The 60,716-nt window shown below is 41.2% G+C and overlaps 1 protein-coding gene and 1 long non-coding RNA gene across 4 annotated transcripts; one reads left to right on the top strand and one right to left on the bottom strand.

Moving 5' to 3' along the window:
* Window positions 1-2,349: 2,349 nt before the first annotated feature.
* Window positions 2,350-15,987, bottom strand: LOC138066088 (uncharacterized). 2 transcript variants are annotated; one of them, XR_011139321.1, is made up of 4 exons: window positions 15,561-15,985; window positions 13,859-13,975; window positions 7,846-7,986; window positions 2,350-7,351 (listed from the first exon to the last, which is right to left on the bottom strand). It is a non-coding gene; the product is annotated as an uncharacterized lncRNA (long non-coding RNA). The 2 variants fall into 2 exon arrangements; XR_011139322.1 differs by having other exon boundaries at window positions 2,656-7,351; window positions 15,794-15,987.
* Window positions 15,988-16,222: 235 nt separating this feature from the next.
* TMEM65 (transmembrane protein 65) lies at window positions 16,223-49,582 on the top strand. 2 transcript variants are annotated; one of them, XM_068933228.1, is made up of 8 exons: window positions 16,223-16,619; window positions 19,631-19,870; window positions 38,950-38,994; window positions 41,118-41,185; window positions 42,458-42,512; window positions 43,989-44,031; window positions 45,391-45,496; window positions 47,112-49,582. In XM_068933228.1, the coding sequence occupies exons 1-8, from the start codon at window positions 16,250-16,252 to the stop codon at window positions 47,205-47,207; spliced, it is 1,023 nt and encodes a 340-aa protein (XP_068789329.1). In that variant the 5' UTR covers window positions 16,223-16,249; the 3' UTR covers window positions 47,208-49,582. The 2 variants fall into 2 exon arrangements, with proteins under 2 accessions (XP_068789329.1, XP_068789330.1); XM_068933229.1 differs by lacking the exon at window positions 19,631-19,870.
* Window positions 49,583-60,716: the final 11,134 nt, after the last annotated feature.

The following is a 60,716-nucleotide window of genomic DNA, read 5'->3' as shown; positions in this document are numbered from 1 at the left end:
GGTGGCCTCTAGTGGACACAATATAGGACTATGGCAAAGCTCCTGAGACTTCACTGTAGATGTAAATCCTACTAATATTTTTTAAAAACCTAGTGTACGGTGTGGAGATGCTTTCTCAATTTTCAACTTGGTTGCAGCTGTTGTGTAGACAAAGCTTTATGTGGCTTGCACTTCTATAACTGAGCTTTTTAAAAACCATTTTCAGAGGTCTTTAAGGCTAATTCAGGCTCCTTGCAACATGGAGTCCTCCTACAGTAGGACTCAATGGCTTTAAAAGAAGGCTTAGGTGAAATAGTTTTAGAACTGGCTTGCATTTTTTACATTATGGTACATTTTCCAAGTCAGGCATGTCTAACATTTCTTCCGATCCCCTATGTGAGTTTCCTGTGTTCGACCATGTAATGGGACATATGACTTTGCATCAAACCACATGGCAGAGCTGTCCAAATGTCCCCTGGGTCTGAATTTGGGTGTATGCCTGTGTGTCAGATTGCATGATGAGGAAAGCCTGCACACTAATCACAATACTGAGTTACTCTACAGCTGAGGGATCTGGCTTCTTGGAGCGCAGGACCCTGCTGGGTGCTGACCAACAGCTGCAGAGCAGAGTAGTTCACCTGTCCCTAGGCAGAAGGTGCAGCTAGTGAAGGGATCTAAAGTGTAGCTGGTGAAGCTCATAGAGCAGAAGATGATCGACACGGCTGTATAGCAAGCACGTGACCTAGAAGTGCCACAGCAAGGGAAGATGAAGACGGAACCAGATGAGCAAGTCTCACATGCAGTGCATGGGATTTGGCAGGACTTAGCTCAGTGATTCACTATTAGTGTTTTCTCTGCTTGTCAAATAAAGTGGAAAGACTTCCTTATCTTGAGAATTAATTCACTGATACTTATCCAGGTCTTTGAAAATATAAATTGCTATATAAATGCATTATCAGAAGGGCAAGAGGAAAATATTCTGGGTCCAGTCTTGTTCAATCGATTCATCAACGACCTGGATGAAGGGAATAGAGTGCACCCTCAGCAAGTTTGCTGATGATTGATACAAAACCTTGGAGGAGTGGCTGACACACCAGAAGGCTGTGCTGCCATTCCGAGGGACCTGGACAGGCTGGAGAGCTGGGCGGAGAGGAACCTCCTGAAGTTCAACAAAGGCAAGTGCAGGGTCCTGCACCTCGGGAGGAAGAAACCCATGCACCAGGACAGGCTGGGGGTTGACCTGCTGGAAAGGAGCTCTGCCGAGAAGGCCCTGGGAGTCCTGGTGGACAACAAGTTGCCCATGAGCCAGCAATATGCCCTTGTGGCCAAGAAGGCCAATGGGATCCTGGGGTGCATGAGGCACAGTGTTGCCAGCACATCGAGGCAGGTGATCCTGCCCCTCTCCTCAGCCCCGATGAGGACACATCTCGAGTACTGTGTCCAGTGCTGGACTTCCCAGTGCAAGAGAGACATGGAGCTCCTGCAGTGAGTCCAGCAAAGGGCTACTAAGATGATTAAGGGACTGGAACATCTCTCCCGTGAAGAAAGGCTGAGAGAGCTGGGCCCGTTCAGCCTGGAGAAGAGAAGGCTCGGGGGGATCTCAGCAATGTCTACAAGTACCTGAAGGGAGGGTGTCAAGAGGATGGGGCCAGCCTCTTCTCCGTGGTGCCCAGCGACAGGACGAGAGGCAGCGGGCACAAACTGAACCACAGGAAGTTCCATCTGAACCTGAGGAAAAACTTCTTCACTGTGAGGGTGACAGAGCACTGGCACAGGTTGCCCAGAGAGGTAATGGAGTCTCCTTCGCTGGAGATATTCAAAACCCGTCTGGATGTGATCCTGGGCAATATGCTCTAGGTGACCCTGCTTGAGCAGGGAGGTTGGACTAGATGATCTCCAGAGGTCCCTTCCAACCTCAACCATTCTGTGATTCTGTAAATATACCTGTGAACCCTCGGTTGCTATATATTCTTATAACTAGCATTTCAGTGGTTTCCGTATAAAAGTTATTGACAGGATAGTCAATGCCAGACTTCTCTGGCACAACATTCTCTGAGTCAGGGCCTGAGTCCCTCACAGAGTTTGTAGCAGCTGCAGCAATCACACTTCTGCAGCTATTTTGAACCATTAGGACAAATAAAAAACCCCTATTACTTCTAATTTAAACCTTACAGATTATTATGTATTATATCATATGAGTATGTATATTCTCCTATAGTTATACTCACAGAAATGTAGCTACTTGGTGTTAATTCTATACTTTATACATAATTGGATCCTTATAGAATATTTTTCTATATAGAGAGCCAATTTTTTCCTCCCATTGCATGAGAGGAATCCTACACAGGCTATATTTACTCCAAATTTTCTTCATTTGTTAAATATGCTATCGAGTAACTCTCTTCCTGATGATTTGCTGAGAATGGGATGGAAGAAAGAGAAGCTTCAGTCAGATCTTCCAAAACAAGAGAGAACCTGCCCAGAGGTAGAGTGCATACACAAGTAGAAATCAAAACAAGTTTTGTGACATGTTTAATATGTTATTTCATATTTTATACAAGAATATGCAAATTTCTAGATGACTCCAGCTGACCGTGTTACAGCTGCATAGAGTTCTCTTAAAATCTCACAAAGATTCAATTTTTTCTTAATTAGTCTTGAGCCACAACGCTCTGTTACAGTAAGATGCTTTTATTGCATAATAGCAGAATGATAGGGCTTTTAAGTGGTGCACACTTCACTTCCGTACACTTTCTAGGTGTTTTGCATTGCCAGAGTAGCTTACAGGGGCCTTATTATAATAGATAAAATAAGCTTTCGGTCTTGTCTTTGCCAAACACTCATCCAAGTATGTGTGGTAGTAAGCTAAACTCAGAATATTAGAGTTGTGCTGAAGAGCAGGCATACTTAGAAACCCATTCAAATAGGAGATTTAATATCTAGATACGTTTGGAGATTTAGCACAGCTTGTTCAACGTATTTCTAGAAACCTTAATTTACTCATATGATTATAAATAAATAATATTTACAAATACAGCCTTAAAGTCAAAATTGGCACATGTACTGCCATATTACTCTAAGTATGTCAAACCCTGAAGTTAAAGTACATGTAGTTCTTGCTTCCTGGAGTCTCAGCTGTTACCCGATCCCCAGGCTTGTGGAAGATCCCCCTATTTGCATTGGAAGCTGACAAGGGTCGTAAGGCCAAGCACACCTGAAGGGCATGCTCCAGCAGCGTCAAGACCTCTCTACTCATCGGAAAGCTCCAATCTGGACAAACCCTGATAATCTTAATATGACTCTTAGGATACAACAGGGTGTTTTTCTTCTTGAGACCTCGAGTGTAAAGTTTACAAGACAGTCCCCTTTTTTGTCTTTTTATGTAAGTTTCTAGCCCTTGTGATTATGATAAAGGCCTTGAAGATATTAGCAGGATGCATCCTATAGACTCCAGACTCCCATATAATAATAATTAAAAACAAATGTAAACAAAGAAGAATTTTGTAAAAAGGAAACAGCACAATTTTTAAGCAACTATCTAATGTAGGTGCAGGCTGTAGGCTGATTTTGACCAGGAAGACCAGGGTCTTCCATATATGGAACCTAAGTAAGAGCTGTGGATAAGTGAACTTTCAACCTCCGTCAGGCTGGATCAGAATTAAAAAAGATATAGAAGTATTTTGATGCTGATTCACTAGACTTATTCCCAGCTCATAGATCTATTAATTAATTACTCCTCTTGTATTCAACCCTCAAAATCCTTCACGTGTATTTATAGATCTCTTTGGCCCGCCAGACTTTGGGTAATGAAATTACTCAGCGATGGAATCAACAACTGCAACATTCTGTGCTGCAGAAAATCAAAGGCAATTTCTATTATTGGGAGTCCAATGTTCCCCTGTTCTGAAATTCTTCACATACGCTTTGTGCTGTCCGATATACACTGCGAAATTACTAGAAAATGTCCTTGTTATTTAATGGACATCAGATCACTTACTCTTCTGAATTTCATCTCATATCCCGGTTTTATGGCTTATGTACTACATGTCAAACAAAAAAGTTTCAAATCTCAAATTCACTGGTATCCTTGCGAAACATGCTTTTTAAAAAGAGAATAGTAATCTTACAGAATTTCAGAAATAAAGAAGTGATATACACAAAGATCATAAGTGCATACGCAGTGCATGTTTTTGTCATATGTATTGGAGAGCTGGTTCTTTTTCCTTATCTAATCACGTGATTAGCTTGCATATTGGAGAAGCAGAAATCTTGAAAAATGTTATTGTGACGACTCTGAAGTTATCACTGCTATGCTACTGATAATTTATTTTGCTTACAGTAATACCAAGAGCAAAACTTCTGCTCATGATTCCATCTGTATTTAAGTGACTAGGCAGTGCAAACTCTGCCTTGGAAGCTGCTTCTCTGGAGAATACAATACCCCTGATATGTCTACAGATGAACATTTGCCTTGAGTCCTTAACTTCACGTCTGCATTACCATCCAGTTTTCTCAGGCACAATGCATTTTCAAACTCCCTCCTAGGAATAACTTTGCAAATCATTTAAAAATCACATTTGTTAGTGGTAGTAAAGCAGAAAAGGGCAATGTTTAGCACCAACTGATAGCTCCTGTGGTGTATTATGACTGATTAGCAACTGCTAGAAAAAGTAATTGTTTCTCCCTCAATTACAGTTCACATACAAAGGCCTCATAACACTTTTTTTCTGGGGAAAATATGCAGTTGTTAAAAAAATATCAGTTGCTCTTCAGGTAACAATTTACACCGACAAAACAAGTTTATATTCTAGATAATCAGAGAGTGAAGAGTGCAAAAGGACAGGATTAATATTACGGCTGAAATTAGTCTGGATTGTGGTTTTTACCTTCTGCTAAAGGCCTGGGACAAGATGTAGGATCATGTTCTGCATGAATCACTAGAGCAACTAGTAAGCCACAGATCGGGCCTGTGTGCTGCTGTCCTATGTGTTTATTTTCTGCCTGAGAGCAAGCACTCTGCTGATCAGGTTTAAAATCCTATCTAGAAATGGTAATTTAAATATTGGCTAAAGTAGAATCTGAGGAAAGGCTAACAGGTCAGTACTATAAAGGTGGTTTTCGGCGAGATTCATCTGCTACGGCTTACACATTTAGAAGTTAAACATCTAAGTCACAGTTAGTCACCTGTGGTTTCCTTTACACTCAGTGGTGATAACGAGGCACCTGCAGCGGGTGGTTAAGCTCATCATAAGGCACACCCCTATGATAAGGAAACCAAATTGCTCTCCTGAGGTGTTGGCACCTTCTGCTGTCTGAGCTGGGAGCCCAGACGTGTAGCTCATATGCGGACACCTATACTGTAAATGACACCCTCCGTATCTAAAAAGTGAGGTGTCTACATCTGAACTAGTCACTCTAGTCTCTATAGTTTGTGGAAATTTGAAGTTCAGGCAAATGATTTCTGCTGTTTATGGAAAGTAAAGCCTAGGAGGGAAACCATAGCTCAGCCAGAGTGAGAGGAAGGCTAAGGTGACTGATATAAAATCTGCAAGGGCAGCATGGAGTCAGAACTGTAAAAGTTTATGGTGCCGATCCAGATCATGTAAACTTCAGAGAGCATTGGGCCAACATCCAAGAGTCAGTGCAAAGCTGAAATGCAAGAAATCAATGACCTAGCTAGGCTGGCAGTAGAAGAGATCATTGAGGTCTGGGCAATATTGAAACATAGTAATAAAACAAAAATCAATAGGTTCTTGGAGTACATAGCTGTAAAGAAATTAAGGACAGAGTTTGGCTGTCCTTGCTATGAGCAAGCAGTTTTGGATGCTAAGGACTGCAGGCAAAGTTTTTTTAATGTAAGATCCTTATCTCATAGTTGTGTCTTTTCACGATCTACGTCGATGTCTCATCATGCAAGACCAGAATATCCTGCTCTGGTACTTGAGTAGGTTGCCTTTTTTTGTGTTCAGAATGACTTTTATAGTCCTGGATAATATTTAACATTTATTTTCAACTACTGTGCAAACATACAAAAAGACAGTGGACTGAAAAAAAAAAAAAAAGAAAATCACTGAAAATAAAAATTTGCAGTTTGGTTTCCTGATGTTTTTTGTTGTCCTGTTTAAGCAACACAACGAGCTCAAAGGCTGTGGAGTATTTCCTCGGACGATAGAAGTGTCATGGCTCAGCTGAACCTATTTACCTTCAAGCACCAAAAGGTCTGGCTCAAACCATTTGTTTGTTTACCGGGTAGAAATATCTATGTAACACATCACATAATAAATTGCCTTTATGAAGGTTCCCCCCGCCATATCCGGTATTTCTTCTAACAGCAAAATATCTGTGAAAACAATTCTTGCATGGCATTAAGGTACCTGAGAAAAATAGGTCAATAGAGCAATAAACATGTTTTCAGCTGTTAAAGCACCTTTGGTATAACGCATGCTTTGCCCACATGCATATTCAGTAGATTTATTCAACCCACATTTGAAAAGGAACAAATTTAAAGAGACTTTGGTATGGAGTGAGAACAAAAGAGAAAAGCAAAAGTAAATATTGTTCTACTGCATTTGGAATAAATAGACTCTACAAACAGTGGCTACTCTCCATATGAGAGAAAATGGGTCCCTTAATTCACTACTTCACTCTTCCACAGCTTACCAAGGGGCTGAAAAATTAAGAAGAAATGTAAGTGGGTTAAAAGCAAGGTAAAATCCTTGGATTTCACAAGTGAGATACAAACGAGCAGCAGCAAGAATTCTCCTTTATTGCACAAAACTACTTGCTTGTGCATCCACTCTTAATGTCTTTTGAACAAATAGCTTAGGATGCTAGAAACACCAGAAGTATTGGATTTGACATTATTCATCCAGCCTATAGCCCCTCTTGTTCAAAAAGCTCATCTTTGACAGTGACCAGTATCCGACATTTGCATGAATATAGGAAACATCACAAAGGGTAGCTCTGGAATAACCTGCTCTCCATACAAAATGGCTTGTGGCTGGAGTTTGGCTTTGGTCCTGACTGATAATGCTTTATTCTCCTTTCCAAATTTTTCACGTTTAATTTAATAAGCATTCTGTTAAGTGTCTTACCTTGTTCTAACTCTTCTTTAGCTCAGCATATTTTGTTAAAGAGCATGCCCAGGACGGGTTTCCTACCCTGGCCACTGTTTATAGCAGCGTTCTCAACAACAGCACAGGCAAGAATGATGAGGGTGGAGCTAGAGAGAGCACAGGGAATAAAGCCAAGATTCAGTGGCCAAAACTTCGTGCTTTGCTGCAGTGAATGTTGCCAGTGTTCTGCCACCGCCTCCGAGTTTAGGAGGAGAATACCCTCTGTCAGTTGCTTCTCCAGGTCTCCTGCACAAGGCCTGTGTATCCAAATTTTGGGAATGAAACATGTTTTTTAATTTGTTTACTTACAAAATATATTAATAATTATTATCACCAGAAGTACTAAAATTGTAACGGATACTAATCTGCAGAATATATGTTAAAATTATGTCAAACAAATACAATTATGTTATATATTATAAAATAAGTGCAGTCGTGTCTTGTAACAGCTGGATATTAGTTTCATTGGGTTATTTTGAATTTCGAGCCCAATACAAGACTGCCTATCTTGTTCCTTGTAATTCTGGTTTATCTACAAAACTGGTACAGCGAGAGCACATTCAGGGATTGTTAACAGTGCACCCTAAAGCAACCGTGACAGAGCACTTCAGTCCCTGCCCCCGTATCCATTCGGTTGCATCTGACGATTGTTTCTGTCTAGATACAACACAATGTCGGTCACGAACGAGCTCAAACTGTCATACTGCACCAGTCATTACAGAACAGTGACTTTTGGTCACTACTGACTTACTTTGCATTTGTATCCGTTTTCTGGAGATGAAGGAGATTCTCTTCACTAGCAATCTCCAGTCTCCTCCTCTCACAGTCCAAATCTGGTAGTAGGTTGAATGCAACATTAGAAGTCTGCTGGAGTTACTCATCTGTATTTTATCTGCACAAAAGACAGACATGTGCGCATAACGTGCATATTCACATTCACTCTTGTGCGTGGACAGTTTTAAAAAACCCCTCTAATCTGCCTTATAATTCATATTCTTAGGAAGTTAATTTGCCTATCTTACTGTAAAGGGAAAGTGGAATTAAGGCTTTCAATTTCTTTATCCTTATTCATCTATACAGACATTAAATAATTAGAAACAAAAACAACATAATACGTTACCGTGTTAATAAACACCACTTGGTGTGAGGGTGAGTTTAGCATTTGACAGCCATTTGCACCGTTAGGAGCTGACTGTCTCTCTGTAGTTATTATAAACTATTTGTTACTTGTTCTTTTTACTATTGAATGAAATATTAGTGTAAAATGTCACCAGGATCTTCCAAATCATCTCTTTTTGCTCCTATTTCCTTTTCACCTTTCTACTATAATATATTATTTTAAATAGCTTAATTCACTCTCTATATGAATTTCAATAAAATGTTTGGAACATCTTGTATGCAATAGAACTTTTGAGGATCTCACTGGAATATTGTACAAGTATTCTGAATTTCAAATAGACAGTAATTAAAAATTCATCTCCTGGTGAATTAATCCAGCAGTTAAATCTGCACACCAGCTATTTATCAGGAAAGCTCTAGATGTGGATTCTAATCTATTCTAATTATTGAATTGTTTTTAATTTGAGGGGACATACACATTTGTGAGAAAAGAGTTTGTATTCACTGATTTAGAAGACTCTGAAGCTTCTAGACGATGAGGATACAAATAATCTTACAATGAAATGTTGGAGGGGGAGAGGGTTGGCCTGCTTATTTCCTTCCTGAAAACTATCTATGTGACAGAATTAGTTAATCAGTTGGCATCCTAATCTGCGTTCACAGAAATTAATGCATCATGTGACCTTTAAAATTAGATTTTTAAAATAGTTTAAGGCTATAAAATTTTACAGTTGTAAAAAGGGCCTATCCAAATTATTAATCATTATATACAATCATATTTGCTTCGGTATTAATAAGGCAGCCTCCAACAGCTACTAGAATATATTATGTTTATCAACAAATCAGCAAATGGAGATTGAAAACCTTGTACTGAGAACCTCACTACAAGGTATTTAAACTAACAGGGTTACTGAAGGTCATCTTGGGAAGATAAAATCGAAAGAAATTTTCCCTACCAATCACCAGGAATGGGGGAGAAGGACTTTCAAAAACATACCTATCCCCATGAGAAGAAAACTGAACCTCTGTCATATCCACTAATTCAGCAGCGAGGAGAAACAAAATTACAGGAAAGAAAAGGAATGAAAAGAAAGAAAAAGGGGCAGTAATTGTTTTCTAAGGGTTTACTAGAGAAAATGACAGTGTATTACACTACTTCTTGTCTTCAAGGAGCTAAGGAGGGGTACCAGTCTCTGCAAGAATTTATCTGTGCTAGTAACTGGGTAAAGTGACTTTTCATTTTGGCCCTCTTTTCCTTCACATTCTCTGCAATCGCTGTCATGACGCTCAAAGAGCAATTTCGCACAGCAAAGCAAGGAAAAGCCACCTTACTTTCTCTAAGGAAAACTTGCCATGACATAGCACTTGGTGGATTACATGGCTTAAAGGAACTTGCCTATCTTCATTTGTGTTGAGAAAACGGGTTACTACTATTAACCTGAAAGAAAGTGTTATCTAGAGAGGGACTGGCCACCACGGAAAAGCCGGGGAAGGCATTTAAAGCATTTGGATACTGCATGGACGTGGATTTGCACATGAGGTATGACCTTCAGAACTACAGGGGTACTCTTCAAAGGCCCAAATCTAAACCGAGCATGTGTTGAGGAGAAGGAAAGAAGGACTGGGTAAGCAATTTGCATGCCAGAGTGGGAAATAGGTTGCTTAAGGGAGGAGTTTAGTTCTTTTTAGAGTTTTGGAGCTGGCGGACTTCAGAGTAGTTGGCAAGAATGACTTAAACTGGAAAACGAGGAGACTAGCTGGAGTAACAGTGGATTGGTGAAAGCCTCCAAAGAGCAACTGTAGCTCCACTTCAGGGAATGGACTGGGAAAAGCCAGGTTGAGTATGTTAACAGAATAACGTGGAGGGGAAACGAAGACAGTAGAAAGCAGGAGAGTAAGAGAAAGAAAGCACTGATGAAGAGGGAAAACAGGGCAGACACAGAAATCTGTGATGTAAAACAGCCTGAAAAGCTCTCTAATGAGAGGTAACAAAGCTGGTGTTTATCATTCCCTTTCACTGAATGGGTAAGTGGACTGAACAACTGCTTGTGCTGCCCTTCAGGTGGTATTTAACTCTTACCTTCTGCCATTAATTGGCACACTTGAATAGAGGTAAATGGGATCAAGGGGCAACACTGCTAATGCTGACAGAGGTGTTATTGTATAACTTAATGGCACAGCTGTTCTAGGTATAGCAAGAACGATCACGATCACGACAGGGAGCTCCAGGTCACTTGATCCATTCTCCCCTACAAAGTGTTAAAGGTCTCCAAAGTGCTAAATCAGCTGCTTAGTAGCACTTCGAGAGCTTTATCTTTTTTCCATGCTTTGAGGAGAGATAATGGTACAATAACCACTGCACGATACACTGCCCTGGAAGTGAGCGGCAAGATGAAGGTGCTGGGCAAAGGTGCTTTACAGCAACTGTGTGTTCACCTGATTTTAGAGCTATACAGGAACGGCTCGCTCCTCACAGCAGGTTAGAAAAGCTTCAGAGCCACTCTAATTCATGCTCAGCTTTTTACATGCCCAAAATTAATGCCATAAAGCTGAAGCTATGTAGAGGTGGCCCCTGACCACGGTTTCAGCTTTACACTGACAAAGGAAACTCTCTGCACAGCAGATATTCCCAGAGACAATTTTAGGCCATCTAGTCCTTTTTCTGATAAACACATGTAAGAAAATAGCCAAGTAGGCACAATAAATGTAAGCTGTATATACTGCTTTTCTGTGATGTTCCCTACTCCCTTGGGGAATAGTCCTCTTCTTTTTTATTTTTTGCCCAGACATATTTCAATGCAGTTCACTAGCCGAAATAGTTCAGCAGTGTCACTTCAGCCAATTTATTAACAAAATCCTTTTTTTGAACTCAAAGGATGTAGTGATCTTTTCTCTTTTTCAAGTTAAACACAAATATTGGTGCAATAGGGCAAAGTTTTCCAAAGGGTTTAGTGTGGAAAAACTCCAGGACTCATTTTAAGAAGTGCTGTGCATGCATAAATTATAAACCTGGGAGGAATTACAGTAAACACCTCCTAAAAGATATAGGACTTCACTGATGTAATTATCTCAAGCAGATCCCATCTTTTAGAAAATAAGCAATTTTGACTTAAAAATTGCCAGTGACAGTCTGTTACAACCTTTATAAAGTTGCTTCAGTTGTTAATTGTTCTCACTGTTGAAAAAAAAAACGCCCAGTTTCAGCTTCAAGTCTTGCTTTACATTGATAATTATGGGTATCATTGTTATGTACAATACTGTTGTGCTGAAAATTTCCTTTTTTAAAGTTTGTAAGTTACTTACAGACTCATTATGTTAACCCACAAACTTCCAGCTGATAAACTAAATAAATTGATCCCTGTAGTCTGTTACTAAGACGCAATTTTCCAAATCTTTAATAATTCTTGCTGCAGTTTTTTTAAGCAATGTTCAATTAATCTTAAACTGTCAACATTGTAACTGACTACAATATTCTAACAGCGTTTACCTCGAAAAACAGAAAAAGAGTAACTTCTTATCTTCTACTTGATAATAGTATATTTATATATCCAAAAAACATACCATTCCTTTTGGATATAGCGTTCCAGAGGGAACGCTTCATATTCCACAGATTGTCTACCATGAGCCTCAGCACTTTTTCAGCCACACAACATACCCATCAGCTTCTTATAATATGAAAAACATGGAATAATTTACATGAACAAGAGCAACACAAGGAGATTTCTAGTGGCACCTTGTCTTGCTGCAGAGTCGTAAGGCAAAATTTGTCTTGCAGTCAGTTATGAATGTTTAGCAATACATTAATGCGTATGATTGTACAAAGCTGTACAATGAAGGAAATGATGATCAGAAAGCTCTTCTGTTTGAGTTGAACTCCTATATGTCCATTAAAAACCCCCCAGATTATTGTAACTTCTTACGTTAATACTATGTAACAAGATCTTTTGCACTATTTAAATGAAACATGATTTTATAGGCCCTCAATAATATCTTACATTCTATTTTAGAGTGTATGGAAGATCTCCAGCCTCAGCAAGTGGTTAGTACACTTCAAGGCTCGTGTCCTAAAATACTTTGTAAATGAGCACAGCGTTGCATTCTCCGCAATTCATCCATCTGCCCACACACAACCAATTTGTGGGATCGAGGTCTAGCTGTGCTAAAAGAGCCAGGTCTTTTTCAGAAGTGGGACAGAAGAAAAGTCAGTTATGCCTACCTCTCTGGAGTTATTTATCTGCAAGTTTCCTGGAAATGTGTATCTTCCTAAATAGAGTAATTAACTGGTAAAACACAGTCACAAAATATGCATAGTTGCAATTTATACTGTTAAAAATTTACCAGCCTTAGTCTCTCCTTAGCTAGCAATACTTACCCTTACAATGCCCAGAGAAATCATATTACTCCCTTAGCAAAAGATTCCTTCATGACTGTAAGCATGAAGGAATCCAAAATAATTCTAAATAATATTCCTGAATATTATAAATTACCTTCCAATATCACCTTCCAAAATAATATTCCTGAAATTGCTTCATCACATAAAAATATCATCATTAAAGCTGGACCACATATCTACATGTGATTAGGGGCTGCCTAGTATTTCCAGCCAATCTCTAGAAAAAGACATCTCTCTCAGCTCTGCCTTTTTAAAATACACCTATGCCAACAGAAACAGGACTGGAGCTCTGTGGAGAGCTTGTCGCACTTTCCTGCAATCTGTAGAAGGGCTCACAGAAATTGTTAAAGACGGTTCACACTTTTCTACCGATTCCTACCTAACCTTTTTTTTTTTTTTAGCTTTTATGGCTGAACACTGGCAAAATTTCCATGTAGCATTTTAAAAAACTTGGCCTGTAAACCAGCTTTATTAGTTTGGTGACTCATAAAATAAGCCCTGTGAGGAGAAAATTAGCCTATCAGCAAGAAAACAAGAAAATAAAGAGAAACTTCTGCATTTTTCAGAACATTGTGAGAAACAGGCATTTCAGCAGATTCACAAGCTCTGCTGACTAATGAAAGCTACTCTTCAACACCTCCTGAATCAAGCTACAGAGATTGTTTCATTAACTAAAGTGCCAGTTTAGTCAATGGCTTCATTATCACTTTGTCACAAAATAAAAGTTCCAACAGTGAAAGATGGAAAAAAGCTATTAGGTCATCTAGTTCATTCCCTGTCATTGCAGACTAGTTCCTCTGAAAACATTTTTATTACACTTTGTTCAATGCAGTTTGGAAGGCTTGGAAAGACTAAGTCATGGCTTCTACCCACAGAAGAATTTGCAGTCTGTCAGACCCTGAAACATGTTATCTATCTTGACATACAGGTACTGATTTTTTTTTTCATAATATTATTGCAACATGTCTACTCGAATAATGTGCTTGCACACCTATGTAAGGTTGGTATTCCTATACTGCAAATACCAAAGGCTCCAGTGTTATAAACTCCCCATTCTTTGCCACTGATTTCATATGCATTTCATTGCAGCTCCACATTGGCACAAGGTCCTGCTTGCAAGAAATTCTTTTAGATTGGTGTGATAGATTGCCATTCTCTTGGGGCAAAGAAATTCTCTCTCTGAGAGTTTAAAAACACTTGTGATGTTTTCAGTTCTGTCCCAACATCTCAGGAATAATGCAAATGTAATCACCTTCTGCAACAGACACATAGCATGGTTGGTGTGGGCTGTGTTGGCAGGAAGTATCCTTTTCTTGCCAGTTACTGCTGTTCCTTCTTTGCTCCATCTTTGTATTCTAGTGCAGTCAAGCTGTGTGAAAATGAAGCAGTTATACTATGGTTTTGCAATATGACAAAACTTGCATTGCACTCTTATGAGCAGACTTAAGGATGTACCTGATCTTTTCTAATAAAACATCCCATGGTCTTACAAAGTGGAGAGTACTTTATCTCAGATTCACAGATTTTAAATCTAATTAACTATTTTTAGACCTCTGATAAATCTAAAGTCATCATTAAATTTTTACTTCCTTACAACTTAAACAGGCATAAGAAGAAGGAAGAGACTGAAGCTGAAAAATTATTTTAGTTGAAATAAACGTTAACTTATTGTCAAGACTCCGATCCAATCAGAAATCTGTCTAGTTGAAACTTTAAAGTTTTAGACATCTGAAAAGTTTGGGTTTTTCCCCTATTTCTCTGATGATATTTTTTCAGATTTTTGGCAATCCCATTCCGTGTTCTGCCTCTTTGTGTAGAACCTTCCATTTTTATTGAAACAGCTATTTGATTAAGAAGTTTTAACAGCATCTTTGAACAAACTTGTATAACCCTGTTGTTACAGTTCTATAGGAGTGAAAAATATTACTGATTGCCACAAAGCCGCAGAAGAGCAGCAGAAGATACTATGCTTTCAATAAAACATCTGGGAAGCTAAAGTAGAGTTCTGAGTGTTATCAAAGTCTTAGTGGCTATGAATCAGGAGTAAGCACTGGAAGAAAAGAACACAGAATTGTAAAAGGTTGGTCTTGCAGGCAGAGAACGGTTCAGAACTGGTATCTGTAAGCTGCGTGACAAAAATTTAACTGGAAATACTAGCCAAAACCCATCTACCTCTACTACTTCTCTAACAGGGTGAAAATTATAACATCACCTATCCAGACCGTTACGGTCTGTCTTCTGTATTGCTGTGCTTTTTTCCTCCTTCTCTATAGTACATATACTATATATAAATATCCATATTCCGGAACAGGTAATCTAGGTAGGAGATCTCTATTTACTATGAGATCTTTGCCTCAATACCATGCTTTTAAGTCTGCAGCTGTGGAACTGGGGAGAAAATGCTACTTTTACAGTTACAGTTTTAACTTCTCCCTGTGGCCTCTGGGACGGCAGCAGTCGCGCCCGCTGAAGAGACCATCTGCTCCGACTTCCCCCTGCCAGGACTCCCTTACCTTAGTGTTAATAATAGACAAGTAACAACGAATTTTAAGGGACTCCCTTCCGGTTATGGTACTTCAGGCTCTTTGCAGTCTAATTATACAACCCAGTAATTTCTGTATAGTATTTTGAAGAAAAAAAAACCCACCTAAAATTACCCCAAGCACAGTATATGCATCCAGGGGATTGTTCAGGCCTCACAACAGGACACTTAAAATCCAGTTGAAAAAGAGCCTCAGTTCCTTCAGAGATGTAAACCGTAATTGTCCCAAGTGTATATCTTAAAAAAAAAAATCATACTGGATGGCTTAAACACAACATCCGCTAATTAGTTTTAAAAATACAAATGTTATACACAACCAGTTACGCATATTAAAACAAAACCTGCAATCGTCATGGTGTAATACTCTAAAGGCAAAGGTCTGGAAAACAAAAACGGGAAGGAAATGCAAAACCTTGCTTTCGTGACCGTCACCAACCCGATGGGATGCTGAGGACTAGCGCAAGTCGTCAACACGCTTTCGATGCTGCGAGTAAACCTTACGGGTTCCCCGAAACCTCAATAGCGGCGATATTACTAAGAGTCGGGATTACTATTGCTATTGTTTTGAAATCTGAGGGTGTCTTTCCTCTTCCGAAAAAAGCGAAACTTCCAGCTCGCCCCGGGCCCGGCTTGTCCCTGACTGACCTACTGCCACCCGGGCGGCCTGGCCCCGCGGCTCGGCGGCCGCCGCCCTTCCCCTCAGGGAGCCCGGCCGGCCGCTGGCAGCGCGCCGAGGCGGGTCACGAGCGGCGGGTCCGGTCCGCGCCGGTTCTGAAGCGGCGCCGGAGCCCGCACGGACGCCGGCCGTTGCCCAACGGCGCGAGCCCGCCCCGCCCTGCGCGGCGCATGCGCGGAGCCGCCCTCTGGGCAGCCGCCCGCCCTCCCGGCGGCGCGGCGCGGGGCCGTGGAGGGGGCGAGCGGCTGAGCGGGGCGGGGAGGGCGGTGGCGGTGGCGGGGGGGGGGTGGTGCCTGCCTGCCTGCGCCGCCCCGGCCCATGAGCAGCGCGCCGCGCCCGCAGGCTCGCTAGCGGGCGGGGAGCGGAGCCGCGCAGCCGGCGGCGGGCGTTGCGGGCGGCCCGAGCGCCGCGCCTTCCCCTGCCCCATGTCGGCGTGGCTCGGCCGGGCGGCGCTGCGGCTGGGGCGGCCGGGGGTCCCCGCTGCTGCCGCCGCCGCCGCCGCGCCCTCCGCCTCCTCCTGCTGCCTGGGCTCGCCGCGGGGCCCGCCGCGCTGCTGCTGCTGCCTCCGCCGCCGCCGCCTGGGCACCCTGAGCGGCGGCGGCGCCGAGGGGCTGCTGCTGCTGCCGCGGGCGGCGGCGGGCGGGCGGGCGCTGGGCACGCACCCCAAGAAGGAGCCCATGGAGGCGCTGAACACGGCGCAGGGGGCCCGCGACTTCATCTACAGCCTGCACTCCACCGAGCGGAGCTGCCTGCTGCGGGAGCTCCACCGCTTCGAGTCCATCGCCATCGCCCAAGGTGAGCGGCCCCGGCCCGGCCCGCGGCGGAGCGGGACCCGCCGGCCTCGCCTCGGGCTGCGGGGCCACCGACGGGAGCCTGGGCCCGGGCCCGGGGCCTGGGCTGCCCGAGGGCGGCGGCGGCGGCGGGTCCGCCCGGCTCAGGCGGCTCCGCGGGGCCCGGACACGTGCGAGGGCGCGTTTGGACGCGGCCCCCGACGGGAATCAGAAAGACCCCGCGTCAAATCTGCCTTCCAGAAAGGTCTGCGGCGCCCCTTGCCTTGGGAGGTGAGGGCGGGCGGGCGGGCGGCTCCTCGGGGTGAGCCGCTGAGGGAGGCGTGTAGGTGGCTGACGCTCAGCATGGGGAGCAGGACCAGATACCTGGTAGACAGCCCTCTTGGTGCCAGGGCGGCAGTAAACCGGTTTCAGACCGCTCTTGAGAGAGCCCGGGCTGCTGCTCCGAGAGCTCGTTCCTGGACTTCGCCTCGCCGCCTGCACCGCTGCCTGCAAGGGTCGGTTCTCGCCCCGGCAGGGCTGTGCGTGCCGGGGAGCCGTCAGGGTGTATCTCTGACCGTAGTGCCACACGGCATCCGTTAAAACAGTTTGCAGAGTGGGTTTTTTTTTTTTTTTTTAAATCCAACTGTGCTTGGAAACTTGTCCTCAAACAGAACAAAAGCCTGAGAAAATGAAATCCTGCGCATTACTAGCTCGGCGTTTTTGCCTCTGATGCTTAGCTGTAATTTATGGTAGCTATTACAGCTAAGATGATGGCAGATACGTTAAGAAATCAGCGTGCATTTGATCTAGGCCTCTTTGTGACTTTGATAGTAGCATGCCCTTGGAAAGGGCATTTGTGTGGCTCGTGGCTGTTCTGTACATGCCTTGGAGAAATCTTACGGTGGGCAGAGAACAGCTCCACAGTGCAGCCGTAGGAATGCTGTTTTTGTGAAGAGAAACAACCTTTTCGGGTGCCTCTTCATTTTTGTTTATAGTACACTATCGCATAGAAACACTAGTGTTTCTAGTCAGAGCAAGAGTAGTTCTTAAACACTTTTCCTAGGAGCAGTAGTACTGTTTTGCAGAGCAATGTATGAAGTGACTGTATTTGGTTTCCAGCATAGTAGGCAGTATGCTTTAAACTCTAAGTTGGCACTAACTTTTCAATACTAACAACTAATACTCTTGCAGAATAGATCCTTATCAGCTTATGAAGGGTTCTTGCAATAAGGTTTTTGTGCGAGTTTCCACCTCAGCAGTTACTGCTCAGGTAAAACTAGTCGCTTGCAGTGTTTATGTGTAACTGGAGGATGGTGTTGTGAATATCAAAATGAATCTTTGAAATGTATTTTAGTACAACATCTCAAGATTTGCACAGAGATAATTCAACAGATGGTCCTATTTAGTATCTTGTTGCTCAGTTACTGTTAGCAACAGTATGAGTCTGTTTCTATAAAATACTGTGACTACCTGATAATTTAGGATTTAGAAGACTGAGTAACAAAAGCAGCATTAATTTCAGTTTAGAAACTTAACTATTTGTGACCTTATTCATAAGCTGCAGATTTATTTCAGTAGTGGAAGTGCCAGTTAACTTGTTATCAGAAGTTATCATTTCATATCAGAAATCACTTCCAAAAAAAAAACCCCTCAGTTGTGTGCTTTCTAGTCTCTCAGATAAGGATTGCCCAGAGTGTAATAGTTCTGTCCGGCCTCCGGCCTCCCAGCCGGATTCTTGATCTGCCCAAATAGTAATTTGATGAGCTGCTTTGAGAATTAACTTTTTCTTTTAGTCAGGTCTATTCAGGCCTTTACCTACATCCCTGTGGCCACTGTCGGCTTTTAACTTTAAAACATGTCAAGAAACATCTCACTGCTTAAAGAACATCGTAACCAAGATGTGCTTCTAGAAAGTCTGTTGAAAAGCTGCTGGAGGTCTAGTGAATTAAGGTTTTTTTGGGCGACAGAGTGTCTAATCTTTAATTTTTGAACTCTAGTGAACACCTGTTGTACATTCCTCCATGTTCTTGAGAACTAAAAGCACATTTATTATGAACAGGAGGAAAAAACGTGACACAAAAATCATTCAGCATAGTTAAAATAGGTGCTCTGCTTTCAATAGATGCTCCCATTGCTGCACTGGTGCTCAGATATCCAAGCTGTTCAAGGCTAACAAAGGAAGGGAACTGTGCTGAAAGGACTGAAAGGAGCCCTTGTATGGGATGTATTGCCAATAGCTGTTTTCTGTAGAGAGTCGATATTGACAGAATTCAGATCTCATGTGAGGATAATTTAATACAAACATTTAGAGTGGCTGCCGTGCTCTACTTCAGTTTTCCAGCAGATAAAAAGTACAGCTTCAGCGTGAAGTAGTGATAGTGACAAATGCACACAGAATGAATGAAAGCTGGAAAGAAAATGATACAGCTACCTGGTTAGATGATGGTATACTTTATATGCTTTATTATAACTAGATGCTGTTTTGTATGTTTAGTTAAAATAATGATTGTGTAGGAATAATCTACCTAGGTACACAGGTTGTGATTGTGAGTGGCACATGGGGTGGGAGGGTGGGCAGAGGTATGTGTTCCTCGCTTTCTAAGTACTTTCTTCAGTCTGCTTGTGTCACCTTTGGTTTTGATAACTGCTGAGCTCAATCTGTGTGAAATGATTTTGGTGATGTGTTTCAACCCTGTTGCCTCAGTCTGTGAGCTATGGGTAGTTGATTCTTTAGATTAGTTTTACTCTGGTGTTGATTTCCCATGAAAGTGATCCAAATGCAGCCTTCAAATATACTTGCCTGTCTCCGCTGAGTAAATTCCTATATCCTTTTCGAGTCTGGGAAATCGGTCTCTCCTCAGGCACGAAAGGTGTAAGCAGTTCTGTTGCTCTGTGTACTTAACCTTGTTTCATGCCTATGATCTTTTCATACTTCTATATGGAAAGGGAGGTCTTAGTCCATGCCCTTCTTGACATAGTCCTTATTGGGGTAAGTTTTGACGCTCTTCCTTCACTACCTCTTCTGTGCCCTAACAGACCCCATATCAGCTAGGGGAAGCTGTCAGCAATATGGGGAGACCTGGGCACATCAAGAGCCAAAAGGGGCATGTTCCTCAGGCCATGCGCAGGCCTGCCACCAGAAGGATGCAGTTCCATCAACTAATTGCCCTAGCGCGAAATATGACAGGACACACTATCTGTGGCCTCCGCTAATGGTAGAGGCTGCAGAGGAACCCATCCTTTGCCGCGGCTCCTACGCTGAAGGACAGTCCTCAGGTAGGTGAGTCATAGCTGTTGATCTTTAAGTTAGGTGAGTCTCTGAAGTGTTTTGAAACTTAATGCATCTATTTGCACTGCAGTTGCAAAACCTGTAGATGGGGAGAGGTTTGTCACAGGTTACCGTGTTCCTGTCACCTCATCGAGTGTCTTACCTGGAAAACATCTAGATACTTACAGCTTTCCAGCGCTAGCAGCTGATTTGAATGGTTTAGCTTCCTGAAAGCACTTGAAACTTGACATATTAATTAAAAACTGAGATTCTTCTGTTTGTTTTAATGCTTCAGTCAGAAGTCTTCTGTCTGTGAGCTTGTGCTAAAGGATGGCTGTGAAACTGTGTTTACCTGGGAGCTGAGATTGAAATAATAGATGGTTTTTGCTTAGGAGAAGCTGGGGGGAAGAGTGTGAAACTGAACCTTAATGGGAGTGTGTTAATAGTGTGGTTTTTTTTTTTTTTTTTTTCCCTCCTTAAAGTGTCTCAGTTTAAACTATAATTTCTGTTTTGCCAGCTATCTTACAATTTAGTCAAAACATGACTAAATTGCTGTTTTTAGTAAAGAAAGCTACAGTCTTTCCCACTTGGACTTTTTTTTTTTTCTCCTCATAAAGGTGATTTTTTTTTTTTCCTCCAGTCTTTGAAAGGTGAATAGTTGGGCTCTGATGTTTTCTCAAGGAGAGATTTAAAGCAGAGTTTTAAAATTTCAGCTTTTGTTCCTTTTAAGCCGGTTGGTGATGCCAGAAGATGATGCACGCGGACTTGAATACAAATAAGTTACGTTTTCCTTTTTCGTAGTTACAGAAAAGCTGAAGTGGCGAATTGACAAATTCATTTTAAGATAAACCCTAGCAGTTCAGCTTTCCTCTTTGTAGAAGCTGTGCCCCATGAGCAAGGTTTAGTTTTGTTGGCAGCAGGTAGTCAAATCCTCCTTTCCGTTCTTACCTTCTTAATCAAGGGCGATGAAAGTTTTTTTTTTAAAAAAAAAACAAAAACCAAAAAACAAAAAACTTACTGGCAATGTGGAGAATGATTTAATGCCTGTGTCCTTCTCTAGCAATTTTCCATTATAAGAGAGTAGTTTTGAAGAGAAGGTGTAATTCCTTTTTTTTGAGGAAAGGTGTATGCATTCAGGTTTTCTACCTTCACTTTTCAGCATATGTTAGGAAACGATTCACGAAAGCACTCCGAAGCAGTGCAGCAAGCCCAGTAGCAAGGAGGGAAGTTACTGAAGGATTTAACTTTCTTAGATAGGAAATATTAAACGTAGGGAAATAAAGATACCGCAGGCATACTAAGGGTGCTGTTCTTAAATGTGTATTGGGTTAAAATATCCTTATGTCCAAATGTAACGCTTTTGCATTAATATTACTAACACAATGGGTATATAGTGCCTCTAGAAATATCAAGTCTTGATGGCGATAGTTATTTCTCATCTTTGCTACAAAGATGGGAAAACAGTTTCTGTTGGAATAGCAGATGTACATTGAACACAAAGTTCTTTAAACGCACCAAGTTGCATTTTATCTTTTAATGGAAGTTTCTGTAATACATTCACTGAATAGAAGGAAATTCAAGCCTTTTAAACTGGTTGATTGTTTCCTGTTGAGGCTGTGTATTAGTTGAAAAAAGCACAGAAAGCTCGGTGGCAAGGCAGTCTTGCCATTTGGTATGTTGATTGAATTTGCACATCTGGAGAATGGAGTCTTCAGCTAGATTCCCTTTGACGGCATTGGTATGCCATACCACGTATGTATTAATAAATAATCTGACCAAACTGGTGCATTCTAAGAGAAAAATGTTCATAAGCTTAAGTATTGTGCTTATCTTCATAAGACTGTTAGCACTCCTGGTAAAGGGCACCACCTCCACGCGTTCGATAGGGCTGGCAGCTGGGGAAGATCTTTCTGAGGGGATTGCCAATGTTTGGCCAATGTTGGATGAAATCTGATTTTGGTGTCAGAATAATCATCTCTGTTTTGTGGTCTGCTGTAAAATTTATGAACTCTCCAGTTTACTGGAATAGCCTAAGGAATAATAGAGCCTAGGTGCCACTATTTCAGTAGCTTTAAAGGAAAATTAATTTCACTGCAGTTTGTAGTCTCTTTAAGCGTGCTCCAGTATGAAAAAAGATTTCTGTTTTGTATGGATCCGATACCTCTTTCTGGTATGAACAGACCATTTCCCCCTATGTGATGGTTTAGATAGCACTCTTTTTAGTGCCTCTTTTTGGTACAATTTAATCTATGTTAACCCAGCAAAGCAGAATTTGATCCTGCTGGGATTACTTGCTCTCTGATTTAAAGACTAATTTTTTTTTTTTTTTTTTTTTGCAGTGAAAGTAGGAGGGTTTTTGGGGGGCCTGCTGGTCAGCTGAGGTGGGAGAGGAGAGGACTGTCTTGCCTGTGTGACTTGGTCCCCTCCATAGGCCTAATGTGTGTACGCAGGTGAACTGAGCTGTGTATGGAGAAGGACTATCTGCCTCTGTCTTGCTGTGACCTAGGTCTGGAAAGTTTGTTGTTTTAACTTTGGTATTTGATTGCTATTCCGGCAAAAGATCTTCTGGCAGACTGCTGGTAAATGTGCAGTTTAACGGACTGAAGTGGTCTGTCAAGCTGATAAAATGACAAACTCTTGCAGCTTGCCTGTGTGCAATCCCTTTTGTGTTCTTAGGCCATCCCAGCACGCACCAAGACTACTGCTTATCTCACTTCTGAGTCAAAAATACTCAGTGATGACAGGAATAAGGTGTTTCAGATGGAAATACATACTACTTTTCTTATCGCTTTTGTTCAAACTCATGGAGCCCCTACATGAAAGCAGAGTACGAAAGGAGGAGTGCTATACAGGTTGTACTGCTTATTTTAAGTTCTACAGATGGAGTTGTTGTATTTTCATATGGTGATCATCTCTGTAAATTGTAATGCAAAATATTTCATTATCTGTGGTAAACTATTATAAAAGCGTTTTCACCCCAAAGGTTCGTTAACAGTAATGTTAAACCCTAGCCATTTACTTGAAATGGATGCCATTTTGCCGCCAAAAATAAGAATGAGAGAATGTGAAGTCAGATCTTGCTGTAGCTGTTCTGACACAGTATTTTCCTGAAAGGAAAAATCACAAGGCCCTTAGCTGTCACATGCTTCTATATGTATAATACTCGGTGTTTGGCTTTCCCAGGCCCCCTTGCTGAAGAGTAGGGTCCTGCCTTCTGCTCTGTTCAGAGAATGAGGATGGAGCTTGGCCAGGGAGGCTGAGTCTCTCTTCTGTGGAGAGCTCACCAGGCAGTTGCATAAATGGTATGAGCAGGGAAAACCTCGCTGATCAAGTAACTCGGTGACTGCTCTGTTGAGTAACAGATAGAGGTGGGAGTCCACATCCTTCTCCTCCCTGGATTAAACTCTCACTTGTTATAAAACTTCTTTTTCTTGTATCTTGTCTCAAGAATATGGGTGCCTGTTCTAAAAAGAGACCAACTGCATGGGAAGATCTGAATGCTGCATGGGGGTACCTTAATTAAGAGACTTAATACTTCTGAAGTCCAGTGGACAGATACTCTCCACTTCCAAGAAACCTGAAAGTGAAATAGTGATAAAGAAGGAAAAACCAAAACAAAAGCCAAAACAAAAAAACAACGCGTCCCACCCTGAAAGATCCCAAAGCAAAAAAACGTGAACAAAATCCCATCTCTAAAAGGTACTCCCAAGCAATAGAAAATCTCTACTTCCATTACTCGTTCTAGCCCTACTGTGCTATATTAGTCAATTCTACATTTGGTGTCTTTATTCTGATGTACCTTTGTGTTTAAGCTTTAATATGACTGAATGCTTATGATTTATTTGGACTTCCTTTTCAAGTAACAGTAAAACTGCAAATTTCGGTGCCTAGGAAGGTTAAGTGTTTTATCATATTTTCATCTCAGCACATACGGCTAATTTCCATGAGATATACTATGCATATAAAACTTTTCATTTAGTTTAACTTGGATTAGTGTAAATCTGCTGATTTTTCTTTTTCCTGTTTAAACTCCTGAACTTTTTGTTTGTACTCAGTCTGCTTGTGAGTCTTATTCTGTCTGTGCTAGTACAGAGTACTTCAGGAAAAGGCCGTACATACGTTACTTAAATATTGGAAGGGACTGAGATTTAATGCTATAAACAACAAAGTTGGTGGGTGATCCTCCGTAGTATAACTAGCCTGAAACAATTCTTTAAAAATGCCTAATATCACTGTAAGTGTCCACCTTTAAACCACATTAAGCAAGGTACTATTTGCTGAAGTTCACGTTGTTCTTGCTGTTATGGTTCAGTTTTCTTCCCCGTTCTGTAATTTTACTGCCTGTGTAACTTAGCACAATTGGTTCTAGTCTGCGTTCTCCGCTGAAATGTGGGAACCTGGCCATGTGTTTCTGCGGAGGAAAGCCTGCAAACATCTAAACATCAAGCAGTGAAATCAGGGAAGACTAAAGAGAACCCAGTCTCCTTATTACTTGTAAAGGCTCTTTCCTTGCTGGCAGATACTCCAATATTAACTGGAATGTTTTAAATAATGACTTATTGCTGTCTTGCTTTTGGAAAATTTTAGCATCCAGATATCCTAAACCACGTATGAGACTTGAGAAACCAGCGAAGGAGGTAGTATCACCAGAGACGACCAGTGCTTTTGGTACAGTAAAAAAAAAAAAAAGAAAAAAGAAAAAAAGCTTGTTTGCTAAGAAGTGGCATTGCATAAGGCCAGCAAACTGCTGGTTTGACAGCCTTTCTGCCTGCTTGTTTTGATGCAGTTGGCATGCTTTTCTATCAGAAATAAAAGTTCACAGTACTTATTTATGTAGTGTAAGGACTTCAGTCTCAATGTCAGTGGTTCCCTTAATACTTTGGAGACCTGCTGTTAATGTGACTGGAGAAGTGTTTCATGTCCTGCTGTTCCGGAAAGTCTTCTGAGCTATGCTATAATTTTCTAGAAAATGCTAAACCAGAGATTGCTGACTGAGACAGCTGCGTTCCCTTTAAGAAGCTCAGTGTTGTCTACGTTCATCTAAGCTCAGTGTCGTTATGTGTTTTCCTAGGAGAGTGCTGTGCATTAAATTACATGGTCCAAATGTAATGCAGAAATGCTATTACTGTTAAAAATATAATTTAGTTAACTGACTTTGCCCCTCTGTAATTAATGTTTTGGGCAAGGTGAAATAGAGTATTGCTCAACTTAAAATTTGCTTTCCAAATTTTGCTTGTATTGAAGCATGTGGTATGTGCAAAGTAATTACTATGCACAAGCATTTTCTTAGATCACAGAATCACAGAATGGTTGAGGTTGGAAGGGACCTCTGGAGATCATCTAGTCCAACCTCCCTGCTCAAGCAGGGGCCTCTAGAGCACATTGCACAGGATCGCATCCAGACGGGTCTTGAATATCTCCAGCGAAGGAGACTCCACTGCCTCTCTGGGCAACCTGTTCCAGTGCTCTGTCCCCCTCGCAGTGAAGAAGTTTTTCCTCAGGTTCAGATGGAACTTCCTGTGGTTCAGTTTGTGCCCGCTGCCTCTCGTCCTGTCGCTGGGCACCACGGAGAAGAGTCTGGCCCCATCCTCTTGACACCCTCCCTTCAGGTACTTGTAGACATTGCTGAGATCCCCCCAAGCCTTCTCTTCTCCAGGCTGAACAGGCCCAGCTCTCTCAGCCTTTCATTAAACTACTTGAATTAAACTACCAAACCTCGAGCCATTATTCTTTAAATGTATTGTGTGGAAAGATAATACATTTTATTGCCATTGGAAGTCTTTTTTGTTGTTGTTTTTCCTCTCCTCTTCTGGTCTGAGGAGTGCTTTTGACTTAAGCATTTTTAGGAGAGATTACTTAAAACGCAATTTTTACAGTAACTTGAACCTTTTAGAGTCCTAGATTAGAAACACTTTGAACTTCATGTTATAGGTATAAATGAAATGGAGCATGTATACTCTGTGAATATAGAGGCCTTGTTTTAGTGTATAATCTAAATTAAAAGAAAATGAAATTTCATTTAGTTCAATCAGTTTACTTAAAGAAGTTACTTTAGGGTTTACTCATTTCAGCTAAAAACTGGGCTCTCCTCTTTCCTATTTAATCAATGCAAGTATGGAACTACGGAGTCAGCTTGTGTCTCTAGGAGAAAACATTTTATAAAAGACAAAGTAAACGGAAAAGTAAGATACACTGCTTGCCTGATATACTTAAGGAAGCTGTCTTGGATCTCTGGCTCAGTTCATTTTTTGCCAGTAGAAAAGTGGCTCAGATTGGGGAAAGCTGGATTTGAGGCGGGCTTGCTCCCTCTCCCTTGCACCCATGATCTCTCTTTCTCTTTCCCCTTCTCGCTTTTCTTTCTTTCTTCTTAAATTAGCGTGGTGCTATTGGCAAAACTGGATTGCGAATGTTTTTGTGTCCATTTTTTCTGCTGTATGTGAGAACTTCCTTTAATAGCTGTGGTGCCTGCTGGAATGCTTGCGCTGTGCACTAACAACGCTGAAAACTGAACCCCTGTCACCTCTGAAGCACAGTCAAGTTTTTAAGACAAAACCCCCAAAATACCTGTTTTAATCTAGTAGAATGGATATTTCATTCAAAACCGTATGATATGAAATCATAGGTGTCTTTCATGTGTTCATTTGCGTTACTTTGGATGCTTAAATAATAGCGTGTGAATTATGAGTAACGCATCCACCCAGGCAGCCATAATACATATTATTCAGTCCAGCTACTTGTTACACCTTGTTTGCTGAGTCACTTGCCAGTTCGCATTTGTATGCGATGAGCTCATGTTCTTCGCTTTTTTGGGTACTCTCTGAATTTCTCATATTTAATCTCCACAAACTGACAGGCATCACATTTTGGCAAATTCCAACAGGTCGATTTTAACATACATGTTTCTCTTGGGATTATAATGAACAAATGGGAACATACTTGAAGACGGGAATATTCTGACCTCCCTGTGTGTTTAGAGATGGGGTGTATTCTGTGGCAGCCCTCCTATCACCTTAAAACAGGCATAAGGAGAGGCTGGCTTGATTTCTTCTCACCTATCACTTGTACCCAGGGACACACTTGCTAAATTCTTTGTGGCTTTTAGGGGTTTAGTGTATGTACCGTAAGCTGCTCCTTAGCAGTGGTTGTGCTGCACTTTGAGGAGGAAAATCATTTCCCTGTATACGTGCCAGATGTGAGAGCAGGTATTCCCAGAGGTTAAAACCTACCTTGCCATGGTTAATATCTGTTAGGTACGGCTCCTGCTTGATTGAGGGAAGGACACAGTCTTGAAAACTTTTTTTTTTTCCTTTCAAAAAGAATGAAAAAGTTTGAGAGAAAGAGGCTTGTAAATGAGGCCAGCTTGGACTGAGAGGAGCCAGAGATACAGGTCTCGCCATGGCCCAGGCTTCGGTTCGAAAGCTCTCTTCACAGAGAAAATCTGGGACCTGTAATCTGGACGTGGGCAGTGCTTTCAAAACGCTCTGGGAAGCCTTCAGACAAGGTTAGGAGGACAAACACTCTCTAGAAAGTGCAGGAAATGGTAAACGATTGTTGTCTATGCCACAGAGAGGAGTCTGTCCGCTTTTGGGTGCGTTGGTGCTGCTGTGAAGCTTTGTTGGTACTCTCTTGGTGTCCGGATGCTCCTTGTGACCCAACAGATAATTGTTGCCCTTAACCGGTTACCTTTCTGTGCTTGTAAATATCATCAGCTTCTGGTTACTTGTAGCCTCAAAAAAAAAAAAAAAAAACTTTGTTCATAACTTTCATTAGTTGCTCTTTGTAGCTTTTGGCTGTGTGCATGACCTATCCCTTACTTAATGGTGCCCAACTCTCTATAATTCAAGTTATGTGCAGTGTGTAAATCATCATTATCCCTTTGCATATTATCCCAACTCTTGTGACAACCTGAATGGATAGAAATTGTGTTTTATTGGCTTTCATGGAAGACTGGAGAGAAATGTGGATGGAACAAACTTTTTTTTTTTAATCCACATGTTCTTTTATGTACCATAGGCTTCTATTTTCAGATTACAAAAAGCCTTTCAGTGCAACAATTTCTTCACTTCATTGAATACTGGCAATGGACTGATTTTTTTACAAAGTATAAGGAAAGATGTGGTGTCACAAATGTAAAATTAACTGTTTTGTTCGTGAGGTTGCCAGCTTGATCTACAGCCATCTTGCCAAATAAATAAGGATTTTGACCAGAGGGTGGGTAGGAGAGAAGTCTGACCTTCCTCATCCTTCCCTCCCCTGCCAAGTTTCCTATTTATGGCCTATTTTATGTTATTTCATTGGGTAAAGTAAAGGCAGCAAAGGATCTAGGTAGCTGCAAAAGTGGCCGTGGTGTTATAAGTAGCCAGCCTTGATCACCTTTTCCTCTTTAAAAGGTCAGACAAACTTTCACAGAATGGTTGAGGTTGGAAGGGACCTCTGGAGATCATCTAGTCCAACCTCCCTGCTCAAGCAGGGGCCTCTAGAGCACATTGCACAGGATCACATCCAGACGGGTCTTGAATATCTCCAGCGAAGGAGACTCCACTGCCTCTCTGGGCAACCTGTTCCAGTGCTCTGTCCCCCTCGCAGTGAAGAAGTTTTTCCTCAGGTTCAGATGGAACTTCCTGTGGTTCAGTTTGTGCCCGCTGCCTCTCGTCCTGTCGCTGGGCACCACGGAGAAGAGTCTGGCCCCATCCTCTTGACACCCTCCCTTCAGGTACTTGTAGACATTGCTGAGATCCCCCCGAGCCTTCTCTTCTCCAGGCTGAACAGGCCCAGCTCTCTCAGCCTTTCTTCACGGGAGAGATGTTCCAGTCCCTTAATCATCTTAGTAGCCCTTTGCTGGACTCACTGCAGGAGCTCCATGTCTCTCTTGCACTGGGAAGTCCAGCACTGGACACAGTACTTGAGATGTGTCCTCATCGGGGCTGAGGAGAGGGGCAGGATCACCTGCCTCGATGTGCTGGCAACACTGTGCCTCATGCACCCCAGGATCCCATTGGCCTTCTTGGCCACAAGGGCATATTGCTGGCTCATGGGCAACTTGTTGTCCACCAGGACTCCCAGGGCCTTCTCGGCAGAGCTCCTTTCCAGCAGGTCAACCCCCAGCCTGTCCTGGTGCATGGGTTTCTTCCTCCCGAGGTGCAGGACCCTGCACTTGCCTTTGTTGAACTTCAGGAGGTTCCTCTCCGCCCAGCTCTCCAGCCTGTCCAGGTCCCTCTGAAGGGCAGCACAGCCTTCTGGTGTGTCAGCCACTTCTCCAAGGTTTTGTATCATCAGCAAACTTGCTGAGGGTGCACTCTGTGCCTTCCTCCAGGTCACTGATGGAAAAGTTGAACAAGACTGGACCCAGGACTGACCCTTGGGGCACACCGTTAGCTACAGGCCTCCAACTAGACTGTGCGCTGCTGACCACAACCCTCTGAGCTCGGCCATCCAGCCAGGTCTCAATCCACCTCACTGGCCACTCATCCAACCCACATTTGCTGAGTTTCCCTATGAGGATGTGATGGGAGACAGCATCAAAAGCCTTGCTGAAGTCCAGGGAGACAACATCCACTGTTCTCCCCTCATCTGTCCAGCCAGTTGTCCCAGCGTAGAAGGCTATCAGATTGGTCAAGCAGGATTTCCCTTTGGTGAATCTATGCTGACTACTCCAGATCACCTTCTTGTCCTCCAGATGCTCAGTGATGACCTCCGGGATGAGCTGTTCCATCACCTTTCCCGGGATGGAGGTGAGGCTGACAGGCCTGGAGTTTCCTGGCTCCTCCTTCTTGCCCTTTTTGAAGACTGGCGTGACACTGGCTTTCTTCCAGTCCTCAGGCACCTCTCCTGTTCTCCAGGACCTTTCTAAGGTGATGGAGAGTGGCCTAGCGATAACATCCGCCGGCTCCCTCAGCACTTGTGGGTGCATCCCATCGGGGCCCATGGATTTATGGATGTCAAGTTTGGACAAAAGATCTCTAACCTGATCCTCCTCAACCAAGGGAGAGTCTTCCTTTCTCCAGACTTCCTCTCTTCACTTTCTGTGAATGTATCTCCCTCTCTCTGAATAGGGTTAATTTAACAAAGGTGTGTCTGTAGTTCTGATACAGCCTGAATAGCCAGTGCTAAAGATGAGTAGTTTTACTGTGGAATACATGTTACTTGTTGTTACAACCTTATTTATTATTTGTGGTTTACTAGAAAGGAAAAAGAAGTCTTTGGATTTTGCATATTTTTCACTGGGTTTTTTTCACTGTTCAAGTCTCTGGATTGGATGCTAGGAATGTGTCAGATCAGTCTTGCTCCGCGATGTTGGTTATTTCAGTTTCTGAAGGTTGGAGATTGTATATAGCTGAGTTCCACTGTGATTTTGTCTTTTGTAAAAGCTTGAACTCATTTAATTATTCTTTCCTAACCATGGAGGAAAATGGGCTAGCTGATGTGTAGCAGATGTGTCTTGTCTGTATGGGTACAAATTCACCATTGGCTTAAGCCGAGCAGTTGTAAAGAGAGAGAGTCCCAATCTTCTCCACTACCCTGAAAACGTCTGGATGTGCAGTCCCATTTTGTTGCTCCGTGCTGGCACTAGTATTCTTTTGTAGATCTAGCTGTGTACCTACCTGGCTGAGCAAAAGTGCTAGAATAAAGGAAAAGCTCAGAATACATGGTCAAAAAAGGAATTTAGGAACGTGGAGAAAAGCATGTCGAATCACCTCTTGCAGCAGCAACAGGAATTTAGATCACTTCAAGGTACAGTTTTGTATTTGTCTTAAGCTTCAACCTTTCCTTTTGTCTCATGGGAAATGCTGTAGAGGGGTTTCTGCCTCAAGCTGGGGTTCATTTTCTCGTGCCTCAGGGAGGCCTGTGTCGTAGGAGAGCATGAAACAAATAGGAGTACAAATGTGATCCAGATCTCCAGTAAATATTGGTGTTACAGGTATATCATTGACACAGGCAAAACATGATTGTCGTAGTAGAGGCAACTTTGCACTGTCTTCTTGATAGAATTGTGTTAAATAGATTAGATTCTTTATTTCTTCCCATGAAGAAAACAAAATGGACTTTTTCTGTGTTCAGAAGGTCTTGAGGGTTGAGCTGTGGGTTTACGTTCATAATTTGGTAATGGTTCTGCTCTGATTAGTAGAGCTATAGGTAGAGGATACAATTTCAGTACTCTCATAGGAATTTGCTGCTCCCTCACACTTGAAATTTCTGTGAAAAAGCAGGAAAAAGCCTAAGGACAATGAAAAAGCAGAAGGGAAAAATATGCAAAGTTGAAACAACGTTAAATGGTGGAAGCTAGTCTTTTAAAGTGCTCATTGCTTAGTGTCAAGGCAAGGGTCAGTCAACATGGATGTTAAATGGATCACATTTGTAGTACTTCCTAAAGCAGAAGTCCCAAAGTAGCTTTAGAGAAAGTCTGGGCACCGCCATATTTTGCAATAGCATGACTAGTGCTGAAGCTTGAGTTGGCTCTGCAGTTGAAGGCTATATAGATGTGCTTGTGCTGATTAATCTTGAGCATTGAGCTAATTAATCCTCCGGGGGGGGGGGGGTGGCGGGAATCATGCTTTGCTTACCAAAATGCAGGAGATTCTGCAGAAACACCGATCAGGAGAAGAATTTTTCCTTTTTTGTGTTGCAGAATAAAGGCAATTGTTTGAAAGAGTTAAAAGTGAACTTGGTGAGAACTGTTTGCTTGTAGACTACTATGCTCTACTCTTCCCCTGTTATCCTCTGCTTCTCTGTATTTATAAGACTTTATAAAATCAACTTTTAGTAGCTATATGAATTTCCTAATCAGATCACTCATGAACAGAGTAAAATATTTTTTTTAGTAAAACTTAAAATTCATGTGCAGAGTAACTTACTAGGTAATGCAGCTGCATAACAATCTGGCGGGTATTCCATGTTCCTGTAACTTAAAAGCCAAAAGAAAACATTTTGAGGTCAAGTTCCATGTGAAATGTATCTTATGTATTTTTACATCATATTGTATAACATTAATTCCTTCAGCTGTTTGTCAAAGCTGATAATGCATCTTAGTTTCTCTCTATGCAAAGAGCCAGATTTTAAAATCTGACTAGTTCCACAACGGTAGCAAGAATTGCTAAATTACATGGGGGAAAGGAAGAGGAAAGATATCCAAGTGATAGGTTTGCTCAGCTACCTTTAACAGTAGGGTTAAGATTTGAGAAAAACTTCATGGCTACTGAATTCGTATTCATTAGATATTCATTAGATATTAAATACAAGAGAGGTACAAATTAGTTGAGTGGAACTGAAATTGTCAGTAGTTTCTAACATTGTTCTTTTTGCTGATAGGTCTTAATAGTTTCTTAAATGTGTGTGCTGCCCTAAAGTCCTTGTCTTTAGTGCCACTGTGAGAGTTTAGCAGGAGCATAATTACACGTATTGCGAATCTGTAACAAAATGTTTGGACGCCATTCAGTTTATCTGTCTGCCCTATCATTCTGGGTGGGTGTCTCCGTTCTGAGACGGATGAAAAGCAGTAACATCTATATGCGTTCAGAGTCTTTAAAAATGCTTCAGAGAGACTCTTATTTCTGCAGTCTTACTCCCGAGCTCCTCATCGGGCGGGGAATGGAATTTTCCATTTTCTATGAACTTCAGTGCTTGTTAGGTCAAAAAAAGCCCGATACTTACTGACACATGGTTTAACAGCAGTTTGCCTTTAGCTTTAGTACAGTTCTCTTAAAGGAAAAAGAAAAAACTGAAACAAAAAACAACCGAAACCTTTAAGTTTACTGACTGTCTGTGCCACAGCACAGTAGTAACTGCCTGTACGTGGTGTTGGCTGTTGGAACGGTTGTTGCTGTCTGCCTGAAGACAGGTGCTGGGGCTGCCGGTACCAGGCAGTATGGGAAGCACTGCTGTTGCCAGCCTTGAATTCACTCCTGTAGGAAGCATTGCTATGGATTTTGCATCTCTTGATATTAACCAAGTAGCTGCTTCTCATTGTCAAGACCCTTAGCTCTGCAAGAGGCAAAAGCTTGCACTGTGTGCGTAGGAATATGACCAACAAATGTATTAGAAAAAGCAAATGAGTGTAGCAGGGACCTGATCCACTACTGCTTTTCTGGGGCCCAAGCCCTTGTATTATTAATATTTTTCATGCTGGGACAGAGGAGGAGGGAACACCCAGTCCCCTCTTGCTGCGCAGGCCGTTGTCAGTAGGCTTCTTCCTCCAAAGTTGCACTGCTGCTTACAAATACAGCACAATTTGCTTATATTTGAAAGCCAGCACTGCTCTCTGTTCTTCACAAATTACCGCCTTCCCCCCCCCCGTTTTGGGGAAACATAACAAATTACCGCCTCCTCCCCCCCCCCCCCCCTGTTTTGGGGAAACAAGTATGTTTCTGGGCAGGTGAGGGAAGGGCGTAAGTGAGAGGCAGAGTGGGAAACAAATTCATCTCTCGCTTTCTTCTCAAATTTCTTTTTAAAAACAGGACCTGGTGGGAACATTGTGAAATAAAGGATCCCTAAATTGTATATATTCCTCCCTAGATACTTCATGAACATGCATATTTAGGCATCAGCAAGGCGTAATATTTTCCTCTTTCAAGATGAGGGAGGGCACTGTACTAGATGAGATCTCTTTGGCTGGGCTTAGAGCTGTGACAAGCCTCGTTATCGAATCTTTTGTGGTGTCACAGCTGTTTTCCTTGCTTTTTCTTATGTGAAGCTACTACAAAGGAAATCATAGAACCTAACCTGAGACTATGATTGCATATAGATATTATGATTTTATTTGCTTCCAGTTCAACACTGTTGCTGAGCTGCTTCTCTGCTCGGCTGGAAGCCAGTGAATTCACTAATAGGTACCCAAAACCAGAGATGCCCAGGAGAATTCAGTGCTGACAGAGAAGTGTTAACACCTCCTATTACAGAACCATAACTAGCAGCGTATGGTTAGATGAGATTAATTCCGCTTTAATGTTAGCCTGAAATAGTTACTCAGTCTTGTTCCATAGGTAATGGGGAGGGCAGTAGTAATCCCTGAGGAAGATTCGTTCATCCTAAGATGCAAGAGTCTGAGAGGTGTCCCTCTGTTATCTTATGGTCTCAGTTTCTTCCGAATTCATTGCAGTCCCCGAGCGTTCGAACATGGAGGGTGAAGAGGAAGAGAAGAGCCCACCTCTGTTTGTGGCGATGGCCGTTATGGTTCTGCAAATGAGTTTACCTTTTTGTGGCAGAGTCTTGACTTTGTGAATGGCTCACTCGTGGGGGAATTACAACAGCCAAGTTATTTTTTGGCAGTACTCTTGCACCTTAGATCTGTGTCTGAATGCACAGATCAGAGGACTGCATCATTGTTCATGTTTGGATTCCTGCAGTGTTATCTCCCGTGCGTCTGGCATTTCTATGTAGTCACTTCAGCTGTTTCTTTCTGACATTTCTCTTTGAACAAGGCAGCTCAAACGCCATACATCTATCATTGCCCTGTACCTCTGTTATAAACCAAAAGCTCTTTCTATGTCGTCCTCGTTTTAGCCGAGTTAACCCCCTCCAATCTTGTAGCAACCGTCTTATTTCTAATATTTTGCAACTGCAGTTTGGGACCTTGCAAAGTGAACCACTGCAAGTCATATTTTGGCATGAATCTGCTTGGATGGAAATGAAGGACTGAGCTTTGAGTTTATAAGGTGCTGAAATGAAGTTGGAATGGGTCAGGAAAAGTCCCTTAGAGATACAGATGGTGATGTGGATTTCTGGATACCTGTTTTCATTTAATGCTTTCTCTTAGACTTCCAGTCTGGGTTTCCCACCTTAAGTGTCTATGTAATTGCAAATGTCCTTAAAATGCTATTAATGGTGTATTGCTTTGTCGGAAGGGCTAAGAGAATAAGTAGATTGCATACTTGTATTATTTGATGATGAACATCCAGTAGGCGCTGAAGAGAAAATTGAAACGAAGTTCTATGATGTTAAAAGCTATATCTCGTGAAAAAATACGTTACTAACGCATCTGCTCTACACCACTAGGTCCAGTGGTATAGAGTAGTTGTAACCCCCCTGTTAGGGATTTTTTTTTCCTTTGGACCCAGACTGCTTGCATCAACTATATGTGGCACTTGGCCCCAGCGCTCTCCTGGGGTCTGCGGCTGCTTGCCTGCTAGGAAAGGATCTCTGGAACTGTTCCCAGCGCTTGGTCTTTAGATGTAATAGCAGCTCCAAGTAAAGATGATGATGATCTCTTTTGCTCCTCTAAGGTTTTTGAGGGAGGGAGATGGGACATGATCATTATGTAGTTTTCTGCAGTTTTAGGGAGAGCAAAAGTTAGTCTTTCATACCTGTAGTGCCACGTCTGTATTTGTGCAGAACAATTTTTTTTTGAGAGAGTTATCTTTTCACTGGTGATAGAGGACACGATGTAATGATTTTTCTCTGTGTATTCATTGCTTGTTGGTGCTTTGCTAAGCTTTCTCTTTTTCTGTGCATGTGACTGAACTGGCTAACAGTAGAGCTTATATTTAGCGCTGCACGAGTCAGCATCCTTTCATGCTTTAATTGCTGTACTAACAGGAAATCATTTGTGAGTTATCACAAGAGATGGAGATATCTTTTTCTCTGCTGTCAGTTCATGGCTCGACTGTTCCTGTATGGAATATTAAGGGAAGCCAATTGAAAACCAATGACCGCGGTTATTCAGTCTTATGTTTTGCTGTGCGTACTGAGGTTTTTGCAGCTTTTACTAAAGCTTGGAGAAAACGAGGAACAAAGAGGGATGAGGATTATTCAGGGAGTAAACTTTTACCTCATAATCAGAATTTATTCTTAAGGCTCCGTCTCTAGATACTGAAGAAAGCAATAACGCTTATGTCGTTTTTATGCTCCAGTCCAGAATTTGTCTCCATAGACCTTTATCCTCTTATGAATACATCTATAAAGGAATACAGCTTTTATATAGAAACAAAAATTGCTTTGGTTCCTTGTTCTGTGTATGTGAAGCCCTTGCTGTTTTCATGAAGCCTATGTGAGTGATTTGCCGGAACTGCTTGGACAGGCAGGTTGGACAAAACTGATGTTCTCGACTGATGGATTTGAGGCAAAGCCGCCCTCCTCTTCCACATGAGAGACTGTCATTCAGACTCTGCGGTAGGGTTATAATGGATCCAGTTTATTAATATTTCTCATATTTCCCCCGTACCTTCTTACCTTCATTGTTAAACCATTATTCTTAAGAATTCAGTTATTACTTAAAAACTATAAAGCACACTTCTTAGATTCTTGCATTAGATTTAATGCTGTTCAACTATAGCGTGTATGCTCCTCAAGCAGCCCTGGCCGTAGTACCGATTTCTGCCTTAACATTTCAGTAGTACTTGTGTTTGCTGCCCTGCGATGACAGTAACGGATTTAGCTGTAAAATCTTATGGTAGTGTTAGCTGCAGTTTCAGTAGTGAATTACCTCCGTCTACCTCAACACTTCAACTCTCAAGCATTGCATTCTGAATGAATTCAGTTCTTGAAACTGGGTTTTGCACTTACGGTTTTTCTTTCCTCCAGTAAAACAAGTAAAGGATAGGTTTCCTTTGCTCTGCTCGCTGAAGATTTTTTTTTTTTTTTTCCTTTTTATGCTGAGCCTTGAAAATTCAAAAAGCCAGGATAGCTTCCTGTGAATAAATTGTGAAATATGCTTGGGAATAGTGTATCTAGAATTATACATTGTTTCAAAGTGGTTTTTTTTTTTTGTTGTTCTTTCTGAGAAGTGATCCCCTTGTGACTGCGTATTTCACAGGGTGTTAAAGTGCGTAAGGCTTTAAGGTACTGGAAACGATTCTGTAAAATCGTTCTTGGCTTTCATGCCATGGTGCTTATTAATTCTTTCTTCTTTACTTATTTATTTTTTTTCTCCCAGTCGGCCAGGTTTAAACGAAGTCTTAGGTTCTGAGGGTAGCTTTGCGCACCGTCACCTGCTGTACTAAAGCTTTGCAGTTTTGTGCGATAAAACTGCATAGTCTCCTGCTTTGGTACCCCAAATATTTCACTTGGGAGTTGCCTAGACTAACTGGATATGATAACTGCCTTTTAAAAATCGGGACAAACTGTGAAAAGATGTCAGGTCCTCAGAAATAAAAGGAGTGTGACTTGGCAACTTGTGTATGCTGTTGCAGATTTTTGTCATGAAATTCTTGTTTGTGAAGAACTAGACTTGAAGAACGGATGATACTTCACCGAGGATGGCTTCAGTGATGGGGTTCGAAGCAAGCAGCCCTAGCAATCAATGTAATAGCTTCTTGCCGGAGCAAAGAGCTCCGGAAGACAGTACTCCCTTATGCCTGTATTTGTGATTTTTGCGTTTTCATTCCTCTCTCCTTGGCATCCTACAAGATGGAGCAACAGGTTGTTGGGAGAACTTTGTCAGGAACTGATGCCAAATCTGGTGCTGTTGGCTTAGGCTGCCTGGCTACCCCCAGGGGAGCCCGCATGCAGACGGGGGCAATGAAGTTTGGGTGGGCAGTGGGTTCCCTCCTTTGTACCAAGTCCTCCTGGACACCAGCTGAGAACTTCAGTGTCGCTTCTTCTGGCTGTTGGGCACAAATAATGCCTGTAGCTGGGGCAGATTGGTTCTTACAGGGCTCCCATCTGCTAATTGGCTGGTGTTTGGTTCTTCCCTTAGCTCGAGGTTTTAATCTGGGAACGCTGTAGCTTGTTCTGTTTTAAAAAATATATGTATTTTTGTGGTACTTGGGCTGGACTTCTCTCACTTTCATGGCAAGTACAGTTGGCTGTTTCTTTGGAGCTTGGATATTTTATCTTTCTCTAGGAGCTCTTGTAGCTGTTAAAGCTTGAAAGGTTTTATAGTTTTCAACCTTAAATTAATGCAGTTACTTTTGAAGGCAGTATTCGGTTTGCCTGAATAATGGTGTCATGTTCTAGACTAAAAACCAGCCAAACAAAAACATCGGTTTAGGTGAATTTACTAGTTACACCTTTGCAATAGTTTTGAGTATACCAGCTCACTTGGATGTTGCAGGGATGCTCAGTCTAATCTGTGCAGTTCAGACATGGTGCGGACTGTGCCAGGATGATTGACAGCCTGTGTTTGTAGTGTTGTCTTTTTACACTAGCTACTGTGGTAGCCCCAAGTACATGTTGATCACCTGGGGTAGTGACATAAGCTTCCCAAATATTTTACAGGAGAAAACCTTTGCCTAGAGAAGTTGAAGTTGCCTACTCCAAAAATCTGTCAGCGTTTTTGCAAAAGCTCGGGGTTTGGTGTACTGGAAGATATTGGGGCCACTTTTTTTTTTTTTTTTAAACTCCTCCTTTGAAGAGGAGTGTTTTGTTTGGCTTGAAGACCATTTAAAAAAAACTAAATAAGTAGCTTAGTTCCTCCCTCATGTCCCAGAAATTTGCTGTGAAATGGGTGCCTGTTGCTGCTGCCGCCTTTTACTCATCACCTGTCACTTGGTGAAACTGCATTAGCTTCCTATGAAATATTCTGTGGGGTTCAGGAACGGGGTCCTTGCCTTAAGCTCTCAGTGGTTTGAGCCCAGCATACCTAAAACATGCACCAAGTGACCAAACTCGATCTGCTGTGATTGAAATCCGTGGTCTCTAATGTCGTAGTATTTCTTTTGTTCTCTCACCGGCTAACGGATGTCTGCTGTCAGGACAGAAATGGTAGGGGGTTTTTGCAAACTGGCTGGAGGAATGAAGGTTGTCTGCTGCCTGCTTAGAGTACCTCTAAAATCTAACAGTAAATTATTGTATTCATTAGATGTCCCTTTTTTTTCTAATATTAGTATGATTTTTCTAACTTTCTTATCTAATCCAGTAACAAAGATGGCTACTGGGCTGTTCTAGTGCATAAACTGTTATTTTGCATAGTCACTTGTAAATATAAGCTTAATCTTGTCATATCAATCTGAGAGACTTTTTGGCTTTTAATATCATGTTATCTAATACAAAATAATTAAAATATAGAAATATAAAGCTTTTGTTGCTCAAGTTTTAATGATATTAATCAACGTAACTGGTTTTTTGCCTGCTGGTAATTGTGTAAACTCATTGTGTTACAGAAAACTTAATTTGTGATGAACTAGCTAACTTTCTCATTTCATTTTAACTTCTCCAGAGAAGTTGGAGGTTGCACCACCATCTCCAGGACAACTGAGACATGGTAAAACAAGAATGTCTGAATGTAGTTCAATATTTGTGCAGTCTTTGTATTTGAATTGCTTCATCTTCTCCTCCTCCTAGCGTTACTTTGTACTCCTCCCTGTAGTACCGAGTTGTAGATGAACGAAAGCAAGCACCCACAATCCTATTGCCCTCTCTATTTCATAATACCTCAGTTGGAGAGAGAAAGGGACTAGGGCCGAAAGTCCAAATGAAACAACATTGTTCAGAGCCAGTAGCAAAAATGTTTCTCTAAGCCAAGCTGCTTTGACGCTGCGGTAGCGTGTGCGGTTTTGTGTGTTTAAGCTTAAAACTGCTGACTGACTTCTGGTCACATATACTTTAAATGGACTGAGAAGAGAGATAAAATTATAGAGAACTTGGAAATAGGTTTGGTTTTCTTTATAATACTAAATTCTGACTCATTTTCCAAATCAGTGTATTCTTGTGTTTTTAAGCTCTGTCAGTGAGCAATCATTTATGCAAATCTTCTCCTATTCTGTGTATCTATGTTTTTTTTTTTTTTTGTGTTAGCCACTGGAGTTCTGTTTACTCCATGGACTCCAACATTTTGTCAACTTCAGTAAGAATTTGAGCCCAAATTTGAGCTCTGCAGATTCATAGTTAGCTACACAAATCTGAAAAACCGATAGCATCTTTTTGCGTGCTTTTTTCCTTATTATCTTTCAGTGTTTTTTTCTCTCCTGCTGTAAACAATTTTTTAAAAGTCCACATATTACATGCTTTATTCTTATATTTATATTTAAAAAATGCTGACAGTCTTACAAAATAGTTCAAAAGTCCAAGCACGTTTTGGTACCTGAGCATGAAAGGTCTCTTGAAGTGTGGCCTTTTGCTTTTTTATGTGATCATGCTTCCCGTGGTACGCAGAACCAAAAGGGAGAGCTACCTGTTTCATTTCGTGTGACTGTGAGGTTCATACATACTCTTCTCCCTTCCTTCTTTGTATGTTTGTGTCTCTGTACACTTAAAAATGTGGTTGTTGATCATATCTGAAGTGGAAAAGCCCTAAATAGCTGGTACGTTTTAAAAGTTGAAAAAGTGGAAAACTAATTTTCTAAACTGTATTTTAGTCAAGTAGTCTGTCCCTAGTGCTGTGTTTAGGCTTATGCTGCTAGCACCTTAAGACTCAGTTGGAAGCAATGCCATGCAAATTTAGTCCCATCTCTGTAAGAAATTTATAAGCTAAAGCTTGGGAGAGAAAATGGAACAGGACAAAAGGAAAGATACAGTATCACTGTGTGCTTGCTGTCAGAAATTGTTCAGACTAGCATGTCCCAAGTTGCTGCAAAAGAAAATATTTTCAAACAGGATTTATTTGGAGTGTCAAGAATGAAAAGATGCATGAAATAAAAGGTGGAACTTGATTCTTTAAACAATGTATGGAGGACCCTCTTCAAGTCTAATTGTATTCAACGTAGTGCCCCAAGAAAATCAAGATACAGAGGTTTGGGTTGAATAGTGAGATAATTAACACATTAGTGAAAATAGTCTTAGTATTTGCAGGTTTTGCTGAAGGAGTCTTTGGGTACTCTGCTTTATATGATAAGAACTGCCTAGCTGTAGGTAATACTCTTTAAAAAAAATAAATAAATAAAATAAATGAATTTTTAGGAATGTTTGAAGAAGATGGATCTCTTGCACTGGGATAGAGAGGGAATTGCAGAGAAAGTAAGGGCTTTATTTGAAGCTGCTTCCTAGAATGAGAGAAGAATGCAAAGAGTCTGAGACAGAGTTTGCCAGTCTTCTGTGATACTGCAGCATCAGTTGGAAGGATTGTAAGTAGTATCAAAGTTTGTGTAGTTTTAAATATTTCCCTTATGCACTAGCAGGCTTCCATCCAAAAGTTTACAAGTATTTGTGAAGAGTAAGTTGGTTTAACTGGTTATTCAGAAGCCATAGATGTAGCAGAGGTTTTACCAAACCTGCTAAAAATAAAAACAGGTCACTAACAGAAATAGTAGGAAAGGGTTTTTTTGTGTGTTGTCTTTGCTTCTCTTAAAGGCGATGCCTGCTGATTAAACTGACATATCAGTTGTTCATGTAAACTAATGAACTCTCTTAATAAATATTTATTATCTCTTTATTACTTATTTCTTTTAGTGTTCTTCCACAATGCATTGCCTTTTGTAGGGTTTGGATTTTTGGATAACGCAATTATGATTGCTGCGGTAAGTTCATTTTTTAATTCCTTGATCAAGTCGTCATGCTTCATTTTGTTCAAGTGTTCGTTGTGCTAAATGAGCAAATGAGAGCTTCAGGAAGACTCCTTTCCCTCTGCCTTAAGACACTAATTTCTATTTCAGTTTTTCCAGTGAGAAAATTTCCATGCTTTATTCAGACTCTGCAGAATGTTTTCAAAGGAGTGCTGTTCCTCCTGAAGGCGAGCACTGTAACAAATTTTACTGAATTGAAATGACACTTTTCTTTCCTCTCCTAATTTGTGCTGTAAGATACGTTTATGATCACAGAGTCGGTATTCTTGTTTCTTCTTACTGGTAGCCAAATGTAGTTATAATGCATTGATAAGTAGGTCTTCAGTGTTCTTTACTAATGTGTTCCTTTTATTCTGGGTGATGCAAGCATTGTTAATAGCGGTGCTGATTTGCATTGACGTAGCTGAGCAATGCTTACTCTTTTTTTTTTTGTTCGTTTGGAAGATGAAATGGGCTTGTGGGATGGGAAGAGGAGTAAAAGCCAAAGATGCTGTTTCTTATGTCGAATAGTCATTGATGCTGTGACCTTAGTCATAGGATGATTCAGGTCGGAAGGGACCTCAGGAAGTCTGTAGTCCAACGTCCTGCTTAAAGCAAGGGTCAACAATAAGGTCAGACCAGGGTTTTGGGCCTTGAAAAACTCCCAAGGATGTAGACTGCACAACATCTCTTGGCAACCTATTCCAATATTTGACTGCCCTCGCTGAAAAAAAATTTTCCTGGAACCTCTCTTATTTCGATTTATGCCCATTGTCACTCATCCTCCTGCGAAGCACTGCTGTATATCATCCCGCTGTTCACTGTGATTTTCAGTTTCCTTAACTGAAAAGATAAGGGGGTATGATACTACTTTTTTATTATTTTACTCAGTATTGGTAGAAAAAGCTTGCTTTCTGAACTGTGCATTCGGCTAAGAATTGTAGTGGGAAAGCGGTATGCAAAAAGGGTTGGGTTTTTTTTGTCCATTAGGTGGCCGTTATGAGATGATATATGGTATTAAAACAATATCTGAACAGTATTAAAACAACATATGAGGTAGGCCCTTGTTCTAAGGGATGATACGTATGCTGGGAGGATAGGATCTGTGCAGTTCTATTAGAGATAACATTCATTTATCCTTTCAAGTCGAACATAAACAAGCAGTAAGCAATACTTAGGCCAGTTGAAGTGAGATCATCTGTTTTAATTCCGAATCCCTCAAATAATGAAAAAATTCTTATTTTTCAGGGAACGCAAATAGAACTGTCAATTGGAGTTATCCTAGGAATTTCAACTATGGCAGGCAAGTAATAAAAATGTAACATATATAGACTAATTTGACACATTCCTATATTTTAGACTGAAAATGGGCTACCGGGCTTAAAACAGCTCTGGTCTTACAGCTGCCTGTCCTAATAAAGAAACAACCTTTGGCTGAAGCAAGGATGTATTCCATCTGCAGAAATGGAATTTCAGTTCAAATTGCTTTTGAAATACTGGCTTTTATTGTTGTGGTGTGTGGGTGTTTTGTTCTTTTTTTTCTTTTTTAATCCAAAAATTCAGCTCCTGGGTCACTTGGAAGAGCCTATTTCTGTTTCTGTAATAGAAGTGCTGCTGCTGTTAGGCAAGCTGCTGTTTGCTTGCAGTGCTAAGTGAAGATCAATGTTTGGGGTCCCTTTAGTACGTTGTCCCGTGTTCTCGCTGGCTTCGTTGTCTTGGTGTGATACCATGCAATGGTACAGAAAAGCAGCCCTGCTCTATCACTGTGCCAAACCTGCTCAGCAGCTTTGCTGTATCTGCAAGAAAGCCACGCTTAATGGGAGGGACAGAAACTGCTCATGGACAGTATAAATTTGCTTGTTTCTAGGAGTGCCAGGCTTTTCCGGTCTTTGCCATTTTTTTTCCCCCTCCCCAACTGAACATCTCAAATGTGAAGGAAATAGGGTAATAAAATTGAGGATGCAGTGTTTTACCTAGCAAGTTTTCTGCTAGTCCTCCCTGTATCTGTGATACTGGGTCTAATAAGTTTAGCAGGAAAAAGACGTCAGAGTTTCGTTAACTAAGAAATGTTCATGCTTCCTGCTCAAGCAGTATGCCAGCTGCAGGTGTAGCACTGTTCTGAAGCACCCTAATTGCTTAAATGAATTTGTATAGCAGAACCGATTAATGGTTTGAACGCTCTGTTGCAATGCAGGATAGTCGCAGGCAAGCTTATCTCATTAAGATCTGCTGTGAAATCATGTATTTTAAGAATGTAGCTTTAAAGTATTACCTATTCAACTGCGTGTGCGGTATTTGCTCCTGAATTACCAGAGTTCATGAATATCATGCCTACTTTTAAAATGTTTATCAAAGTTATGTATGCAAGTAACAGTTCCTTCGGTTTCCAGTGGTTTTGCCTCTTCAGGCACTAGGAGGTGTTGTTTGGTGTCCAGTGTTAAATGTATGAAACTGGCAACTGTGTTGTGGCTGTTATCTTTGATCTGAAAAGCTGTTATACCAATTTCCAGGTGTCACTCTTTCTGTATTCACAAAGCTTTCCTAGTAGAAGTTCAGAAAAATATTTACATTTCCTGCTATTGTTAGTCCAACTGCCACTATTACAAGTTCTAGTAAGGTTAGAAGATTAGCTGTACAAAAGAAATTTTTAGTCTTTTATGCAACATTTAGTGGTAAGAGTGAGGGTCAATTGTGGGGATTGTTTGGATTTTTTGGGCTGTATTATTAAAATAATACTTTCTCCCTTCCCCTCCCCTTTTCTTCCCTTTCCCCCCTCCAGCTGCTGCTTTGGGAAACCTTGTTTCAGATTTAGCTGGACTGGGGTATGTCTGAATTTTTTTAAAAAATATGTTGATTTCTTGCTGCTTTGAAAACAAGCTAGGGTTGCTAATTGGTGCTAACAAACCAGTACCATATAAGCTGTTGAAATTGCTTTATTTCTTTTCTCCAGATCTTAAATTGCGCTTCAGTAAACCAAATGACTATAGAAATGCGTCCTATTTTCTCCAAAGAAACAGTTAAATTATATTCCTTGTTGAGGTTCAAATTAGTTTTGAAGCAGAGAGTAGTTCTCTGACTATTTCAATATGTTCTGACAACATAATCAAAAAAATGTACTGGGGAAATTACATGTTTTAATTGATAACATTGGGAATGGCATTTAATCTGATTTGATGTACTCAGTAGATACTGCTTGCTTGTAAAGAAGTAGTGGGATTTTTGTCATTAGAAAGTGCGTTTGTTAAAATGACCTGAGCCATTTACATGTGTGTTTTGCACACGTGTCAAGGAGAGATTGATGAGAACATCATCTGAAAGCTTGGCTCTGAAGTCGCTGAGTTGAAACTCAAGGTGTTGAATATCTCTGAGTAGAAAGTGGAAGCCTGTATTGAGATAAGAGAAACTCAGTTTAGCTTTTTGTAGTCCAGTACCTTTTCAAGAAAGCCACATAACAGTGAATATGACACCCTAAACCGCAAGCCCTGGACCGTGGGAGGGCAAATATTGCAGGAGGAGGCATCGTATTCTTGTCCTGTTGTGCTGTTCCTGTAAGCACTTGTTCCCAGTCATTTGTTGCCCAGAGGGTGGGGTGCTGAGCTGGGGGGGGGCCTTTCGTCTCGCCTGGTATGGCTACTGCTCTGAACAGCTTGGAAAATGCATTTTTACAATAGGGCCCTGGAAAATATATAATCTATTTATTAAGAGAAGGAAACATCTTCAGAGCCAGAAATACCTATCTATTACTAATCAGTGGCGCTTGAGCTCTTTTTCTGTTAAAAAGAGATACAGCGGATTCCTTTTATTTTATTTAAGTTTGCATAGTTTCCACTCTTAATTTTTTTTTCCGTATATAACAAAGCGTATTGCTGAACAGTGTGTGAGTGGTGGAATGTTTCCTATTGTAAAAGTTGCTACGAGCTGTGCTAAGACAGTAGCATCTTATTGCTGAAGTTTTTCTAGAGGTATTGCATATTAGTGAGAAAATTAGTTAATTTACGTTGTAAAATGTGAACTGAAGTCTGAATACGTTCCTATATTTGCCTTGTGATGGCTTTGGCATTATGCGTACTGAAGGAAAAGCTATTCCTTGTTGAAGTTCAGTGCTTCAAATAGTTGAAAATCCTCACTTAAAGACACTTTCAGATCCTAAATCATATGTTCCTGTTTTGTTGTTTATCCAGTCTTGCAGGTTATGTAGAAGCTTTAGCTTCAAGGCTGGGTCTGTCAATCCCTGATTTGACACCGAAACAAGCTGATATGTGGCAAACACGTCTCAGTGCACACTTGGTAAGCGTCCTTTCAGAATTATTTATGTGGAATTTCTTTTTTTTTTTTTTTCTTTTTACTAATATTTAATGATTGTGATTTCTTTTTGTCGCTTTTGTCCTTAAATACCTAATGACCACTAAAATTTTGAAGATTTGCTGAAAGGTTTGACTGTGCGTTCATGTCAGGGGGAGCATTATCAGACTGGACTGTTTTTGGTCATGGGTATTTTTTGTATGAGACAAGCCGTGAGTAACTGGTAGCGTGGATAATCTCTACCATGACTTCACATATGTTGTGCAGATCCCTTGATTGAACTCTAGCTACAATGCTAAGATAGTCAATTTGAAAGTTATGACAGTATATATGTCTCCGCACCCTTGGCAGTTTTATTCCTTTATATTCTTTGTCAAGTGCTTATTAGTAATATAGCTGTACTAGTATGTATTAATTTTGAATATTTTATAGTTAGCTTGGATATTAAATTAATTTTTATCTGGATAAATTAGCATTCAAGTATCACTGCCAAATTCTATAGTAACTTGCATAGTTATGGGACACTCATCTTGTAGATGCATTTTCACGATGAATACTTCATTAACATTTAAACGTTTGAACAGTCCCACTTTAGCAATGAGAGCGTTAGTTTATTTTTGTAGCAAGGCACTTGTGGTTAAATAAACACTATGTCTAGTGTTCAGATATTTCCGCAAGCGTAAAAATTTTGGGGGGAAAAACATCTGTTTGCAGATTTAAGGGAAGAGAAGTAACCTTTCCTGAGGAAAGGTTCAGGAAAAAAGTCTGCCTTTAGCAGTGATATATCAAGGCAGTGAGTGGGGAAGAGGAACTAGGCAAGTCGTAAGTTGGCTGCCTTTTAGTCTCTGTCTAACATTTGGGTTTTTCAGTGGAAACTGAGTCTGTGGCCCAAATCTCAGTCATTTCAGTACAGTTTGTTCACAGCCCTTCTCTATTCAAAGGACTTTTGAGTGTCTTAGCCTACATGCTCCTTATTTATTTTTCTCTTTTAAATAATTACCCACTGTCTGAAGCTTCTCAATGCCATCCACCTACTGCTGGTAGAGATGTGATCGGGATGCTGCCTTTCTTATTTCTTTCCTCTCCTTTTGACCTTTACATCTAGGTCAATTGTGAAATCTTTTCCTATCTATTTTTTTGTCTCTACCTTGTGCCCTTGCCAACTGTCGTGTTTACTTGGAGTTCCCTGTTCATGGCCTTGGTGACAATTTGCGTTACCAGATACCAGAAGATATGTTTTATAGTTGCACCTCAAATGTGTTTTTTTTCCTGCCCTGTCTTCCTGGTCATTTTACTGACCCTTTTGAGTCTCGGTCTCCTCCTTTACCACATAGGCAACTCTTAACGGGTCATGCCCCTCATCTTTATTTGGAATTGTCTTTTATCACAGTATATGCTGTTTCTGATCCTGTCACTTTTCCGTATACATAGCTGTGCGTCCCTCATAGCTTGCGTTTGTAGTCTGCATGCTGAGAAAAATGCGGCTCCCAACCAAAAGCTTGAAAGAAGGGTCTGTATTCCTGGTTGTGGGGGTACTACACAGAAAATAAGTAACAACTGATCTGTGAGAAACTTGTTAATTTTTTCCCCCTTTCTCTAGGGTAAAGCTATTGGAGTGACCGTTGGCTGCATTTTAGGAATGTTTCCTTTGTTGTTCTTTGGCGATGAGGAAGAAAAACTGGAAGAAAAAAATTAACATTTTTACAAGACATATACAAATGTAAACTAATGTACCTCAATTATTCAATTATGCTGTCAACATTTAGGAATTAACAGACAGTAAAAAAATGTATAGACTTGGGAACAAAACCTTCAGCATGTTGTTTTATGGAAACACTAATTTATTGTGGCTTTGTCGTGTTCAGTACTTCTTTTTATAAGAAACCATTTAGCTTTTAATTTAATGTAAATTTTTGAAGTGTTTTCACTTATGGCAACAGATGTTTACCACTTCCCTTTTTGACCTTGTACTTTAATGGATTATTAAAGTAATAATCCATTATTGGATGGGAATGGATGATATGAATGACAGTATCGCTCTTGAGTTGCATATTGGTTGCTAACAGTTGTAATTGCATGGCAAAAATTTCACTGCTGCTCATCAGGTCCTTAATGCAGATTATTAAGGGGGTCAGTGGCAGGTGGGTTGAAGTCAGCAAGATGACTGGTTGACCCCTCCCCAGCCGTCATTTTACACTGCCTTTACAAGAGATATTTCAGCCATCTACAACAGTCTTTGCATGTCTTGCATTTCTTCACAATTCTTACTGATTATCTTTTGAGGTCATCATTTAAATGCCTTGAACAAGGTAAGTGTTTCTAGTGTAGTCTCTACCAGGTTCATTTTTTAGATTGTTTTTTAACACCTTCTATGCCTTCATATTCATACCTCTTTTTCCATTATGAGCAAAATTTTGACAATTCACTTGAGGTGTCCTTTAATTTATCTTCCTGAGCTTTTTAACGTGGTTTACAGGAGCTGAGACCTCTTCCTATTTCAGAAGTGCAAACCACAGCATTATTCCTTGTTCTGTAAAAAATAAGGTGTGAATAATTGACAAGGGTGGACAAAGCTGGGCAACACAATTTATGAATAAGTGCTGGCATTGCGAGTTTGTAATAGGTGGCTCAATTGAAATGATAATAAAAAGTACCATCAGTCTGGATTAGAGGACCTGATTTGCAGAATATAACTTTGTATTTAAGATTAAACCTTTGCTACTTTTTTGCTGTGAGACATTTGGTAAGAAAAGAAATGGTGACTCGGGGCCTTTTTCCTTTTTTGTCTTTTATTTTTGCAGTCTTACTTGGTGTGTCATAGATCTAACAGTGCAGTCACATATAATTGTGCTTTTTTATATGGTCATGAATGAATTATGGTTATAACTATCATGTTGAATGTTCATGATATTTCAGGATCTGATTTTCCAATAGTATAATTATAAACTGATGACTATTGATTACAGAGGAGAGACTTTCTCACCTGTCTGAATACCACTTGGGAAAGTTACTAAAAAAAGAGGGGCGCAGCCAGGGCACTTTGAGAGTCTTATTGCTAGAATTATTAACTCTTTTGAAACCTAGAAATAAATGTTTTTTTTTTTTTTAAAATCCCATGATAGTAAGTTTTATTTGCTGTAGAAGAAGCCTTATTATAACATGCATATTTGTTTTACAGAGCTGATTGCTCATCTCAGTCATAAATCTGACTTCTCTGTTCTCATTTCCAGAAGCACCATAGCAGCAGTACTGAAACTGTAACACCAGTCTTTAAGGAAGGTGACGATTGCATCTGTTTTTGAAAAGCAGATTGTGTAAACTTGCAGTGAGCAGTCCTAATAGCGTATACTACTCTTTGTAAGCTAAACCATGACAATCTGGACCAAACTGTAAAGTTAAAGAAATCTCATCTAGGCAAGAACGGAACGTGAATGCTTGCATTTTCAAAATCGGAAGGTGTGGTGTATGTGGGTGTGTTTTTTTTTTTTTTTTTTAAATCCTTCTAGGAAACAATGCACTTTTTCCCCGGTGGATTGTTGCTGTTATACAGTACCTCAATAATCGGATTTTTTAAGCACCTACATGTTTCTCTTGCCTTAAACTCTAACTTTTTTTCCACTGCATACATATTCTTATTTTCTAGTATGTTTTTATTGAAAGTTGTAAGTATTTCCCATGTTTTTTTTTAAGTTGAGGTACACATTAAAACAACTTTGCATAGCTTTTTTTGTAGCTGTAAATACAATAATACCAACACTGCATCCCATTAAGATACTGACATCTTCATTGGAATCTTCTAGCAATGGCCAAACCTCTGTTCTTTGCTGTTGTGTTAACTGGAACGCTATTTTCATCACTTTTTGAGAGTTCTTATGAACAATCAGAAAGCCTGTGTCAGCTGTCATAGCGGTGCTCCTTTTTAGAAAGGCTATAGGAAGGACCATGTACTATTGTTTGATGGCTTGTGCATGTAAATCAAGTGTGTTTTTTGTTGCTGTATGTCAAACTATTGTACTGCAACCAATGCTTTTAACAAGAAGCAATGAACTAAAATATCTTTAAAGAAAGTAATCATGTGTTTCCTTGTTAACTGTTTAGCTGACCACAAAAATGTGGAGGGCAAGTGATACATGGTAAGAAATCTTGGGTGTTTCAGGCTGTTGCTTGATGTCATAGTCATGAAAGTGACTCTTTGGGTGTCAGCATTTGTCAAGCATGAAGAAATAACTCATGATTTGAGTGGAACTGTGGCTGTGCTGGAAGCTGGGAGAAAGTGCTTGCTGGGGCCAAGGTGCCATCCTGTATACGGTTAGGTAGCTTAATTTGCCTGCAGGATCCACTTTTGTGTGGATGGGGTATTGCTTCATGAGGAATGGATGATCTGTGCCTGATCTGTACCCTGAGCCTCCTGACAAGGAGGGTGCTTTTTTTCCTGGGGTAAATAGGTGAAAGTAATTCCATGCTCTGGATATGCTATTTCAAACACAAAATTGAAAGACGGAGCACTAACAAAGTCTCCTCTTTGTTTTCTGTCATCTGTTTTCCGTTCTCCCTCCCCAATAAAAGGAGAAACCAAATATGACGAAGCTGATTCAGAGACTTCAGTGTTACTCCACTTTGTTTATTCTATCAAGTGTGTCCTGTATTGACAGGAAATTCTCATGTTAAAGGGCTGATAGACCTGAAATTGTGTTTATTTTTGCAATGCTATCTTTTATTGTAACTTTAAAATATAATTGTATTTTTGACTATATGTTAACTCTAGGGAGGGGAGAAAAAGTAAAGAACATGCATCTAACAATGTGGTTACCCAAATCTTCTCGCCAATATCTTCATCATTCATGTACTTTTACATAAATTATTTGAATTCAGACAACGTATTTTGTATTATCTTCAATTAAATTGTCAAACTTTCTGTGAACTTTTGTACTACAGCAAAGCTGTTCTGTGTTTCTTTATTAGACCAGTTGCTGGAGGGGAAATGTTAATAATATCCTGTGGGTATTCAGCCTCAGTCAACAGGCATTTATTACAAAAGTTATAGGAAGTCCCTGGTCATTTTGTGTGTGGTACCACTGTGGAGCAGTCCGCTTCTGTCCTTCTGATACTGTAATTCTCTCCATGCTTGGAAGAGGACAACTTGAACAACTAAAATGTTTGTTTGCATGGTAACAATGGCAGCATTTGTGATTAATATTAGTTAGAAGTCCACCTGTGCTTAATCGTAGGTAATAACTGAGTTTTGTAGCCCAGTTAAGCCTTTTGGAACTCTCCGTTGAACTCTGGCGCTCTTCACTTGTTTCAGTGCTTGGCCAATCCTTTTCATGGGTGGGTATCCATAAACAAGATGATGAGTGAAGTATCTCTGTGTTGGAATGATGGTCTAATCTCATTTTGAAAGCCTGTTGTATGCTGGCCGTTGTTTTTACCCACTTCTGATGGCACTGTATAATAGAACTCTTTGTAAGTGTGCTCATATGGTCTGTCACACCTCCAGCCAACATACTCTTCCCTGTCTGATGGTTTACATCCTCCAGTGATAAGCTGGCAGAAGGAGCATGTATAAATACCGACCTTAATAATCTTGAAGAATTATTGTCCTGCTCTGAGAGTCTCGTGGCTTTGTAACGTTTTAAGTTTAAAAGACTAGTTAGAGCTACTCCAGTGTTGCAGTTACGCTTTCAACACAAATTCCAGCTCCTCTTAAATTTATTTAATGTTTATTGAGGTCTTATTCTTGCCAGGACCCTTGGTCTTTGAAGTATTACTTCAAGAGAGTCTTGCGTGGAGGGGAGGGAGGGTTTTGAGCAAATTGGAATTTAAAAGCTAAGTTAAATGCAGAAGGGTTGGGTGGAGGTTTTTGTTTCTTTGTTCTTTTTTTGAAAGACAGCCAGCCCCTTCCCCTCCCCCCCCGTCCATTCAAAACAAAACCCGCTCTCTGGGCAGAACTGTGCTCTCCTGTCCCCTCCCTTCCCTCTCATCCACAGCTGAGTGGATGTGGTCATTAGGATGTGAGCAGGTCAGTGTTTGAGCCTCAAGTATGTAATTCAGAGTAGTTATTTTGGGTAGTAGCAGACAGTGGGGAATGCTGGCATGCAGTGTGGTCCCGTAAGCAGATGATGCCAAAATAAGGCCTGTTGCAGCAGCACGAAGAGAATTGGGAAGCAACATTTACCGAAGAACAGTTCTTCACCTGGAAAGTCAATAGGTATCTAAGCAACTGGCTTACGCAATGACACAGCTATGAATGCTACTTCACTGTCTCCTGAGTTGCTTCTACTGTCTTTGGTAGGCAGTGGTCATTAGAATAAACTACTGCAGTGATGTGACTTTTTTTTTTTTTTTTCCGGTGCGTGTGACTTGTAACGAAAGGTATGTGCATAGGAAATTTGTAAGGCAGTGACAAATTCACTTGACTAAAGCTCTGACCCAACTGTATGACCTAAGGCTGTTTGTATGCTGCTGTTGATGAGCCCTATAGGTGGCTGTGACAACGTCACATCAGCCTTCATAATGGCATTGCTGTCTATGTCCTACCAATTGCTGTCCTCACTAAACACGGTAGCTAGCGCCACTAGCTGTTAGAGGACAGAATACAGTCTACCCCTTACATACACGAGTTATAAGTATAAAAGCATTTGTTTTTATTTTGACTGTTTGAGGCAAGTCTAGCTGAAATACTTCTGGCATCCAGAAAGTGTAATCCCCTTCTTTCCTTCCCCCATTCCCATTTTTCTCCTAAATATCACAGAGTACAGTATCATGAATAACTTTAATCCAAGTGGGTGTAGAGCCAGCAGTCGCTGATGTTGGACTCTCCTTATGCATGCTTAACAGAGATAGCCGTCCACTGAGGCATCTTCATCGATCTTCTCTGGACGAAGCTGGCTTTGCAAGTTGAAAGGAGTGGGCAACTCCTGATGGAGCCTGGTACTGCTCCCTGTCCCCAGTTCCCACAAGAATAAAAATTGTTGAAGTTGCCTTGTGTTGCCTTCCTCTAAATGGAGTTGTATGCATTTGAACTATTTTTCCCTACCACCGCTTGTATCTTAACAGACATCCTGCACTTTCAGGAATGAATGGCAGTGATACTGTGCAAGTTTCTAATGCTAATAAGATTTTTGTTTACAAGGACTTCCACGTTAACATCTCTCCTGATTATCTTTTGTTTTTGCCTGGGATGGTTCTGAATTTTACTCTGGCAGAGGTCTTTGAAATGGACCCGGTTGGCCAGGCTGAAATGGACCAGGCTTCCAAAGATATAAGTATTGCTGATGGCTCAGCTGTCCCTGGGACTGAGTCTTTTGAAGGCTTTAATTCGTATCAGACTTTTGGCTACGTTGGGAATTAAGCTCCTACAGTATAAGATAGTGTCTTCCTTTGATGCCTGGTGCACAATTTGAAAAGGAAGCCGACAGTTTCTCCTTAGGCTCTCCAGTCCCTCTCTTGGTAAAAGATCGTATTTTTAACAATGACTTTTTAGAAGTCTGCCCTTTCTGGCCCAAACCGATGTTTCTGTGCAAAGGTACAGCCAAACCTGCGTGTCTGTGGCCAGTAGTAACATCTGATGGTCCATACCACACAGCACCCTTGAGTTCCTGGTTACAGAACTACTCTAGAGGCCTTTCACTGTGTTCTCCCAGGCTCAAGAGGTAAAATGATGGTGTGGCTGGAGCTGCATTAAAAGATTGGGAATGTCTTTTCTGACCCTGTTCTTGGAGTCAGGTAGACTTAACTGGAAAGTTGGGTGTCCCTTTTGTGAATTGCTCCTTGTATTGTCAAAATCTGGTTATGTTCCAGGCTAGAGATGGCTCCACCTGCAAATGTTAAAAATTAAAGCAAACAGCTAGTTGGTATTCAGTGAATGGCTGTCCTTTTCAAGAAGTCAGAGCACTGTTTGTGTTCAAAGTGGGATCTTAAAATCCAAAATTTAGTAGTTATTTCACTGAAGGTGCATCTGGCGTGTCGTTTCACCTTACACTGGGACTTAATGAACAGAGTTTTACGTGGTTTCACGTTTGCGGAGAAAGGCACTACACAGATGCTGAGTTTGTCCTGTATCTATCAGCCAGGTCCAAGGCATTTTCATAGCTCCCTGCTGCGGGGTTCTTTATTGTAGCATCGTGCCTAATGCCTATTTGTGGCAGTTAAGAGTTACTGCTGCAAGAAAGGTTGAGAGCGTTTGTGTGTACTCATGCAAAGACTAAGCTGCTATGAAATGTCATACCCATTTTAAATTACTTGAGGTTTTAATCTGATGCATTATCTATCTGTTTTGTTTTCTTGTCTTGATTTTGTGCTTTTCAGCAAGTGTTTTATTTATAGCCTTGATTATGAAAAAGGCCTTATGCTTTTGCCTGGAGGTTGTAAGCCATTCCAGAACTGTGATTATTTTTTGCTTGCCAATGATAAACGGAATAGCCTGTAAATAGACCGATTCTTTTGCAGTGGTTGATGAAGTGTATCGAATGGGGCCATTCCGTGGTTCAAAAACTTGTATCCTACGAATAAGGCTTGCTGCAGCTGCCACTGCTGTTGGGAAGAGGTTGCCATGAGGAGAACGGTAGTGCAAGACCATGGAGCGTGTTCTTGTCTTTGCACACCACTGCTTCTTGGATTTTTGTTTGCTTCTTGGATTTTGTGATCTGTTTGCAGAGTGGTGCTGCTATCTGTTCTTTGTGGAAAATGGCTCATGTGTTACATCCCAGTAGGAAGGCGGAGGAAAGGGAGAGGAATGGGACCTCTGTTGGGTCATTTTCCCTTTGTGGGAATGCATGGAAGATCTGTTGAAAAAGAAAGCAAGATCTGAGATTTGCATTCATGCTGCTTGCCTGTTGTTCTCTGTGCCTTTGAGTTCTTTTAATGTTTTAGAAGATTGGAAGAATGAGCTGATGTAGCATACCTCTCCGAGCATGGCTTTTCTGTGCGTCTTAGTTATCAAGCTGCCAATAATCCCTGACTAGAGGCAAGTCTCAGAGGAAAAATGATAGTGAAGTATTCTTTTTTTGAACATAGGAGCCCTTCAATAAGAAGAGAATGACTGCAGGTGGTTTATCTTTGCAACACAATTGCCTAGTTCTCAAAGGCCACATCAAAAACCAGTTAGATCTTAAAAGGGAAAGGAAAGGGAAGCAGACTATTTCTGTGAAGTTTCAGTATAGAATTTAATGCAGTTGTGTGAGTGGCTCTTTCTCTACCTGTTGACTGTTTTGCCCTGGTTAGCTCCCACTTGATGTGGGAACAGCCAAGGGTATTTTTTCTCCTCCTTGTGCCCCTTTTTTCCCCTCATGAGAGCACTGGAACTGCTAAAGGACTGCAGGACTGGGAGCTGGGCTATGTCTAGAGCCATTACTTGTGGAAAATACTGCAAGAGCAGGTACTACTGTTGAGAGGCAGTTTGATCTTGATTTACAGTCCCCTTCAACAGTCTTACTAAGGCAATCAGACAGCGGAACATTTCCTGTGGTAAAAGAAATTATTTTGCTGGATTGCATGAGTTTGTGCTAAGGGTTATTGGACTGGCAGGCTGAGGAACAGGGCAGTTGCGCATGTAGATGTTAAAAAGAGATGGAAAGGAGGCTCCTCCCTGCTCAGGTCTACACTGGAAACCATAGCATCTCTTAGGATAACCATCCGCTTATCTCTGCAAGAGATTAATGGGTTGCCTGTGCGGGCTTGCAGATTATGAAGTCCTGGGCAACACAAAATGCAGTTCCACAGGACGCTTCTGCAGATCACCCAGGTGGTACGGGAATGTGTACTTGAGTACTCATGAACTCTGTCACGCATGGATACCCTGCAGACTTTCAGGCTCAATTTTCATACGTATTTTGGGAATTCCTGACTAAATGGGATTTCTCTGAATAAATGTAGGCTCCAATGTTGTAACCAGACATCTTCATCTGGGTTACGTACCCTGTGACCCCTCTGTGTAAAACAGAAACTAGCACTTATTTTGTCTGATGTATTTGAGCTTTCCGCTTCAGCAGGAGATTGGTCACACTCTGCAAGCACTGATGTATTGCTAAAAATAAAGCCTGGAATTACGAGCTCAGACCCAGAGGTCTAGAATATAGATTTGTAATGTTAGGTGAGATGAACCCAACTGTCTCCTCTTTGACTTGTGCATCAGGTGGATTTTTTGAGACTTCTGTAGTAGGATCGCTTGGTACTTTTATGTTAATATTGTGCTTAGTATCCGAGCAGAAGAAAACAATGGCAAACGAGAAAGAGTCAGCAATTCACCTCCCACTCTCTCCCTTCCCTCTTAACTGATGCTGGAGTGGTTTTGCTCAGGATGTGATCAACCGTCTCTCGGCCAAAAATGCAAAGCTGCTGTTAATTCTTACTGTCTTCTCAGATTCTCTACGCCATGCTGACCATCTGGAGCGTATTGTAGTTTCACTCCCAAAGTTTGTGGGATTTTTTGATCTACCTGGCTTGCTCTGTTGCTTTTGATCAGTGCAATTGTCAATTGTGCAAATTACAGTAGGCATGAAGTCAAAAAGTTTGTGTCAAAGTGAAATATAGCTAGCTGTATTGGATAAAAAGGTTTACTGTTGTGAAGAAAGCTGAGAACTTTAATTGCAAGTGGAGTAGCTTGGTGGTGAGCGGGATGACAGGCAAACAAATGACTTCTTTTGAAACTTTCCAGCAGGGAAGAATCGTTTATTTCTGGGCGATTGTTCTCTGTGACACTCCATGTGGGCAGCAAATTGCAACTTTTTGTTTTCATTTCAGCTGCTGTGACACACGATGCGAGGGTCACGTGTTGCACAACAGCAGGGCTCTTTGGGTCTCTGCTGCAAATTACTTTGCCTGAAGAATGGTGACTTAAAATGAACTATTTCCCTGAGCCGTGTGCGCTATGGCCAAAAAAACATGCAGCATGCTAACTACTGACGTTTTTCAATCCTGTCAGCTTGGTGTTGCTGAAAGTTGCTATAATATAAGGTAAGGCCAAAGAAAGGCCAGTGGTGGGTGGTTCTGAGTAGCAGACAGTGTTACTGGCAAAAATATTGAAAGTTCTGGCCTAAAGAAACATGAAGATCTGGGTGGATTTGCTGTAGCTGCCACTCTCAGCGCTGGTTCTTAGTTGCAGCTCCTGCTCCTTTAGTCATCTGTGGTTCTCCTGCCGATGTGGGACACCACATACAATGAAACAGCGGGAAATATAATTGCGAAAGAAGAGACCTCAGAAAGGAAATGAGCTCTCTCTTGCAGAGGCTCAGAGGAGTACAAAAAAGTTAATCATTTCATTAAAATATCTGGGAAAAAAATGGCAAAAGCAGTTTTTCATTCTGAACCAGTATCTTTCATCCTAGCAATCCCATTTAAGACAGATGATGATGGTCCTGTGTTCCAGCTAATCAAAGTTACTTTGGCACAAGTCCTATATTGACGTGACTCTGAGTTAGACTGATGTAGCAGAAAACAGAAATGATGAATTTTGCATGTATTTTTTCTTAATCTTTATTTTCTAGGTTGGTAAATCCTGATCCTCCCCATATGTGCGATCAGTCTGTGAAAGAGCAACAGTTGCTGTTTCTGTTTTGTGCTTGTCATTGTAAATGATTATTGAAAACAGTAAGAGTATATTTTTGTTCCTATGTGCTAACATGATACTCAGCATATTTTTGAACTATTATCAGGCTGTTCTTAGGGAGATAAATGCTGTTAAGAGAGTGTCATGTGTAAACGGTCTTTTTTCTTGCTCAGAACCTGAAAATGGGAAAAGTTAGTAAAATTTGACTTTATTTTCTCCCTTAATGGTAATTTGTATTTTACTTATATTAGGTGATAGTAATTGATTAGTACACGTCAGTATTTCTTATGTGGCACTCTCCTTCAAATACTTTACAAGTCACAATGGAAAGTACAATGGTAGTTGCTTGTTCTTTGTGCAGTTACCACACTGGTTTCATGTTTGTTTCTGTAGCTAACTTCTCCCTGGGCTAAACCTGCAGCCTTCTCTTGCTTTCTGTTATGGCACTGATTTTATATACATCTCGGTGATGATGGATTTTGAGTGTTATGGAAGAGACTTTTTCGTATAGTTGGCTACAGAAATAATCTGGACTATGTCGTCAGTTCATGCAAATCAGATTGAAAGTATTCTGTTGCAAGTCTCCAGCGTATGCCATGACTCACTTCTGTGATCTGGCCTGGTATGGTAATGACGCTATGCTTTAGTACCTATGCAGGAAATAGAATTTGGGAAATCATCTGATCCAGCCCCGTAAGTTTATTGATTGAGACTGTGACCCGCATGTGCAATCAGTAAGACAGGGTATAATCAGACAGCGAGTGAAGTGCTCAGCTTGCTCTAGCACCGTAACATGCCATGCGATAAATGTACATGCCATTGAAGATGGCTTAGACTAATGTGTTTGACATGGCATTGAAATCAAGCAGTGGCACTCCGTCTGCTAGTGGAAGCTGTGTTTGCAGTTGAGGGCTGCTCTTCTCCTGTTCTGAGATAACTTGCTCCCAGTCAACAGCTAAACCACTTCTCAGCTGCTACTTGGGAAACAGTTAGCTGAGAGTGGTACCTGCCAAAAAACTCGGGCGTAGCTCATGCTACGGTGCCAAAAGGTGCATACAAACTTTGTGATGGCTTCTTGGCACGTGCTGCCAAGAAGCACTAATTTAAGAAAATACCGATCTATCACAGGACAAGCAACAGGCTGTTGTCTTGTGGTATACCATGGTTTCTACCCTCTGGTTTTGTGTCTGAAGCCTTCTTTGACTCAGAAACATTGTGGGTTTTGCATATTTTATCTCACATCCACATCTAATCTTATTCTGCACAAACTTCTCTAGTATCTTCTTTCTGATACGTTTGCAATGAGGTGATTGCTCTTATTTGCATCGTACTTTAAGAAAAAGTAGAGTGAACAGCGGTGGCACAGAGGGTTAGAAAAAAAGGCATAGAGGAGTTCCTGCATTTTTTCAGCATGCTCTCCTCTTTGCCTGGATGCTTTCAAGATATGTAAATGCTGGGGGGGAGGTGGGGGGGAGGAGGGAGGATGTAGTTGATAATACTTAATGACTGTTTTGGCTGCATTTGGCAGTATTTTATCCAGGATGTTATAGTTGTGTGGGCTTCATGGTTCTCTTGCAAACTGTAAACTATTGTTCTGATATGTTTTGTTTCAATAGTTTCTTTTCCCCTAGCCTTCATTTTCACTTCTTCGCTGCTTTGCGTTAGCGTTCCGTGGTGTGTCATACTAATTCCTCCCCATCTTTGGTGTATTCGCACTAAAAAATATTCATATATTGCAAAGAAATCCTTTCTTTTAACCAATCTTAGCCACTGTTGAAACATACTACTCTTTGTCAATTCTGCCAGTCCCTTAATCCTATCTAACGCTGTCCTCTCTGCAAGTAAGCTAGATCCATTTACCTGTGCTTATAATCGCAGGATGGAGTGTTTCATGGATTGCCACAAGATAGCAATACAGAATAGGAGAATTTTACTGCTTTTACTTTTCCTTCCTCCTAATGTTACTGTCTGTGCATCCAAAATTGTGTCAGCCTTCCTTACCGCACAGCGTAAATTGTTCTTCATTTTCTCTCTCCCTGGTGCTTCCAGCCTTACTGACTTCCAACACTAAATGGTTGTCTCTGATTTTTCCTATGTCTACAATTAGATTTTAATTTGTATTTAAAACGTTTGAATTTCCTCCTAACCTCTTTGAATCCTTCTTCTAGTATCCTGGTATTAGCAGAAGTGTTAGCAGCAGTAGAGGGAAAAGTGTATTTGTTTATTTCTTAACATTAGTATTTTGTTTATTGTCTTCTAAACGTCAGTTATATCTAAACGTTATTATTCAGAGCACGCGAGGCATTTACTGACCACCTGTATAAAGAATACCGTCAATATTTTTTGCTGTTTCCTCCACAATCTTTGCGCTCGCGCTCTCTCTCTCTCTTTTTTTTGGTCTTTTCTAGCATTTTTACATGACTTTCAAGAACTGTTAGATGTTCAGCCCACAAGAGGAAACTGTCTGGTTTTGCTGACCATAGAAATAGTGAATCAGTTTTTAGAAACTGGCAGTTTCATCACTTCACTTTGCTGGAGAATCTACAGCATGTCAACGTGTCATTCTATTTGGAGGTTAGGATTTGTCTCTTTCAGCTGTGGCTGTCCAGGAATTATGCCTGTGAGCCACTCAGAGAGAGAGAGAGAGAGAGAGACAGACATGTCCTGAGGCTATTTGTATCTCTTCACTTCTAGAGAGGGAGCTTGACTAACTTGAAGCTATGCACCAACCCTTAGATTTTTGGGTGTTGGAAGGATAGATCAAAACTTGCTAATTCATGACTTTTATCTGCCCGTAGGTAAAGAGCGTGTCTAAGCATTGAAGTTAGACATTCCTTTCCTCCACAGTGCTGTAGGCTAGTCACTTGCCAATTCACTTTGGATTTTAAAATCAAAATACATATGTAAAGTAGTAAGAGTCCAGTCCTGAGTGTTTTGCAAATGTCTGTTGAAGCCAGAGTCAGTCAGTCAGCTCTATGAAGACGCTGTGCAGTGTCTCCTTGCAGAAACATTTTGGATAGAGGGTTCCTGTTACGTGAGGGACTGCACTAATAGAGTGAGAGAGGTATGAGTGTTCACTCTATCTAGAAGAAAAGGACTCTTTCTGGGTACGCTATCTTTTTGAATAAATGATAATAAAGGCTCCCTCTTATGACAGGAAAAAATTGGCTTTGCTGCAGGAAACTGGATAGATTCCAGTGCAGTTCCTTCTTAACTATATGATACTGAAGCTGTGTGATGTTTTCTTCTCTGTTATCTCACAGGGTGTCCCCTGCCCTCCTGGTGGACTCAGGGGTCCTCTGATGGCTGCAGACCCCCTAGCTAACCAAACGGTTTAGCCTCTAGTTGTGTGGGTAAAGAAATTTGCTGGAGAAACCCATTTGTTCTGGGAGCTGTTGGCTGTTAGCATCAGTGATGGCAAAGGGTTGATAGCAGCCAAGTCTGGTGCCAACAGAGATTTTGGTGCGCACCAGCGACGGGGAGCTGTGGTGCTTTTAAAAATCATTTTGGCACCAAACACAAAAATAGTTGCCGTTGCAGCACTGTGCGGAGTCCCGCTGCTTGTACTGTACACTGAATGCAATAGGAGAGAGGTCTGAATATTTGCAGAGGTCTGCACCTGGCAAAAATAAGGATAATAGAGCCAGTTGTGAAGGCGAG

The sequence above is a fragment of the Struthio camelus genome, chromosome 2 (genome assembly GCF_040807025.1).
Source record: "Struthio camelus isolate bStrCam1 chromosome 2, bStrCam1.hap1, whole genome shotgun sequence".
In the NCBI taxonomy this organism is placed as follows: domain Eukaryota; kingdom Metazoa; phylum Chordata; class Aves; order Struthioniformes; family Struthionidae; genus Struthio; species Struthio camelus.
This window is presented reverse-complemented; position numbering and strand designations above follow the sequence as displayed.

Coding starts and splice junctions, on each gene's coding strand:
- TMEM65 (XM_068933228.1), top strand. CDS start 16,250: ATGTCGGCGTGGCTCGGCCGGGCGGCGCTGCGGCTGGGGCGGCCGGGG. Junction 19,871..38,949: donor CGCTGAAGGACAGTCCTCAG/GTAGGTGAGTCA, acceptor TAACTTCTCCAG/AGAAGTTGGAGGTTGCACCA. Junction 45,497..47,111: donor CACGTCTCAGTGCACACTTG/GTAAGCGTCCTT, acceptor CCCTTTCTCTAG/GGTAAAGCTATTGGAGTGAC.